At 33.0% G+C, this 72,089-nt stretch overlaps 7 protein-coding genes across 8 annotated transcripts in view; 4 read left to right on the top strand and 3 right to left on the bottom strand.

Annotated features, from left to right (window-relative positions):
- Positions 1–761, bottom strand: part of LOC106121142 (uncharacterized) — a 1,164-nt gene extending 403 nt beyond the window's left edge. The window contains exons 1-2 of the mRNA XM_013316649.1: positions 707–761; positions 1–432 (exon numbers count right to left, since the gene is read on the bottom strand). The exon at positions 1–432 is cut by the window's left edge and continues 403 nt beyond it. Of these exons, the coding sequence (XP_013172103.1) occupies positions 1–432; positions 707–724 (450 nt within the window). The 5' untranslated portion in view covers positions 725–761. The remainder of the gene's footprint in view (positions 433–706) is intronic.
- A 1,912-nt stretch (positions 762–2,673) lies between these two features.
- On the bottom strand, positions 2,674–3,645 carry LOC106121145 (uncharacterized). The gene is made up of 2 exons (XM_013316652.1): positions 3,613–3,645; positions 2,674–3,279 (listed from the first exon to the last, which is right to left on the bottom strand). Exons 1-2 carry the CDS (start codon positions 3,628–3,630, stop codon positions 2,680–2,682), a joined length of 618 nt encoding a protein of 205 aa, XP_013172106.1. The 5' UTR covers positions 3,631–3,645; the 3' UTR covers positions 2,674–2,679.
- Positions 3,646–14,029: 10,384 nt separating this feature from the next.
- LOC106121074 (uncharacterized) lies at positions 14,030–40,373 on the top strand. The gene is given in 2 exon segments (NM_001312257.1): positions 14,030–14,108; positions 38,839–40,373. Coding segments are annotated over 2 exon segments (612 nt in total). The 5' UTR covers positions 14,030–14,091; the 3' UTR covers positions 39,434–40,373.
- Positions 40,374–41,062: 689 nt separating this feature from the next.
- Positions 41,063–44,213, top strand: Sce (E3 ubiquitin-protein ligase Sce). Its single transcript, XM_013316483.1, has 4 exons — positions 41,063–41,903; positions 42,786–42,958; positions 43,157–43,329; positions 43,763–44,213. The coding sequence occupies exons 1-4, from the start codon at positions 41,164–41,166 to the stop codon at positions 43,805–43,807; spliced, it is 1,131 nt and encodes a 376-aa protein (XP_013171937.1). The 5' UTR covers positions 41,063–41,163; the 3' UTR covers positions 43,808–44,213.
- A 2,948-nt stretch (positions 44,214–47,161) lies between these two features.
- RpL22 (ribosomal protein L22) lies at positions 47,162–48,166 on the top strand. Of its 2 annotated transcripts, none has more exons than XM_013317120.1 (3): positions 47,162–47,271; positions 47,350–47,635; positions 47,973–48,166. In XM_013317120.1, the coding sequence occupies exons 2-3, from the start codon at positions 47,359–47,361 to the stop codon at positions 48,134–48,136; spliced, it is 441 nt and encodes a 146-aa protein (XP_013172574.1). In that variant the 5' UTR covers positions 47,162–47,271; positions 47,350–47,358; the 3' UTR covers positions 48,137–48,166.
- Positions 48,167–49,436: 1,270 nt separating this feature from the next.
- mAcon1 (Mitochondrial aconitase 1) lies at positions 49,437–62,665 on the bottom strand. Its single transcript, XM_013316792.1, has 16 exons — positions 62,406–62,665; positions 62,042–62,122; positions 61,760–61,903; positions 60,260–60,451; positions 59,794–59,980; positions 59,288–59,374; positions 53,989–54,167; positions 53,436–53,558; positions 53,161–53,358; positions 52,666–52,785; positions 52,088–52,268; positions 51,512–51,661; positions 50,960–51,161; positions 50,296–50,514; positions 49,983–50,112; positions 49,437–49,660 (listed from the first exon to the last, which is right to left on the bottom strand). Exons 1-16 carry the CDS (start codon positions 62,436–62,438, stop codon positions 49,520–49,522), a joined length of 2,367 nt encoding a protein of 788 aa, XP_013172246.1. The 5' UTR covers positions 62,439–62,665; the 3' UTR covers positions 49,437–49,519.
- Positions 62,666–63,533: 868 nt separating this feature from the next.
- Sec15 (exocyst complex component Sec15) lies at positions 63,534–70,509 on the top strand. The gene is made up of 16 exons (XM_013316793.1): positions 63,534–63,714; positions 63,923–64,072; positions 64,362–64,467; positions 64,773–64,911; positions 65,307–65,487; positions 65,661–65,736; positions 65,861–65,996; positions 66,426–66,719; positions 67,122–67,257; positions 67,460–67,545; positions 67,978–68,188; positions 68,486–68,578; positions 68,791–68,905; positions 68,984–69,080; positions 69,212–69,412; positions 69,820–70,509. Exons 1-16 carry the CDS (start codon positions 63,694–63,696, stop codon positions 70,058–70,060), a joined length of 2,283 nt encoding a protein of 760 aa, XP_013172247.1. The 5' UTR covers positions 63,534–63,693; the 3' UTR covers positions 70,061–70,509.
- Positions 70,510–72,089: the final 1,580 nt, after the last annotated feature.

Here is a 72,089-nt window from a genome sequence, read left to right as displayed (position 1 = left end):
ATTTTTACCTGGATTTTTTGTAGTTTCGCTTACATTTGGAATTGAAGTGACAGGTTTGTCTATGCCCGCGTCTGTATTTGTATCGTTAGAATCCAATGGTATGTCCGTTTGGTTTTCAACAACATCATGACTAGTTGTTTCATTAGTCTCGTCAAGTTCATTCAGATCCTTTGAAGTTGTATTGTTTTCATAATCTGGAGTGTTTGTAGTGGATATGTTAATTTCAACACTATCATCAACCTTATCTAAATTATCGGCAGGTGTAGTATTCAAAATAACGCTGCCTTCGGTTCCATTTTTCTTAGTTTCCGCTTCGAGGCGTCGTAATGTTTTCAAAGATATAAAAATACCAGGATCAACTTTTAATTTCGATGCTAAATTTAAGTCTCGGGCGCATACAACGCCCAGGAGTAAAACGATCGTTAAAGTTATCTGTAAAAAAATAGGTTAATTTATGAACAGACTTGCAGTCACCAACAACTCCTTCCGCGCAGAATTAAAAAAAATCTTAATAGTAGCCTATGTGTTCTTCCAGACTATATTCTACATATGTGCCAAATTCATCAAAATTTTGTTTTTGTATTTTGTTAATTAAATACAAAAATACAATAAAATTGTTTCTTTCTATTCCTACTTTATTCTCCAAAAGTATATACAGAAATAAAACATTAAACCCAATATTGAGGAGTTGATTAAAGGAACTTACCAAATATTTAACGGCCATGGTTTAAACTTGAATGTGCAAATATAATTTTGGGTTCATATTTATATGCGCGATTTAATGGAACCTAACACCTCATTATTTTGTTGGGAATTTCGTCATCCGTTTAATTAACAATATATTTTAATGACATCGCGATTTATAAATGAGGACTTAATGATTTTAGATTGATGCAATAATTTTTCATTATTTTATTAGTCATTTACGATATATCCAATTTACTTAAAATTACAAATATGGTTACTAAAATCGTGTTCAGAATAATGGTATAAATGTATTAGAAAATCCAGTCTCATTTACTCTTTTTATTATTCTGTTACATAGAAATAAGTTTACCTGACAATTCCCAAAGATCGCAATAATGTGTGGGACAGTTGAACTTGAGCTAAGTGCTGTTCGCGCAAGTTAATGCGCATTAGTCCACTTCTTGTACACTCTTGGGACTACGGCGATCGAAAAGCGGGCCGATGCCGGGAGGAGTTTATTAATCTTACTAATATTATATATACGAATGTTTGGATGGGTGGATGTTTGTTAGAAGGTTTCTCCAGAACAATTGCATGGATCACGCTGATAGCCATAAATGTAGATAGTCAAGAAGTACACATAGGATACAAATTATTTTTTATTTCCGCGCGTATGGAGTCGCAGACTATAGCTAGTTCCTTTATAAACCTTAGGTATAATGATACGGTGTAGTAGATAATCAAGAATATATGTGATTTTTGCCTTAGTACTTGCTCATTTTTGTTTGAAAATTTTCCTGTTTAGCAATTGTATAGAATAAGCATCTTGTTTTTGATAGCCTTTACTTGAAATCTTAGAAACATTGTTATTTCTTGGACTATACGTAAGAGCATCTGGAATTTAAGTAAGTTTAAATAAAGGGCAAATTTTTATTGTAAGAAACCTAATTTTGTTTAAGCTATACCGTGGTATAGCTTACACTGTGAAGAAGTTGCTCAAAACTTGATTTCTTTTTCTATAGAATTTAATAAAATTAAAGTGTGTGGATGTCATATCAAAATATATAATTTCATATTTCGCTTCCGCACACATAATATATTTGCGTCGAAGATTACGAAATTTCATTTCTGTCCATATGTCTGTCCTTAAGCCGCGTTTGTTTCGTGTCGTCACTGAAACAGGGCAGATAGCTGATGCACATGGGCATATTATATGCTGGTTCAAAGAGTATATAAAATGGGCTAGTTTTTTTAAATTTTGTATTGTGACGGAGTTGCGGGCGTTAGTAATAAATATGACGGCGGTAGTGGGTTGCCGCTTGGTGGAGGGTTCATGGTGCATTTTTAAATGACAATAATAATAATAACGTAGGAAACGCGCGATGGTTCAATGTCCGTCCCAGTCGACAGCCACAGGAGAAGTGTTCTGCTGCCGTGCCTCGGCTGGTAAGGTGTTGACCCATCGAACGCCGACAGACGGCGCTGGCGTCACTTTTCGTAGTAAACTCGACTGCCGCAGTGGCGCTAGTGTTGCGTTGATTACGACAAATAAATAAATAGGTGAAAAAGATATGATGCATCCATTACATTGTTTATTTTATCTATAATATAAAATAAAAATGAATCGCAAAATGTGTTTGTAAGCGCATAACTCAACAATGCCTGGACCAATTTGGCCAATTCTTTTTTTAAATGTTCGTTGAAGTTCAAAGATGATTTACGGCGAGAAAAATTCGAATAATTGCCGGGAACTATTTTTTTTTATCTCACGTGGACGGAGTTGCGGGCGACAGCTATCATAAATATTAAGTTTAAAATTTTTATGATTTTTTTATTTATGTTTTTTCATCTAATAATATTTTTGAAAGTATAGGTTAGGAAAATATAAATATTTAAACTATAGTATTTTTTATATTATTTATTTGTTTATTTACACTTATTAAACATAAAAATGAATTATTATTACAATTTAAATTGAGAGTACACATATATTTACTTATAATAACCAGGGCTTTCTAAATATGGGTCCCAAGGGTTTGATTCTTTATCTTGAAATAAGAATGGGGATTGATACATTCGTGGAATGTCATCTACATCATTTGCTAACGGTCCTTTACGCATTGGTATGTAATACATCGGTACATCATTTGTCATTTTTTTCATCATATTCGGTACATTATACTCTATTTCAGTTTCTGGTTCCATTAATTCTTGGTTTTCTTGGAACATTGGATATGCATAAGGTAATGTTGGGTAATTTGGTTGTTTGAATACGTATTTAGGTTGTAAAGGCATTTTAGGAATTCTCTTGAACTTAAATGGATTGAAATTCTGTGCTCTTTTTCCTGCTGGTACCATAATGTAGAACTTATTCTCTTCCTCTTCGATTACTGGTTCAGGAGTTGATTTTTCATTTTTTTCTTTTTTTGATTTGGATTTTGTAGTTTTATCTTTCTCAGTTTCATCATCTTTGTCCGTAGTTATTTCTTTTTTTGTATTCTTTTCATTCTCTTTACCTTCTTGTACGCTTTTATCTTCTTTTGGCATCGGGGATCCATGAATTACTAAAAATGTTAACGACGTCACAGCTATCTGTAAATAACATTTTAGGTTAAAAATCTATACAATTAATAAAATTAGAGTGTCTGTATGTACAATAATATCGAAAAATCGCGAACATCGCGTGTGCAACAAGAAAATGTTAAATTTTTATCTTCTGTCAGTCCGCAAGTTCGCGTTTGTTCTGGCACTTTTACGGCTTCTGTGTGGAGGAGTAAAATAGACTATTTCTTTTTGAATCCTCCTCTAGTATGGTAATAGAAATTGCAATTAACGGCGTAATAAGTGTACATTTTGGATATGTTCACATAAAAACATGTTGTCTCTGTTTTTACATAAGGAGTGAAAGAGATGGAAATTACTTACCAATATTATGAACTTCATGGTGACCGGTTCAAAGTCAATACACCAATAAATTACGCTTACGATTTCATACCAATTTATATGAAAATTTAAATCTAATTAAATCATTATTAGTAATTAGATGTAATAGGTACATTATTATTTATCGGAAAAGAATTCTAAATAAAATAGCTAAGGTATGAATCATTGCGACGACAATTAAGTACAATTAATAGGAAAGTAAGTAGTCTTGGGGAAAATCCACTATAAGAACCCCTCTTCATTATACTTTCAGCTATCTTCTAGTTTGATAGATTTGTTAAAAGAAATTTTAGTAGGCATTACTTATCGCTTCACCATTGATTTACCTTTGCATATTTTATTATAGCAATTTTAATAATAATAAGCATTGCTATTCAAACTCAACAGGCTTTGGAGGCAGTTGAGGTTTTCTATTGCGTTGGATTCAGCATTTAACAAAAACAACATACGGACGATTGAGAACATCGTCCTTTTTGAAGTCGGTTAAATAGTCTGATAACCGCACATCTGAATTTAGAAGAAGCAAAAAACATATACTAAAAACAAAAAACAAAACAAAACATAAAAGTTTTTGCATACATATGCACAAAACTTTTTTTATACTAATCATTATTTGCTTTACTCATCTAAACTTTCTTCTCACATATTATAGCTAATTATAACGGTCAATAACTTTCTAAGTACACTTATTGAAAATATATTAAAAGCCCTTCAAAGAGAAAGTGCTTTAAATTATAAACATATTGACATGTGCTCTTAAGTGACTGTAATTACTGCTGATTAGTCAATAAATTTTAGAGGGCAAGTGTATTTTAAAACCAAAGACTCTATTACACTTTTTAACTGATTGAAAACGGTGATAAAAACTGTTACTCGCGTATTACAATACAAGGAGCTTTTGAAAGGATTAAATATTATTTTATATTATTATTTTATTATTAGAATGTTTGAAAACGAATAAAATAAATATAAAATATAAAGGCAATCTGGCTAACATGGCCCGAGACCACTGAGCCCAAGATAGAGCGAACTGGTAGCGCACTGAGGACGCCCTCTGCCCCTCTACGAAGACATGGGCCTTGTCAAAACGAAGTCAGTCTCGAATAATTAAGTTTCTAAATAAATTTCTCTTTTTTTAATTTAATTTTTGAAACCCGCTCAATCCCACAATCGCGAAGCGTGGTCGAGAGGACTATTATTTGATAAATGCGCGTTAACCTTAATAATATGTCAATCGTCATTCACGCCGTTGAATCACTTCAGTATAACTTTTTAACATTATATTTTACTTCTTACTAATATTATAAATGCGAATATTTAGATGGATGGATGGATGGATGGATGGATGTTTGAAGGAATCTCGGGACCGGCTTAACAGATCTCGCTGAAATTTGGCATAGTTGTTGATACATAGTCTGTGCTACTTATTTTTTTTTTCATGTCACGCGGACGGAGTCGCGGACGACAGTTTTTAATAAGTTAAATGTTACATTCTTAAAAACATTATGTTTCATAATCAAAGGATATTAATTTTATAGTGATAGGTAATATAAAATTATTTATATCTCCGATCGATCAACGTTTTATTCCTTAATGCTTGCCATATTTACTGCTGTAATCCTTACGACCAGTAAAAGTTACTAACGAATCGATTTATTATCGAGTTATTTTATTTTTATTTTCTTTGAATATTTTGAATTCTATAATCAATAGATATAAAATATTTGAGAGTATAAATTTAATATAATTAATAAATAAATCTTCTTACTAATATTATAAATGCGAATGTTTGGATGGATGTTTGTTTGTTTGAAAGTATCTCAAGAACCATTGTATATATCTCCTTGAAATTTGGCATAGGTATAGAACATAGTCTGGAAGAACACATAGAATAATATGCATTCCTTAAAAAATAGCTAAGAAAGTCATTGTATTTTCAAGTCACGTAAAATTTAGGAAATTGCTATGCACTTATACCAAATTCGAATGAAGTCCATTTTGGACCATTAGTTCATTTTAAATGGAGAAGCATTTGAAGGGCTGTATTAAATATTATTTAAATTTAATTATAAAAACAAATTATTTTCGTTGAGAACACTAACGTTACGGCATCGACAAACCAACCTTCACAGGGCCATCGTGGTTGACTATGGCCTAGTCACCTCTGACAGGCTAGGCTTCGAGCTCCTCAGCGGGGACAGTGAGCTGATGGTGGACGAATAATAAAAAACGGCAATGTTGTAAAAAGATAGTAAAAATTATCATGGATTTACTCTGAATACAGAATTCTACAAATATTATTAAAAAAAAATCTAATTCAATAATATATATAGAGTTTTTGATAACCCTGGTAATGTCAAAAACAGTAACTTGGCAGCTCGCCATTGTTCCGACATAATGGAGGCTTGCCAGAGCATTTGGCAAGTCCTCATCATAACGGTAATATTCGGGAGCTTAATTCTGATGTGATTAGAATGTTAAATACGTATTATTACAGTGAGTTTTAATCGTGGAAACATTTGCATAAAAATATTTTTATCCCGTTCACTATCTTTTAAAAAACAAGGATAGTTATATGTTTATGTGGAACTTTCATATTCAACGTATAATATTCACTTCTAAACCATAAAACTATTGTTAGGAAAAAAATCCGAAAATGTGCCAGTGTTTTGACCCAACACTAGTCTTACTAAAATGTCGACGTTTATGCCACCTCACTATTCATTCTGACACTGGACTTTGTAACGAACGCACGTCTTTCGCGCCAAAGGGTTCTAATTAATAATGTCTAAAAGTATGAAAATACCACATACAATTTAGTAAGCTTTATATTTTATGAGGTGAACTAGCGCTCGCCCCCGACTCCGTCCGCGCTGTGTTAAAAAAAAGCATAGTTAGTATTGTGTTCTTCCACACTATGTTCTACATGTATGCCAAATTTCATCGATATCCGTTCAGCTGTTCTGGAAATACTTTCAAACAAACATTCGCATTTATAATATAATATTAGTAAGAAATATAATACAATACTTAGTATGTTTTTACTTTAGTAAATATGACTAGAAAACTTGTCAGTAAACTTTTACCTGTTGTAAGTTAACCATATAACAATAAGTATATAGAGCCCAGAAAGTGTAAGGGCCACGACTCGGTCCCTATTTTTTTATCATTCACGCTTCGATAGATCCTCTGAACGGCGTGATGATTTTATTAACCCAAGTTGTACTTGCGGTAGAAAAAGCTGTTGCATTTTAATTACGATGAATAATGAATCGATGTAAGAAAAAAATAATAATCTTTTTCAGAAAGGTCATTAGTAAAGGTCAAAGATTGGAAATCAAAAGTAGTATGTCTTTTTAAATTGTTAGGCTTTAAGAATTACCATAAATCGTACTGGCTGGATAATAAATATATAAGAAAAAAAAAGTCTGTCCAAATTACATTCTATAATGCTATGAATTAGGTTAAAATATAACAAAAAATAAATAAATCGAGACAATTTAAATAAACGGTATTACAATAATTAAGAGAAATAGGTTGTCGCTTTATTTCATTTATTGTTTTTCTTAATTATTTGGTTTATTTTTTTTTATTTTAAACTTTTCACTATGAAATTTTATTATTTTTAATATTTTAATGCAGAAATAAAAATAATGAAATAAAGAACACCCCGCACCCCAAGTCTCTGACCCAAAAACAAGAGGAACGAAAAGGCGACAAAGCGCCGCCCACACTAAAATTATGCCCGGATAACAAACAAATTATTCATAAACCGGTTAAGATGTATGAATTAAGTTGCGCGAACGTTAAACTAAAAAAAAAAAACTAAATATTTCGAACGACTTTTCTTGGTGACAGTACCGATGACAGATCGTTCATGCGCGAACTTCGTGAGATTAAAATGTCGTTGGTGGTAAAAATATAAAAAAAAATCGATAACACATCATTAATAATGTAATTGATGATGCGACAATTTTTAAATAATCAAAATTTTAAGCTGACGAAGTCGCAACCAACCTTAAGTTTGACAATAAGATCCTATTTCTTAATTCCATTGCTGTAGATAAAAAAAAATCAAACGACACGAAAGACCGCCAGTTTCCATCCACGGCATCTCGATGGCTGGCAATCCACAACCGTGCGGTTTGCACGAAACATCCTGCCTCGCACATCAGCGTTACAGAATGGTCTATCCTCGGCGGTATTTCCAAACCGCTACGACTTAGGGTGCTTCAAGAAGCGAGCTCATCACCACCTCAAAGGCCGGCAACGCATCTGCGGTTTCTCTGGTATTGCTGATGTCCATGTGCGTCGTTGAATACCTCGGTGTTAACGCAGCTCGTTTGCCCCCTTCTATTATAAAAAAAAAATTAAGATAGTCTAGTCATTAAAAAAACAGCGGTAAGTCTACACTGTCATTTATAACTTACAACCTTAATGCAATGTATAGGCATTATACGACAGAAGGATAGACGCAGTGCTTAATGCCTATTTTCATTAAGCGAGCCAAGCTTGCGGCTATTTCAGACGCAGGCACTCCAGTGGAAACAACAGTTGACCCAGCCGGTCGCTCACGGTTATCCGCTAAGTGGAAAAAGGTACTTATAGAGTTGATTTACGAGGCGTGGGTTGGTATCCGCGAATCAATTTAAACATGTCAGGTTATATCACGCCATCTATCGGTAACTGATTATGTAAGGATGCACCGGGAGTGTTAGGTCAGGGAGAAAATTACTGTGGGAGAAACGAGGTGTGTTATATTGACAGCTCATACTTGTTACTGTGGGTTTACACTGATGAAACAATTGGACTAAAACATACGAGTATCGTCATCCCGTTCATTCTTTTAGTAAGAAATAGAGATAACAAATTATAAAGATGTTTTTTGTGCGGTCGTTTTGGCAGTGGAAATGGACAATAAGTTTATGCCATCCCCTGTGTACGATTTATCGATTGTTACAAAGAATGATAAAACGATGATTTGCATTTTAAAATAAAATCGATTTTAACATTAAATTAATCATTGATATTGTTGTATAAAAAATCGTAAAATGTCTCGGAAAATATACAATATCTATTGGCAATATCAAAATAAAAATTATAGAGATATAATGAAAAAACAATTTACATAAATACTGAAAGACAGCATTCATCTGTGTATTTATCATTAATTCGTCAACTTTAAAAGAAAACAATAGACAATCAAACAAAAGACAATTCGACGTCTGATGATTAAAGCAAATAAAAAAAAAAGTTTAAAGTATACGCTTATTTAGATTAATAACAGCTTAACGGTCTTGTTAAAATAATTTAATATTTACTTCCTTCCTATATTTTAACATAGTAATTAATGAGTTGTACAAAGTAAACGCCGGCAATAAACTAGGGTCTGCATGTTGCGCTATAATTCTAACTTAATGAGGAATGCAGTGTACGCTCTCAAGTAAGTTATGTTTTAATTACATCGCCCGCTTTGTATATTCTCCATACATACTCTATACATTGTATGCTAAATATATTTGTCGTCTTTAACTTTACATACACCTAAATAATTTACTCAGTAAAGTCGAACCTGGATAAACGATACCGTTCGGCCGACTGACAACTTTATAATGACGATCATAAGCCACAAAGTCTGGTTAGAGCGAAAACTCTATAACATATCAAATATGATTCACAAAGATTGAATACATTTTTAGGGTTCCGTACCTCATAGGAAAAAAAACGGAACCCTTATAGGATCACTGTTTAATTTATTTCTTAAATTTATAGATCTCAGCCGCGTCCATTACAACCTTTCAAAGTTCATCAAAATCATTCCTGTGTTTTAGATACGCATAGTGATAGAATATTTAATTTAATATTATTTATCTAAAAGAGTGATAAATTTAATAAAATCTTGATATTTATAAATGTAAAAGGAAGTAATCTCTCAAACGGCAAATCAAAAAACATCGACTTCCTTCGAGTTCGTTCAAGTTAGCAGTTTTTAATTGAACATTCGTTTTGGTCAATTTTTGCATGCGTTCGCGTGTCAATACACTTTTTATCGACCTTGTATAACACATTGATTGGTTATCGTTAGCTTAGAGAAATATGGATGTCACGGTTAAATTGCACCACAAGTTTATTTGCGATCTCACTAATTTAAAATAAAAGAAAATAAACTGTAATTAAGATTACAAACATTACTTTAAAAAGTGACTGGTTTAACTATACTGTTGACAATAACGCGAAGTAGCTCAAATCAGTCAAATTGTAAATTTGACTAATTGAGGTTGAAAGGTAACAATGATTTAGTTAATTCGTTAGTGTAATAACAAATGGATGATATTTAAATTTTTACGGTGACATGATTTTAACGAAGGCCTAATACGTAATACGTATGCATAGAGCGATGAATATAAGAACTATGTAAATTGGTTAACAGCCGGTTTCTGAGTTATTTGTGTTGTAAATCTTATAAATATAGCGGGACCTACGCCCACGCTTAAAAAATACGGTATTATGAATTATTGCTTACGACAAATAGTTTTTATATCAACCCATACATTTTACTTGGATAAAGTAACACGAATAACAAAGAAATTTTAGAGATAAAAAGATTATAAAATAAAATATATTGATAATAATAATAAATCCCTAAGATTTTGTCGGAAGAAAATCAATGTGAATTATTATAAAATTAATAAATAAACTATTTATTTCTTATTAAAACTACGATTTATAATACGCTCATTAATTCAATGCAACGCACTATTTTTACCCTTTCACTGTAGATTTACTTTTACTAATTAACTATGTTTATTTAAAATATTTAGCCACGAAATTTAGGACTATTATTTTGAACGCATCGTTGCATGTCCAAAAAAAGTCTTGTCTGCTTTCCCTCTTAAAATTACAACGTTCAGAACTATGCTAATGCATAAATAATAGTATATTCAAGTGTTTAGATAAATGCAGTAATGAATATTTACGACAGTATACAATTTAAGAAGTGTGTAATAAATTACATTAAATTTATAATATTACCGTGACTAAACGCATGCCAGTTATTGCCTCCATTAGATCAGAAAATTATATTTAAGAGCTTTTTAAATTTAGAACGGTTCAAACACTTTCTTATCTTAAAAAAAACAATTTCGATTTGAATTTCGAACAGTACGGTCTAAACAAGCGTATTCATGTCGATGGCCAGTATCATATTAATCTTAAGGGATATAAATTCGAAAAAATACGCTTTAATTTCCTTAGAATTTTATCCTTAAAACTAGTTATAAAGAATCCTATTATGTTTGGTTTGTTTTTGCTTACTTTAATGTTTTTACTAAGAACTCTGACTGACATTGAGCTATCAATATTCTTTGCACGCATCCGATGTCGATGCAGGCGGCTCATACATTTGCAAAAGCTCGTTTTGTCCTTTTAGCCTTTTTCCCTAGACAACTGTATAATTAAAGTCGAAATCCTTTAACCATCGTCTCCAAGAATCTATTGAAATAAACCAAGATAAGGACACAAAGTATTCAATTGTAAATGCGATAAAAACAAAATTCTATGAGAACAGATCGCCTACAAACATGGAGACGCAAAAATTAAGGGATTTTTTTATCATTAATTTTTATTAAGATGTGCCAAATAATCTTTTACTTGTGGTTCAAATAATTTCAAATTTAGCACCAAGGCAGAAGTTCTTTTGAAATGAACAAAACTGCTAAAAAATAATTTTCGAAATCACTTAACAATACGGATAAGATTTCTATAATTGAAAATACAAATAATAACAATTACTTCGTTGCTATAACAAACTAGGATAGGATATACTAAATCTAGAAGTCAACTTGTCATCAGAAATAACATCTCATTACGTTGTCGACGTCGTCAGCACGAATAAGGACAAAACCAATTTAATTCGCAAACTGCACTTGTTGACACTCCTATGAAGTAACCAACATTTGCGACCTTTTATGAGACATTTTGTGTTAGTTTTCTAATAAACATTTTATACGTTTTGATTTGAATGATGACATAATTAGACTCAGAATTATTTACTTTAAAAAAAGAAGAAAGTTCCAGTTGCCTCTCTATGTTTTAATTTCATGAACTCAAGTTGCGTCGTTAGACCAGAGATGTTCAGCTAGTAGCTAAGTAAAAATTGTATGTCTTACAGTCCGAGGAAATGATTAAATCTGGTTACTATCGTTATAAATATTAATGTACAACGGTCAGACACGACGGAACATCCGTCACGTATCCTCCTTCCTATGTCGCGGTTAAACAACTTAATTCTACGGCACTGTCTCAAAAGTCTTAATTGTACAGTCGCGTACAACATATTGCGCGCGCGACTGTACCTGTACAGTCAAGTAACGTTTATGACCTACTAGCTGACGTCTGCGACTCCTTCTGTACGGAATTTAAAAAAAACCTTAATAATTACTTAATGTGTTCTTTTAGACGACTTTCTACATTTATACCAAATTTCAGCGAGATCCATGCAGCCAATCTGGAGATATCTTTAGACAAACATCCATCAAAACATTCGCATTTATAATATTAGTAAGGTAACATGTACAGTCGCGTACAATATCATGCTTGCGATTGTACTTGTACATATAAGTGGGAAACTGTTTTGCAAATCGATAGATCTAAAACATCGATTACCGTATATCTGTGAGATTCTATAACAATGCTTGGCATTTATAGGGTCTTAGAAGAAGACTAAATGAATGCGTATTGCTTAAAAAAGTTACTTGATTATAGATGATCAATTTCCCACATGTATGGAAATCTATGCGTACAAGAATATGCAACAATAGACACACTATTATCTATGATACTCATGATGTAAAAAGATTTATGAAAACTTTTTTATACATTACACTACATCAGAATTCCGCACCCAGAATCATCGTCAAAGTAATCATTAAGGGAGACATTTAGTGTAGGTTCACTATTAAAAATTAACCCTAAGTGACTGCACTGATAATTAAATAAATCCATGTACGATGTCAGACAATTTTTAACAATATTGTGGCTTACAAATTATCTATAAACCAAAGTATTTTTTAAACAATTTCGTAAGACTTATTGTAATTACTTGATTTATATTTTACTTGACTTGACTTAATATTAAATTACTTTCTTAAATATAATTTCACGCGGAGAAATTCATTTTATATATAAAGAAGATATATCTAAGATAATGATGGAGAGTTTTAAATAAAAAGCGCGGTAATTATGCGAAGTAACTTGTCTCGCTCTACCGACAGTAATCTGATTGTTATAAAAGATTAGATGTTAAAAAATATTTTTAAGCGAAGAAAAAAATCCTATAAAACTCAACCGGAATCATAAAATCTTAAGCCCGATTTAAACTTTAGCAAGAACAATAATTAGTATATATATCAGGCAGTTTAGTAATAATTTACAAGGTTTTCTTCTTTCCGTGGTTTCGACGGAAGAGGGGTTAAGTTAACTCGCACTGGACTGGCCGAAAAATAGGTCCGGTGTCTTAACCAGCAACTTATTACTTTACTTGCTGTTGACTCAATTTAACTCGTTAAATTAGTCTTTAGAAGAAGGTAGAGTGTATGGTTAAGTTAAGATTCTCATTCAAAACGCAGTAGTAAGTATTCCTTAACCTACGCTCATCATGTCAGGTAATTCCTGCAACAGCCGTTACTGCTAGCTACATTTTCCTGCATTAATATTTAAACTTACTGCAGGTACGATCTTACGAATCGACACATTGAGAAACTCTACGAATCTTATTATTATTAAATGCTGCTCAACGGCGTTTACTATAAAACAAAATAGTCTGAATTTAGTATGTATCCTTCATTTACTACATTTTTTTTTAAATACACTGGTATGTTGACTTTCTAAGAAAGTGTTGGGTTTACTCATACAGACTGAGTCACAACACAAACCCAGAAGGGGTACATTTAAACACCTTTGTGTGATTCATTCAAAGTTCCTACTTTTACCACATGTAGTTAAAAATGAATGTCATTAAAAAATGTAGACAGTACTTTCGTCTCGTCGGATCTAACGCGCTAATCATTCGTTTAATTGGTCCGCAAATAAAAGCTACCGACAATTACTCCTAGCTATTGTAAACTGCGTATGTACGCTTTCGCCATACATATCTCCCAATTTAACTTGACCTACACCTCCCCCCGCGAGCAATAATACCTCGGGCGTGAAAGGGGTGTTTTCCCACTGCAAGGAGTTCACAAACAAAAATGCAACGGTCTGTGCAGGCCAGTGCAACCTGTCACAAGTTCAAGAGCAGGCACGCGGCCCCGCCAACGACAGAAACGTCTCGACCTTTACGCGACGCGCACGTACCGCACGGTTACAGAAAAGCGCAGTGTTTTACGAGCAATTCGAATTCAGAAGTCGTAGTGTTTTTTTAATCTATAAGGTTTTTGCTGCCAGGTCGTCGGCCAACCAACGATGCAGAACCTCATACGGTGAGTTTATTGAATTAAGTTTTCGTCTTAACTTTTAAAAAACCATTAAAATTATTTTACAACTCATTTTTTAGATTAACTTGAGTTTAAACATTACTATAAAAGTAACTGAAGGTAATAAAACTAAACTTTTAATTAATTTTTTGCATTATTAATTTGGATGCTTCTATGAAAATTTTGATACTTATATGGGCACGATAACCAAATGATATTCGATAAAATACACCAACAAAATAAATAACACCAAACCCTACGTATAAAAAGCTTTTAAAATTTTAAGAAAAGTATATTCATTAAGGAATTCTATAATAGCTTACAAAGAAGTTACATTGAATGCTGTTTAAGTCAATTTGCGTGCAACAAATTCACGCAACTTTAAACTTTAAGTTTTAAAATTCAGACATTGCTAAAATAATTTTTGCACGTTTTTGAATTTATGAGAATAATTATAATTGACGAGAAACTTTTAAACTTAAGTAATTATAAAATATTAAAGTTTAAAGCAATATTTTCAAATATTAGGTTTATTTGACTACACCTTTATTGCGTTGGTTCAATCGTTTCGCTTGACTGACGACTTGGTATTCGGCAAACAATACCGGCTTAAGTCCTTCAGTATGTGACTTTAGACCCTTAATATACATTGGCATTATTAAGATCTATATGCTACTAGCTGTCGCCCGCGACTCCGTCCGCGTGGATATATAAAAAAAACTTGTTTAGTGTAGCCCACCCATCCATCCATCCACATCACATCCATCTAAACATACGCATTTATAATATTAGTAAGTTAAATAAACCACCCTTAACTTAGGGTAGGCTCCGAGCCCCTCGGTGAGGACGTATAGTGAGCTGATGATGATGAAGTTAAATACAAAGCAGCTCTTCAAGGCATACATTCTAAAAAAAAAAAAGAATAAATAGTATCCTATGTCCATCTCCTGGTTCAAGCTACTTCCTCACCAATTTTCAGCCATATCGGTAAAGCCGTTCTTGAGTTATAAATAGTGTAAGGACTTTCTTTTATATATAGAAGATTAATTAAATGTAGATATAATTTAGTATAGTAATAATGCAATTTAATTTTATGTTGATTTCTAATACTATGATAGTTGCGAATAAATTGCATGGTGTACACAGTTTGACGCTTATAAAGTTCAGTCTAGTCTAAAAACTACCTGAGAACTGTTTGTCGTCTTTTGTGTGGGTTTATATTATCGATATACAAAAAGATATGCGTTATCCGTGTGCTGTAATTTCAGCAGTGGAAATTGTCAGTAATTTTATTTATTTCATATTAATATAAATTCCAGCCTTGATACCTTCACGCGTTTTTTAGAAAAAGGGTCTTGACAGACAGACGGACGGACAACAAAGTGATCCTATAAGCGTTCGATTTTTTCCTATGAGGTACGGAACCCTAAAAACTATAATTTTATGCAATAATATTTCTTATTAAATACAATATAAATAATGAGTTACTATTTTCCACTCTTAGTGTCATTTAAGTATGATTAAAGTCTGCTTAAGACTGTCACTGAGGTTTTTTGTTATGTTTTGAGTTCGTATTGAATACAATAGAGGGAGCCCTCGCACCCGTTTGTAAGATTTTATCAGTCGCGTGAACCCTTTCACAAGATTGAATTTGTACTAAAGCTTATAGTTTGGCGCGTGTTTCCTAATTATTTTATTCATATTTAATGATAAACGTGTCTGTTTCAATTTGTCGTAATCTGTATATGTATAGGTATATTATTCTTATATAAAAATATGTATCATAGTTTCATTGGCAAATCTGTAATTGAAAAAAAAACCTTGAAAAAATATATAAAACACGTATCTGTAAATGTTTAAAGCTTGAACTACATTTTGGGAGTACATCAGTATGCCAGCAAATTCTGGTTAAAGCGACCACAAATGCGGGCGCATGATAAAGTTTTTTAACACATTTTCTTTATGATTTTATCACATAAAAGGCTTTTGAAACCATTCACCTCTTCGTATTATTTGTATTTTATTTAATGCATTTCTTTCTATCATTATCAACAAACAGAAACCCCGTTAGAAGTAAAGTTTAATGTCCGCAAACCACACATGCCTTTGCCTATTTGTATAAAAAAAACGAAACCTTGTCTATGGTCAAATATTTGAATTCGGAATGATCAAAGATATCGCGTGTGGTCCCCGATTCCGGGAAGACGGGATGCGTGTCCCCGGATGAAGATTAGCCGACAGACATTAATTGCACGATCGCATTGCAGATTATTTAATCTATGACTTTATTTTTTTTAATTGGAACACTACGAAGTCTGCAGTTAGTTTTTATGCTCTGCTTTTGTACAGACCACGTTTAAGAATGGAAGGACAGCCTCTAAGCATATTTGTGTAAAGTACAACATTAATTTGATAAAAAGGCGTAAGAAAATTTTGTATTTTCCTTTAAAAAAAAGAAATAGGAAAGTATTGTTATTGAATCTGTAAAAAGGTTGTACTTGACAATTTAACTATGATTGCACGTCAGTCTGTGTTGTAAAGTCGTTGAGTTATCGTCGAGGTTGTCGTAAAGTCGTGGAAAAGCGTACGAGCACAATAAGGCATTAGGTTCGGTGCGACAAATGGCCGTTTGGCCGAGTGTGTGACCGTTAGATGAGATTCTCTGGGCTCTGAGTTTACTTTACCTATTTAAGAACATACACGAACTCCAGTTACAATGTATCACACAACTATTGAATAGCAACATAATATAATTTATACTCAACTAGTTGTTGCTGCATTTTACAGCCAATAAATACAATTTGCCGCCAAATTTAAATAATTTTTTTTTCGATGGCGAATGTCGTAAATATTCGTGATAGGCCGCTATAGTTTTAAGAATTATGAACCTCAAATAACTAACAACTAACTTCAATAAACTAACCTTACTTCACAGATAGTATATTTCGTAAGTCTTACTAAAATGTGACTATAAGAAGTTATGGTAAAAAAGTAAAAACAACGGTTAAGGATTTAAATAAACCATAAACAATCGTTCATCATAAACAATAGAACAGTCATAGATTAATTTTTGTATAGATTGTAAATTTAAATAATTCCAACAGTGACCATAACCTAAAATATTTATAACAGTTGTTTGAACATCTCAATGTTTTCCCGCGAAGCAAACATAGGATGCGTCACTTTTAGGGTTCAAGTTCAGAGTTAAAACAACTGTAGCTACAAAAAAATAAAAAGTCAAATCTGTTTGTAACGCGAAATATATATAACCCAATGTTATCTTTATAAGTGTTGTTTTTAAATATTTATTTAACACTTGTATACAATAAGTAGGTAGTCATAAAAAGCGAAATCGGAAAGCTCAAATATAATAAATACAACCGTTGTAATGACATTTGAAACTTTAAGTATCGATTGAGGTATACAAAAATTGTTTTTATTATTCAAAATATTAACATGATTGTACACTTTAGCTCAAGTAGCGAAAGTTCTAGTGTTTATTGATTATCATTGTTGATTTTAAATCGCTACTGCTTTCGCGTTTAAAAGTTTTTATCTGTATTTGGAACCATGGAGCAATTATTAGACTAGATCAAGATGTCTGAAGATAGAGCTAAGCGGAAGAAATTAAGAAAGCTGACCACATATGGGAAGCTAAGAAGATTATTCCACTGCCAACAACCCTACATAAAAGCATGTTTTCGTCCAGATGGATCAATGGAATAAGAGCATAATTATCTCTATGTTTTCGAAGTTATAGTACTTGAGTAGAATTAGTTTTTTTAAAATAGAAATTCACTATAAAGAAATGGAAATAAATCACAGTTCACACTAATATTATCCGGATCAATGGGTTTTCTTCTGTATGTAGATATGTACCTGGTTCTTTAATTTCTTTCTCGGCGAAATTGTCGTTTCTGAGACAATAAATGTTTATTTTCTTATGTAAATCTTTACATATATAATTCTTCTGTGAGTGTGTATGTCACTGAACTTCTCTCAAACGACTGGACTGATTTTGATGAAATTTTTTGTGTGTGTTCAAGGGGATCTGGGAATGGTTTAGATTCAAAATTTTGTCCGCTGGCCAATGTTCTTTTAATTAATTTTTAATTTATTAGTAGTTGTTGGTTTTGGAATGTTTTACACTGGATCCGACAGACGGCGCTACCATCGCAGTGTCAAATTGTCAGACAACGTCTGTCGGGTCCGCTAGTGTTCTTCTAAAATTCTCAATACATATTACAACTCTAACATTAACTTGTGAGTTTGTGTAGTCTAGAGTTTGAATAATTGAAGAGAACGTCGTTATCCTGTCGTCTCCTCTGTAATCGTCGATCGTCACTCGAGGCATAACTTTTGCTGCGAAACTTCAACGGAATTATAAAGTTTAAGGCTGCAAGTTGGTTTAATCTTTCAACCACAAACTTCTAGATGCATACCAAAAGTTTCGTTTGTTTTGCGTTTTATCACATAAAAATAATTTTAATAATTAATATTACTACTAATTCTAAGACGATGCATAAAATCAGTCTCTATCTTTGACTGAATCAGAAATAAAAATTATAACCTTCAAAGCAAACGATCTTGTAACCAACATCAAAAATAAATTAAAGAAAGAAATGCACAGATAACGTCAAAAAATGGCGCCATATTTGGAGTCTGCGGAAATACGAAAATGGAATTGCCTCAACACAAAAACATCAAATGAATGCATCTTATATATCGCAATCGGTTATAAAATATCATTTCAGACATGAGATACTGTGATAAAATACCAATGTAAGTGCTCGTACTGATAAAGCTGTTATTACTGCTTTGATGTTGGCAACACTGAGAGCTGTTAATTGGGTGCCCGTTCCGATCATGTTCTGATGCATCAAGATTAGCCGTACATGGCAATATGATGAATATGAAACTCATCAGTCAATGGACAAGTCTCTTAAAACATTGTTTGGAATAAAAAAGATATAAAAATGATATCTTTCACGTTTTTTTTTTTTTTAAATGTTAGTCATAAACAAAATTAAATTAATAACTACAAAGTTTATATTATAAAAAGAACTTAATTGGCCGCTGTCACTTAAGAATACCAAATTACAGCTTGCTCCTTTGCCACATTCTGATATAAAAACGTACTTGCAATAAGCATAGTGTCTCATTTATGAACAAGAAACTTACAATTTAGTTAGGAATACAAAAGGCGTATTATTCCAACTTATTATATGATTTCGTTAAGGTCAGAAAATAATACCATCTGACCTAGATCTAACAGGCAGAGCACATGACAATTCTAACGGTTGATACAAATTGTGGGAAATATGAATCATACACCACAGTTGTTGAAAAAAAACTTGACGGTGTCAATACAACTGGTTTAGTTTATCGGTCATGACATCAGGTACCTATTATTGATATAGCTTCCTTTACAATGTTTTATATCTTACTAGCTGTGGCCCGCGACTCTTACCGCGCGGAAAAAAAACATAATTAGAAGCCTTTGTGTTCTTTCAGACTATGTTCTATATGTATGCCAAATTTCATCTCGAATTGTTCAGCCGTTCTGGAGATATCTTTAAACAAACATCCATCTATCCATATAAACATTCGCATTTATAAAAATAGTAAGATTTTTTTATCAAAATTTGATAAACAGAGCTGTCGAATCTGGATACACGGGAAACCTCTGATAAAACCATTAGCTAGTACCGACAGATGTTTCGGTATTAAACCTCTGGAAGTTAAAATTAAGTTTATTAAATCTAATTTAAATTTAATTATATCAAAAGGCGTAATGTTATCAGGAAGGTTTAAAACAAGTCATTACACAATACTTACGTTCTTCAATACCCATCTTAATATGAGTACGGTTTGCAGATAAAATATTATCAATATATTTTACAAATTTACTTTTGGTCGCCAAACCTTTTACAGTTCCCATTGATTTGAGATCAGCATTACAAATTACATGACTTATAAATGATCTCGCATGATGTTCCTCCCTTCTTTAGTCTATTCCTGCACATTTCCCATATTTAAATAAACAACGTTCGGTTACAATGAGTTAGTATTAATTTATAAAATAGTTGGAAAGTCACATTTGCACATTTTACACAGCTAATGTCGACAGTCAACTAGCTAGAGACATCATGTGATTGATTAATGCGACTATTCTGCTGTCCGTACAACAATGAACGCGGAATGGGGCTCCGATTACAAGCATCCGTTCATTTGCAGTAAAATTTTAACGGCTTGTATACGGAGAGGTAAATTATTTCTATATATAAAAGATAAATACAATATCTCAGTACAATTGTTTGGCTTTCATAATGTATGAAACCTTTAAAATCTATAAACACAGATAGAGGTGAGGACGAAAAATACTGATTTCCATTTGGCATCTTCTTTCTCTCTCTCTCTTTCCTCTCTTTCCCTTCTATTCTCTCTCTCTTTCTACATTTCTATACAGCCACAGTATACAGCCACATAGGCAGATAGCTGTCAAATTAAGAAGGCCTATATTCGTCCGTTGACATCATCCATCCATCTCTATCTTGTCATTGAGTTCTATAAGATTTGGATTATAAAATTATGTATCAGAATGATTTAATTGTTCCTTTTTGCGTGTTTAACTTCGTGTTGTATAAAAATACACAAATCACGATTGTATTTGTTATCTGTGGGACCACCCGTTTCTAATAGTACGGTTTGTGTTGCAATTAGTTACACATTTTAATTCATTGTACGCGATAGCCACCTTTATTCACCATTGTGAATAAAGGTGACTATCGCGTGTTTTATGGCTATAATAGCTTGATAATATATATTTTAAAGTCAATCATTTGTAGACTGTACTAAATCGCAAGCTGATTATTTAAATCTATAAACTAGACGATTTCTTTGTATCTTAATTTCGCAACAATTTATTTCCATTTTAAAAGCTTTCGTCATCTTTTTGTTGGTTCCTATTTGTGCCTAACTGTTTTAGTCCGTTATTATTTATATTTTATATATTTGGAACTCCTTTCTAAAAATGAATTTTTTAACAATTTTTTATTAAGAAAAGCGAGTACTGTGTCTAAAATTTATTCATTTAGATTACTGGCTGGAATAAGCCAGTTCATTATTTTTTTCCACGTGAACGAAATCGCGGGTTACAGATAGTGACGTGAAAACGTAAAGTGCGTCGAGAAATATTTTACATCACGTGAGTAACGTATTACGTCACACACAGCGTCACGTCACATCAGTTCAGTTGGCGGTCAATTACACGCTTTGTCAGATCGCAGCGGGAAAGCTGAGAGCATATAAAAGGGAGACTTGTGGTTACTCGTGTGAGAAAAAGATTTACATTTCAACATACTTAAGTACGGTCAATCATTACAACTAACCTTTGATAGGCAAACGTTTAATCAATACATTTATAATATTGCTTAAATAGATCTTAATTACGTACGTCCTAAAAATCGCAAACAGACAAAAATTTTGTAAATTGTTTTATCGTCATATGACAAACACATCCATGTGTACGAAATAAGATTTTTTCGGTAATACACACAGATAATCCAATTTTATTAATATGCATAAAACTTTGAAATTCAACTAAACTCCTATTGGAAATGTCTGTAGCATATGGCGCAGAAACCTCAAGAAATCTACTTGATCGTGATTTGTTATGAATAGGAATCGTGCAGGCGCGCCGAGCGGGAAATGAACTCAACATTTTTACGTAGCCAGTTCCTGCACAATATCTTGTCGAGGCAATTTGTGTCCGATCAGTCCGGTTTCTTTGCTAGCCAGAAACACAATAAACCTGGCCAGAAACAAAATAACACCAAATGAAAGTATACCTAAGTAATACAATGAAAAAAAACTTTTCTTCCAATTATAATCAAAATAATGTTGCCAGTGTTCATTAAGTAAGATATAATAATGCCAGCTGTGTGAAATCATAACTTTTTAATTATATAAATATAGTATAGCTATGCAAAAATATGTAATAAATAAGTTATTGACCTCGGAAAAACTGTACATTTATTATGTGAGTTCTTCCAAGCTAACTGGCTATTTTACCAATGATTTATCCTATGCGATGATTTGGACAACATTATGATTTTCGACAATAATTTCGAACAACGGCCATGAAATTAAACCTTTACTGTATTACCCCTAAAAATATATTTAGACACAGTTAAACACGTGTTTTAACCTTTTCAACGCCGCTGAATATTTTTTCCAAATTAAATACATTTATTAATCTGTTTATGACTCTAAATTACGTTCTACAACTCTTTTTGCCAAAATAAATTAGATTAAATAAACTGTATTCCACATGCTTAGAGAATAAAAATGTAGATTAAAACACACGCATAAAAAGTACAGTTATTATAATATGTAATTCAAATGCGAATACTTAAATGTAAAGTTTTTGCGCACATTTTTTAAGAGTTCCCGGTAAATAATGTACGAAGAGTACGTGAGAAAGAGGTGTTAATATTCAAAGCAACGCAATGTTGATGGCGGCCCATACAAATGTAGCACCCGGTACACGGCGACCGATAAATACCTCCATCGAATTTAAATAGCATTTTATTTTTCACTATAAAGTAGCGGCATTTCTTCGCAGAACGATAATGACAGCGTGTTGCCATGATATACGCTAACGATATATTTTTATACCATCATAGTTATAAGTTAGTCTTAGCTGAACTAGGCTCTGCCTTCTCAAAGTTTAGTCTTCGAGTTTGTTTTGGCAGCTTGAACATAGATTCTCAAAGTGTACAGTCCCATTAAGCAATCAGCAATAATAATTAAACAAATCTATCTATTATATTTCTATTTTTATTAAAAAAAAAACAAATTTGATACCTAAATCTTTATTCCACAGACGTTTTAAAATAATGTTTTACTCTTTAGAACTGGCATCCAATTATTTTGTATAATTTCACAAGCAACGCAATAATCCGTATCAAATAAACTGATTATTTATACATTATTACAAGAGGAAAGTAATCAATTATGTCGTATTAATAATGATTGATCACAGAGTAATGCAGATTGACGATTTTTTTCCCGCCAACGCGCGTTCTGCGCTTATTCATATCACAGATTATAGTAAAAATGCGCATGCACCTAATCTGGTCGTTAGCCTATGCCCTACATAACTCTAACCATAAACAAGTTTTCGTTTATTAACAGTTAAAAACAATTTAATGATTGACATATACATGAATTGCATACACATAATTGATTTCAAATTTAATTTAATTGTAGACTAGTATTAAGTTCAATAGTAGGTTAATTGACATTTCATACATAAATTATAGATAAAATTAGCATAAAGTTTGATCCATTACATATCCTGTAGATGCCGTAATAATAATTGGCCTCTTTACAAAACCTAGTTAACTGTGTTGAAAATAGGAACATATTAATATGACGTCTTTAAAAAGTTTACTAGAAATATAATTAACAAAACATTAAATCGAAATAGGATTTATATTTATGCTGAATATTATAGAAAAAAAAGGTTTTGTTCACACCTGCGTTTGGATGCGTTTATGCGTTTATCTGTAGAGTCAAGAAATATTAATTGAGAGCATTGATAAATGCGTTTTAATATTTAATTTATTCATACAACTTTAATCGACCGTTTGCACGGCAATGTGTAGAGTTCTTAATGTTAAATTGTGCTATTTAAATGGTACGTTAAGTTAATGGCGACTTACATTAATTGCTGCAATTTATCACCGTGTCTATTGAACTATTAAAATTGATGGTAACTTGTAATCAACATTTATAAAGCCTATTTTTTATGAATTACGATTAAGATGTTGGTATGACGTCTGCGAATAAGCCTGTTTTTTCAAATTCAAATTTGGAACAATCTTCAATGAACCACATTACATGAATTTAAAAAAAAACGAGGTAAAATGGAACCCTTGAGAAAGCTATCGAGGCACAATAGAGTGAGCTTTGTTCAAGTGGTTTATCTAACTAGAAAAACAAAGTTGAGTGACCACACAAGATGGCGGTTGTGTTTGCGATCCCACCCTAGTTGTAACCATTCCACGCTTTTTCATACGTTTCCAGTTAATAGATCTACATATCGAAGATACTTCGCATTTCAAAACTAACCTATTTTAATGACATTATTGACAACATAGCCTATTGGAATACTTTGCACAAATTAAAATACAAAAGTTGGTAGACGACGAAGAAGAATTTTAAAATATGTTTAACAAAACTAATATTTCATGATAATGATAAACATATTTAAAACTAAAAACATATGAGAAGTCATACTCTTAAAGCATTGGGTTACAAACCCAAGAGTAATTTTAATGAATGTAAAAATATAGCAATAAAAATCAACAATAAAATTCCAAATATAAATAACGCAACGGTACTGAACTGAAGAATTCGATCAAGTCTGTTAATTGTCTACTTATTAAGGCAATACTAGACGGCTTGTTGAATAATTCAAATAAAAAACGTTTGTCAAACGCAGATACGAGATCGATTTCACGGCATCACATCACGCTCGACTTTTTGTGATAAGTCCAATTGGTGACAGTTGAGCTGGATTGACGGTTGCGGCGGTTAGAAGGTTAAGAGGGTAATAGATTTACTAAGCTTTTATTTGTTCACCTCTTTTGATATTATACTTTTTAATGTTTAATAATTTTAAATATTGTTTTTTAATTACGAGCAACTGCTAACGCCGTCGTATTTAATAAAAATTCTAGTTTAAATTAATAAAAGTTTTTATCTTGACTAGTCATTTAGCATTCTAGTAATACAAATACAGCTACTAGGTCATTAATTATCACGTTCATGTTAAACCACTCGCTGCTATGCGACCAGTTTCCTCTATTCCTGTAGGCTAAAAAAAAAACTACATTCTCATTGATACTGGAAAGCTATAAAGTACTTAATTTATTTAATTCGATAAGATAATATTGCCATATTCATAAAAAAACATCAATATAAATAAATAAAAAGAAATAGAATTAAAAATTTAATATTTGAAATTAATTGTTGTAATAGAGGCATTATAAGGAGAGATTCAATCGATTAAAAATATTATAAAATACAAAGAAATATCTAAAAGTTTACATAATCAATACCCATACATAATTAAAAATTAACAATGATTTTCTAATAGATTAAAAATCCCGCAATAATCCGTGTCATTGCCTCCAGCCTCCAGCTGTGTTGCCATTTCTTACCATAATTTCCATAATAAATATAAATTGACCACAGCAGAGTGTTGCCAGAATATTAATTCAAATGAATAGTCGACGACCGCTACACGAAACTGTAATATATTTGCATACAACATTACGCACTTAGACCTGATTTAAAATAAGTGTTTACTTTAATTCCTTTCCCACGATATTACGATTTTAGCGAATTTAAAACTGTTTGGTGTTTACGCAGTTTGAATAAACTCGTTTTTAAACTAGACAAAGAATAGCATAATTATATTTTATTGTTTTTTTTTCTAATTTAGTCTTAATGCTTATATTCTAGGTTAATTACGGAAGTTTAGTTTTAATTGGGTTTTTTGCCTAGACTATATCTAACGTCTTATAAGATAAGGTAAAAATAGAAACTCAATAACAAATCTGTTTTTTACGAATATTTTAAAGTTTCTATACGTATTAATATTTTAATCTATTAAAGTTTCCATGAATTTAAACGGTACAGGGTAAAAGTTAAAGGGCTATAAAACTTAGCAATTTAAGTCCCGCTATTCAACTAATCGTAAAACATCGCTTAGAAGTTAAGGATTTAAGTGAATCTTATATACATGTAATATGATAAATAAACACTAAGTCAATAAACGAAAGGGGTAAGCAGATATAACGGATAACATGCAGTACTATCTGTCGCCCTGTTTCTACGTTCGCATAACGCATGCTAACAACTATGAATAATTTTATTACCACCTTCTTTAGTATGTTACCAATCTTTTTAGTAGTTTTTTCTAACTTAAAATATTACAAGATAATACAATGCGTACCTTATCCATTACCTAAATGCTTTAATTTGTGTCATATCACAGTGTCTACGTTTTTTGTTATAATATAGAGAGAAACGTAGTGTTAAGGAATTTCCATTAAAAATATACACAAATATCGCATATATATGATGACTATTTTCTCGTATTCTTAACAAAAACTATCGTCATATGGCTGCGAAGACGGTAAATTCCTTGTGCGAAATACCATCCACCAACAAAAACAGTTAGCTCATGTAAAACAAAGATTCATGTCTATGGTATGTCATGAGGTATTTGGTTTATTACAGGGCTGTCAAATCTTGAACAATTGATTTATTTAATGTTTTAATAAATTAGTAAAGTTTTATTTATTTTGTTTTTACTAAGTGCTAAATATAATTTTATTTTAATCAAGCAGTTGTCTTAATAAAATATTTTTAATTACTTAAACAGCCCCTTAGTGTAGATTTCTCTCCCTTAGGAAGTCGTTGATAGGTCTAAGTGCGAGGGTACCTTTTATGAATTATAATACCGAAATAATATGAAGTACAAATTAATTTATAAATTTTTGTCAACCCTAACGATTTGCGCATGTGCAGGCGTATCAGATGCATAGATCCAGCGCAGGACCTTTGAACTGTACATACTGGTTCTGGGCGGGACTGACCTTAATACTACCATAAATATTTTTATAATATTTATATAGCTTTTCTCTCATTTTTCCAATAACAAAATATTGGCTACTTTTTGCTCTCTTCAAGGTACATGCATTAGTATTAGGTCACATAACATTCGGAGATGTTTGTGTCGTAAAAAGAAGTTCTAATCGATAAACGCTTCTTTTAAATCTATAAAAAGTATGAATAATTCAAACATTACTGTAACATAAATTGAAAAGTGAAAACGGATAAAATTATCTTTATAAAGTAATCCAGTTTGTATCGATTTAATTGGCAGCAGTTAAATGGTACAACTAAATCATTGCGACATATGTTCACATTGTAAAACGAGTTTCAAAATTAATGCCGAACTATAAAAAATATAACAAGAATCTTAGAAAAGCTTTTCCGATCACTCCAATGGTTAATAGAAACTAGCTGGGAGAAAATCAAGCCTTTTACTTACTAAGAATAACGTTTAAAGAGAGAAACAATTATATATAAATACAAGACATGTTAAATATCTTATTATCTATTAATTAACTGCTGCAATAAATTACTTTGGTCATTAATTTTTATAATTAGACAAGTAAGAAGGTCGCGTGAGAAAATTATTACTTACATTTTTTATTCACTAGAGATTAGGGTACCAAAACCAGTTTTAGGTTAGGTTTGCTTAAAAAAATATTAAAACTTCTTTAAAGAGCTATAAGAAAAAAAATTAATAAATTGTAAATACAAATAATAATAATATAATTTACCGTAATAGCGGAGAATTTAATCCGCTTTGACTGACCATATACATTGGAAGCCGTTGATTCACCCATTAAGTGGCATTATCAGTTTTTCTCTGACACCTTCGTAAAGTGTGTAATTTAACAGTATTCTCATGCTTCTAATAAGACATTAATTGTGGAATACTATTGCTCATTTCTTGCTTATAACCATAGATTATATAACCTTGGATTATCCCTTTTAATAATTAAATAAAAAAAAAAACATAGATTAATGTAGATTAGTCGACTATTTGAACTTTCTCAGTATTGGACATTGATGACATCGGTACTGCATTTAATCATTAAATATTTAAAGGATTTTTCTAGTAATTCATCTTAAACTTAATCATGCCTAAAATTGATATAGGCTCAGAGGCAGGAAACAAAATTGTCCTTTGATTTAAGCTCTTAATTTTATAGGACTAATAAATATGGCTTTTACCCTACTGTTTATAGTACTTGAGTTAATCTCGATACTGTTTATTCAAAAATTGTTGTCACGAGTAGCAAAGTCGTGTCAGTAGTCGCCCGTAAGTTTAAAGTTTAAACAAGGCCCAGTGGGAGATGCCCCATACATTTGTAGGAACGCGCTAAGTGATAAGATATAGGTAGGTCCCGCTAGCTTAGCGGTCGCCGACCTCCAGGTCTTTGGTTGCGTGCCTTGTCCCCTGTGACCAAATTAATGGCCCTCCCTTTAGCGGTGCCTCTCGTGCATACCCCATAAGGAATGACCCAAATAAACTAGTGGGGGATATTAATCATAACTATGGTTAATAATTAAAAAGCCAGTTTAACTTAACAATAAGACAATTTTTTGGTTGAAATGCAATCAATAAATTTTGATTTTGGAATGATATTTTTTTTTAATTTACTTTGATTATATTTGTTGTCTTTTTGTGCCTGAATCATGTTACAAACTATGCTGAGTCGTATTAATTGTATAAAATGTTTTTCTTCTTCAAGCCAAAGCTGATCAGCCCTACAATTGTGTCTTATTGGCCGTGAGAACATTTATATAAAACAAGGAACAAAATAAATGTGTTGCAAATGTTTTGTCTCTCTGAGGGTTATAATTGTATTAATACATATTTTAATCTCTATTTTAGCAAAGATTATGTAAGAGATGACAGGTGGACTACATTGTACAATAAATGTCTCGTGATTCACTGTGACTTTTGTAACCTAATAAACGTCTTATGTAATTATGAGGGCGTAATTTAGTTGTGTAAATAGACGACCTATACGACGTTACATTTTGTGCCAATTTGATTTTCGCAATTTTGACGCTGATACTAGCGGTTTTGTAGCGGTGCTGTGGATGCGAAATAATAGAGATAGAATTAACTGTCACGTAACATTCATAGGCTCGTTTTAATGGGAATTAAGCTAAAGCTATCATTATGTGTACTGTTTATATTTTCATTAGAGTGCTAGTAATAATTTGGCGGCCATACTAATAACATAACTTGTTTTTATAATGTTTAAAATATTAACATGTATCAATTCAGAGTCGTTTGAATTTGTTGTACGAAATGTCGCGTGTATAAAATTCCGTGTTTAGTTATATCACGTGCTGTTAAATATAACAATGTTTATTTATACAATTCAAATGTACATCATCTGTAGGAGATAATAAGAATGCATGCAGCATGCAAATAAAAATATTTTTGTTGCATGTTACATGAATGAAAACTAGGAAATTAAGAAAATCTAGCTGTTTCCTAGTTGATAAAATGTAAATAAGAAAATTATATTTAACACGTAAATAAAATATATCTAATTAAATTAGCTTCGACAAATTATTAAACCAATAAAATTTATAAAAAAAAAAAAAATTTTTACTTCAACCATTTTGCTTTTGCCAACGACTTTTAAAAAGCACAGACCTCTTGTTACGTCAAATCGTTGTGCGGTATCATGGATGTTCGTATAAAAACCGTTGAGTACACTTTAAAATGGAATGTGCGTAAATTCATATTTCAAATAATTTTCATGTCTATGGTTTGTCTATCATTTGAAAATTCGCTCATCAGTAACCGAGAATGGGCCACTCATGGACATTTCGGCGGGTTTTACAGGTTGATTTGTTAGTCATAACCTCAAATTTGACATTGTTTCAGTAACTCGACTAGTTATTGAATATGTCTATTCCCTTCTCTTTGGTTGATTATCTATTTCCTCCAAATAAGTAAGACTATTGACCTGCAACGGTATATTGGAAAAAAATATTCGGACTGATAAATTTGTTTCTTTACAGCTATTGAAGATATACGCACATTATTTACAACCAACATTGCAATAAATTTTGCATATTTTTTATTTTATTAGGATTCCGTACCTCGATAGAAAAAAACGGAACCTTCAGACTTTGTTTTTCTTAGTACCATAACTTTAAATACAATTTTAGAGAAGGTATGTCTTATTTTTAACTTACACGTACAGCATAATTACTCATATTTCAACCACAGAAATTACATAGAATTGTCATACAAATGAGTTTCTAAGTTCCCAAGAAATCGCGTAAACTAAACTTCGTGTTAAAATGAATCATTGAAACTATTTTTAATAATTAATAACATACTGGAATAATATAGAGATGTAGCTGTTGGCATAATTTTATTAAAAAAAATTGTAAACGTCACAATTAAAAAAAAAAACTAGAATGGCATAAGTCTTTACGTTGTAGGGCTCATAAGAATTATCTACATTATATGTCAGTTTGAGCAATTAAATATCCAGACAAACATTCTCAGTATTCCGAGCTTGCAGACTACACATTATACCATACATTTTCTTTTAACATATTTTATAAACATAATACACGGTGATAATATGCGTTTTCTTTTAACTTGCAATATAAAAATGTATGCGTATTACCACAGATAATAAAATTACTAACGATGTTAACCATCGATACATCAAATTTCTTATCACACCAGTTTTTGTCTATATTAGTTAGAATCATTTGGTGCGAATGGCGCAATTTCGTTACCAAGTCAAGTGTCAGATCGATTAGTGAGGGGACATACGCGTTGATATTTTAATAGGTCTAGTGTTGCGCTAATACACCGGCACAGTTTCGGTTTTTCTTCCTTACACTAGATAGATAGATAGACAGCTAGTGCGCCATAAAACAGACATAGAATAAAAACAAAATTGAAATACAACCCAATACCTGAGTGTACAAATATATCTTAACCAACAATATCTCGTTTCAATTAAGTTAAAAGCCTTTAAAATAAAATCACTCCATCTAAGAAGCCTAACAAAGACAAAGTCTGTGATAGCAAAGATGCTTCGGCGGTGGGTTTCAATTAGCTAAAACAATAGGGGATCGTTTCTATCACGTTACGCCGCAAACGAGTGAAGACGGGATTTATCTTAATATTTCCATTTATACGTTTTCTCTGTAATATTGAATTGGCAATATCTTTAAAACGAGACAAAGCAACGAAGTCTTACGAACACATATTGTAATCCATTTCATTAGCTTTGAAATAAGTATAATAAAAGCTTATATTTAAATCAATTTTTTACAAGACAACAAAGCTCTGTTTATCATTATTTTACTTATGATTAAGTATTTTATAAGCATTTTTCGCACCATAAACAATTGTTTACCATCGTTGGCGCCAAAATGTCACAGATTATATTTTATCATTTATACTTTTAAAAAGCAACCTCCTTAGCATACCCAGCTGTGTCGTCTGGTTTAAAAATAGTTTTCTAAAAACACTTGGCTTTAATTCAGGTTAAAAGAATCGCAATTGTCTCCAGTTTAAACACTTAATGATACCATGGCGTTTCAATTTCATCACCTTTATCTAGTTTTTATTCTGTTAAAGGTATTTAAAAGTAATATGTCTTATTATTGTTTCTATGATTTTGAACACGACTATATAAATTCAACGATATTTTTACAAGAAATTAAAAAGAAAAGAATAGAGTCGAGTCGTTAAAAGTAATTATTTTTTTATTTCCTAGCTAGTCACTAATAATAACTAAACATCTTAAATGGACCTAAGCCCGTTCACCGATTATTTTGCTCTGAATACAGAAATAACAAGCATAGCGGGGCTATGACAATTTTGCGTGCGGCCGTGTCGCGTGCCAATGACAAAAACTTACTAAAAACTATCGCAGAAAGCCAGAATAAACCCCCAGTAGTAATGATTTGGAACGCAAAAGAAATGCTGCTGGAAAAAAGACATTTCGCACTAGTGATGTCTTTGATAATCGTTTGATATCGACAAATGTGTTTGATCTTTCCGATTTAGATGTTAATTTGTACATGAAGTGGAGAATAAGAGATGATAATACGTAAGTTATTATTTGTTTAAAAAGAAACTAGATTGAATGGTGAGATTTGTTTGGTATTTTGTCGTTATTTCTAAATTGTTTGACTACTTTCGTCAACCCTAGTAGGTTAAACATGTAATGTTATCTTGGAATTAAAATATTTTAAGTACTAGTCTAAATTTTTTTAGTAATTTAAAAACTGATAGAAAACACTAAGATAGTCAAGTTGTAAATAACGCATTCATATTTCCGAGAAAATCGTCATTGAATTTTTTTTTAAAACGACACGCTCGACCGACAAATCATCGAAGCATCAATTCTTATTATAGCCAGAGTAAATTAGTAAATCGATTTTATAATCGAAGCAAAGTTTTTCCTCCAATATCATTTTAGGTATTTAACTAACGATTTACAAAGGTTAAGGTTTAAAGTTTTAGTACACATAGATTCCCTGCACATAGATTAATGCGTATTTTTTTTAATTTAAAATCGTCATAATAATTTTTTACAATTTATTCCAGAAAAAAATCATTTACATCACTAGGTCGCTACATATTAAGCGCATTAGGGATAAGTAATCCGATATCTAGCTGCCGTTCGCGTAACGTCTCGAAAGCAGACGTTTGTCAGAACATCCTGTATACTTAACAGATAATTAACATAAAACAACTAAGAAGTTAATTATACTTTTGATGTAAATGTGATAAACAGATGGCAATCATTTAATGCTCATCTACTGTCAGCAAAATTATACATAATCTGTAATGCCAGTCTGCTTGATGTGACTGAATGTTAGAGTAGATTTTCACTGCTAAAATATTAACACAAAATATATTATTATCTGATATTTTGAAGCGCCAATAGCCGAATGATTAAGGGTACTGACATCCGTGACAAGATCGTGGGTTCAAATCCCGCTATTCGTCTATTATTGTGAATCAATTCTTATCACAAACCTAAAGCTTAGCTAATATTGTTTTGCGCATTACTAAATTCAATGCGCAATCTCGACATTCAATAAATAACTGAATCAATCAACCATAGGTGCTGGAATGCGACACATTTTTTCTATAACTTTCTTGATGTTCGCTTGTTTAATCACCGATAATCTAATTAGGTGTTAATTGCAATTAATTGAGTTTAGACACGATAATCGAATAAAAACTATTCTACTAAAAAACAACATCCACTACATTCCTATGCGAAAAAAAAGTTAATTAAAAATAGAGAATGGGGCAAAAGATCTGTGCTGCATATTATTTTAGTTACATCTATTGATAAATAAGATTTTAAAATGTAACCTAACCTTACATTTATTGTACGAAAATTAAATAAGGCTAAGTAATATATGCATTGGTCCAGAGAATGTGACAAATGAAGAGTTTGTGGTTGCCAGAGAACATCGACCGAGCGTGTGGTTGCCAGCATAAAAAATAAATAAACGATATGTCTACTTTAATGACACACACTAACTCCAGCTTGACGTTTCTTCCTTTTTAACACAGTAATTAACATGATAAATGGCGCCATTTTGAATAATTTTCGAAAAGGGTTAAAGAATGTTTTTCGTATTTAAAAAGTGTTGAAAAGTAATTAATTTTATTAAAAGTTGTTATTCGGACTTGGCCATCTTTGTCTTTTCACCTTAATTGTGGGAACATGAACCTTAATATACGTTTTTTTAAACATTTTATCAAAACTTTTAAATTTATTTTATGTCTTGTTACAAAAATATCGTAGACTTAAAAATAGCAAAACATGTGACTCATATGAAATGCGTGAAAGAAAAGCATAGTGCGTAACAGCCGTAAAGACCGTGTAATGCAAAGGAATTCGAATAGTCTGGAATAAAAATAGACCTTCTACTTATCCATTTACGAAGAGTGACATTATCAAGATAAAAATAACCACGCTTTGCTATAAATAGTCGTACATTATCATCCAATGGTACTACAATAAAACAAACAATGTTGTATGTATTTTTAGATATTAAAAGAAAATTTATTTGAGTACAGTACCCTTCAAAGATTTATTTTATATCGCTAGCGGTCGGCCGTGACTCCATCCACACGGAATTTAAAAAAAAACTTAAGTAGTAGCCTTTGGGCTCTTCCAGGCATCCATGCAGCCGTTCTGGAGATACCTTCTTACAAACAATTATCCATACATCCAAACATTCGCATTTGTAATGTTAGTAATGTTTAAGAACTCATCTACACTGAAAGACCTTCATATCGTTATCAATATTTTTTAAATAGAATGAGAGAGATAACAAAAACATTTTTGTGTTAATGTTTCAGCAGTGAAAACATGCTGTTAGTTATAAGTCCGCAAAAACGTCAAGTATTGTAGAATGCATGCGACACAGCTATACAGTGCGTTGACCGTGCGACCCGGGTCGAGGGCAAGCGGTCACCGGTAAGGGTCCGCCTACACTGTCGCCAGCGTTAGTGTAAACATAGCTTAAATTACCTACAAATTCATGACACACCGAGTACTACATTACATTGGATTGAGATTGGCAACTACAACACTTGTGCCAGTAATCTAGAGGTATATTTAAGGCGTCTGTGCGTTTACACTTAGTACAACGGAAAATGTTCGTCAGTTTTAATATTTTAAAAATAGTCATCTCGTTCCATGCCATACTTTTTTGTCGTATGAAAATCATTCGCCAGGAATCAGTGGCACGATATGTGTTAAAATTAATATTATAAATTTCTTCATTTTAAAAAATATTACATCTGGCTAGAGTATATTTTTGGTATCTTAAAATACACTTTAATTACAAAGAAATAGGGTTAAATTATATTTAGATTTTATCGCTATGATATATGGTTATAATCCGTCCTCCATTATGGTGTTTGAGAAATTGACTCAATTCTTAAAACTGTACTCCGCCTTAATTGCTGTACCATCTCACTTTTAATGAAATATTGTTACGCTTTGAAGTAATGCAACTATTATTAGTTTGCTATTTTATTTATAGACTAGCGGTCGCCCCTGACTTCGTCATATTATATTTTAAAAAAAGTAGTCTAATACATTATGCCCACGCATAAGCTACCTTCCCGTCAAAGTCATATCAAAATCAAGCCATCGGTTTCGGAGATTACCCGGAACAAACACGGCTTCGTGGACAATCAGACAGACAGACGGACAAACAAAAATATTTTGCAATTGGTTTCTCGTTAGCATTAATACTAATATTAGGTGTACTAAATATGATTATTTTTCGATATCACACGAAGACTATTTTATTGTACTTTATCATGTGATACAGATTTAGAGAACAAATATTTACGTGCGTCTTTAGTACTAGGGATTATTTAAAGCTGTATCAAATAGCCACTGCAAAAACTGACCAATTTGTAACAATAATTAAATCTATAAATTAATTAGCGATTGAATTACTAGATAACAGGGATTTAAATATTGATAAATATCTCATAGGCAGTCTATAAATCCTGTGTGACAGGATTCTTTTATATTTTTGCAAGCGCCGGATACATAACGACCAGTTTATAGACCAAGATTGTATCTGATCCTTCGTAGTTAAAAGCTGAATACATTTTTATGAAAAGTTAATTAAAAGGTTTCTTTCTTTCAAGGTGTGTGTAAACTCTACATGCGTGCTTTAATCGCGTAGTATTTTTGTCTGTCTATTTGTTCGCAATTCCAGGCTTGTTCCGGGCAGTCTTCGAAACGACTGGGCTGATTTGACTATACTTTTATGAGAAGGTAGCTAATGAACTTGGCCAGAACTGGGCCAGTGTGGCCTAGTCACTCTAACATTAGTTAGTCTCCGAACCTCTCCATAGAGACAAATATTATATGATCTGACGACGACGAATATTATTAGTAGTTTAATCATAGTTATACGACGTTCAGCTGAGATCTAATCGATTTGGTTTTTACTCTATATCCATACTGTATAAATCCATACTTGGTTTAAAACTAAATGTGCCTTCAATCTATGCATTAGTAAAACAAATGCAGTAAAGGGCGCATAAGTGACATAAAACATATCACTACTGGAAGTTACACATGACTGGCAGTAAAAGCTCAGTCATGTTATAAATACACACTTTAACTTTTTTTCTAAACGTCATTTGTAAATCAGAATACATTCTGCAGACGTCAGTTGAAAGTAGAACGCGTAACTCCGACTCTTCAAATGAGGTATGGAAGAGCTAACGTGACCGAGGAACATCCCGGAGAAACAAGTTTGTCCACGAGATACCAAGCTTCCAAGACATGTTTGATCACCAGTTTATATACAACAAAATTGTCTACTAAATATAGTCATTTAAAAATATTAAAAATCCGGTAAATTGAGGAAATCAGAAACTAAACTGTAAAAGGCTTTACGCCGTAATATTCAATTATTTTCGTTCAAAAATCACTTATTTTATCTACGTTGTAAAATAATCTTTTTACAGTACACTTTAAATAACTGACCTCTGTAGATAAGGACAGGCTAAAATTCGTGGTTTTTGTGCCTATTTGATTTTCGCCATTTTGGCACGGACGGTAGCAATTAGTAGCAGTGGTCAGCATGTTACTATTCTACTGATGTTTAATGCTACTGACACTTAATGCTATCTGTTGATATAATCATGCTCTTTTAAGTCAGAACGAAGCAAAAGCTATCATTTCAAAGCAGCTACCAGGCTATATCTATAGAGGTCAGTGCTTTAAACCCATGAGAGTACACAATTAAAGCAAGCTACGCTAATATCCCACGACCCACGACAATGATTTATAGTGCAAACTAAGTTAATTGAAACTGACCTAGAAATGTACAATTACTGTGTTAATGTCCTCATTTACGATTGTATTGAGATTTTTTAAAAACTGTGACACACAAAGACATAGATTTATTGTTGTGTGTAAAACTTCAACTTTAAAAATATCGGTCTTAATTTATAAAGACACCAGCTGTCGCCCGTGACTCTGTTAGCGCTAAATTAAAAAAAAACTTAATTAGGAGGCTATGTGTTCTACCAAATTATATTCGACATCTGTGCCAAATTTCAGCGAGATCCATGCTGCTGTTCTGGAGATACCTTCTTACAAACATCCATCCATCGGTCCATCTAAATATTCGCATTTATAATTTTACTAAAATATGAAAATCGAACCCGGATCTTAATGTAAACAAATGAATATTTACGGGCCTATCACACACGTTTAATTTTCACATGAGTCGGAAGAAAGCGTTTCTAAGAAAGACTTAATAAACAGTAAGTTGTTGAGTAAACAGTGACCATTCATGAATGGGCCGCGCGAAGAAAACTGGCTTTTTATGGTATTTATCTTACTGACATTCTAATGAACAACTTTGGTGTTAGAATGTGTGCCTATACGAAGAGAATCCTGAAATCGATTGATCTTTTTAATTTCCGCATATATGTTGTATATTATCTCCCTAACATTATAATATAAATGCGAATGTTTAGATCAGTCTTTCCCAAAGTGGGCGATAACGCGCCCTTGTGGGCGCTGCAGGTCTCAAGTTGCGAGTTATAGTAAAAGTTTCGTTTAGAATTCTCCGATAATATACATATATAGGTCACAATAATTCATTAATTTAATTTGATGTTATAGTGGTTTTTAAATATGTGAAAATATGGGGGCGCTAAATAAATATTTATTCTCAAAGTGGGCAGTAGACAAAATAAGTTTGGGAACCACTGGTTTAGATGGATGGATGATTGAAAGTATCTCCAGAAAGGCAGAATGAATCTTGATGAAATTTATCATACATGTAGAACATAGTCTGAAAGAACGCACAGGCTACTTCATGTTTTTTTTTAATTCCGCGAGAATCGAGTCGCGGGCGACAGCTATGCAACATTAATTCTAAAGCAAAGATTAATAATTAATATGTCGTCGTAAGCCTTGACAGCTAAAGAACCATATTCGTTCACTCGTCTGTAACATTCTTCATTCACTTGTCATTCATTCATTTGACATAATGCCGCCATTCCAGGATGCACATTGCAATGAGTGTATTGGTTTCAAAGACACACAACGGCATATTGTCTAGCTTTCCTAGTAAAGAATAATACAAATGTACAAGTTATGTGAGACCTTTGTTATGACAAACTAGCTTCACGGAGACGGGTCGTAATATTAGGAGATACGTAATATTAGGTAATACCTCTATGGGATATTGATAATACCAAAATAATATTTTCACTACCAATATTACAATTATAATGTTGCCAGTGGTCAAAACTTATGTAACTATATGGTATAGATGGAGCCTAATTTTACTTTTAAAAAGAGTTTAAAGCGTACTGAGACATGTTAATCACAGGCAAAGATACAGTCCTTATACTGGCATATTATAACAAAACATTTTTAAAAAATCTGCAGCGTAGATAAAAAAGCAAATAAGTAAACTCTTTTTTAAAATCACCACTTTCTACCTCTTCAACAATTAAATCGTATTAATGAATCTCTCGTTGTGTCCCACGCATGCAAACAGCAACCTCATAGTCTATGCTAATTGCTTTTAAAACACGACAACGACTCGAGGCGAACAACTGCACCTCGCGGCCATTTTGTTTAACTTTTCGAGTGCCATCGGCAAACTATGCACACTACTTAGTCGTAAGTCAACGTACTGCCGCTTTCTAAGTACGCCAATGTGTGGACGTCCCCAAAGAAATCTATCAACGTTTATGTCTCGTTGTGTGAGGGCCGCAGCTTACCTTCATTTTGTTGTATAAAACCGCTTTTGCTGGTTTTACAGCCAGTAATAATTTCATTGGCCGTAAAGTCATAAAAAATAATTATGGTGCTAGAATGCAATGGATGGTTAAAATGTACATACACGTAGTAATACGCATTGTTTTAAAAAATTCCATTCGAAATAGACGATTTTGTATTACCTCAACATAACCTCTGTGTGAAAACTTCCTTTAAAATGAAACAGAATTTAAGATTTCATCCTCGAAAAATAATATTTTTCTCTTTCTTTTCAGAACATCAGCGTTGATTCTGGTTGCGGTAGCTGCCGTAAGCACCACTTCTGCGCACGAGTCCAACGACAACAACCTCACCAACGACAAGAAAGAGCCGACCACACACGAGCTGCTCAGCTCTCTCGGCCTCAAGAAGCTGAGGATACCAGCGGCGCACCATAGGAAACGTCTCGCAGAACAAGGAAGGAGACACGGCACGGGAGATTCTAGAATGTATGTCATCAAACTGCCGCCGAACACTAGTTATTACAGTCATGTAGACCCTGCACCAGCCGCCGCCAGGACATTACCCCTACAGATGACCAGTAACGGGAAACCAGCTCGAGTTTACCACTGGAATTTACCAGTGCTCCATAAAATTGCCAAAACCAGACCCCAAGCAAGGTTTGACGATGATGTTGTCGATGTAGAAAGCACACCAACGTGGCCTAAAGGATCCAATCACCATCCTAATTCCTTAGAAGCATTGACTTACTACGTCCCCGCTAAGAAGACATCCTTCAGAAAATATTACTCTGGTAATGGAAAGCCAAAGTCGTTCTACGTACTCGAAAAGAACAAGCATACTGCGGAATACCATAAGCTATTGCCGTAAATGTATTTGAATATTGTCTCGTCATAATCGAGGTATATAATGTTTAGGGAGCATTTGTAATTTATCGTAATCCATAGACGCATAGTTCCTCTATTTCATTTAGAGAAACGTATGAAAATTTGGCTTATATACAAAACAATCCCGTTATAAAGACGGCAGTTAGTTGGAAATAAAAAAATGAAATGCCAGAAGTAAAACTGTATGCAAATATGTTTAAAATATATTTTAATCAATTATTCTCATTAAAATAGATTAGAGGCTAAAGACTAATTAGGGCATTAGTGTTGCTATCACATAAAAGTACACATTATATTGTATTAATTTTAACTCACTATTACTATAATTTCTCAAAAGATAGTTTGTTTTCAGTATTGTACGGCCACATTATTAGGACCTAGTCTCTACATCTACGTTTCAAATCTAATAAGACTACTGGTGTACTTACAAATTTATTTTAAAGTACGTAACAAAACACTATTGTCAAAATAAAGCTATAAAAAAATTGTCGTCTGACTTTTAAATTAGAAATGTAATATAATTGATCTTCTAGTGTATATAACGGCTTTTTCGTATTTAGAAGTAGGTGATGAATAGGTGCTTAGATATGTTATTAAGACTGCAAAACGAATTTAAATTATTACGATTAGATTATAAGCAAACGATGCTACATTTTAGTAAATAACCACTACGTATTTGAATTAAATATTTTCAATATAGAAGAATACTATACTGGCAACAAATAGTACTAAAATTTTAAAAACACTTCTTATTTGAAAATATTTATGCTGCCCATTGCATTTAAATCTATAATTACTTAACTATACTTATTTTACTTTTATTTAATAGATATAAAATAATAAGTAGTGTGCATTGTTCGCAATATTTTACATTTATGTATAAAATATTACGTAAAATAATGTAAAACCAACGATAACCGCTTTTGTAAACGACAAATAAATATAATAAGCCTAAGATGTGTTTCGTTTTATTTATAAATGCACATGAATCATAAACAGCAATTGAAACCTAAGAATATTTTAAAAAGCATTAAAAACTGTGCCCGTTATCGATTTTAGCAAATCTGTTGTAAAATTATCCCAACATGTATGTAGTTAAATAATCAGAGAGAATCAATGAACTCCCCCTCTCCCGCCTTACATCCCTTGGCGAAGCCCATGTTGAGGTCCATTTTTTGCATAAAATATATAAAATTACAACAAAAATATAAGTCCAGTTATACTTGAAATCTAATATATAAAGGTCTCTGTCAATTGCTAAACGGAATCCTGACCAGACCGTTTCATAATCTGTTCACTCAACTGCGAGTCTGAAGTAGGATGGAGAGAATTTGGACTTATTTATACCATAAGTAGCTAGAAAAATTTCGGATTTACTTATTTCTTTACAACTAAACCTCGATTAACCTTATTTAAACTAATGAAGGAAATTAGGATTAAGACTACGAGATTTAAAAAAATATACAACGTTCCTCACAAAGAGTATATAAAATATATACACCACACAAAGAGTATATTCCTCACAAAGAGTATATAAAATATATATGTATACCACGCTAATAAAACAATATTTTTGACGAGTGGCAAGTGGGCAAGTGGCCAATGGCAACACCGAGTGGAAAACAATATGGTGGAAGCGGCTAGCTCGAACTGTCATGTCAACTATCTCAAAATGTTTATTATTTTATAAAAAAATATTATAATTTTACAAATATGTCATCAACAGAGCCTTCACAGAATAAAACATGGGAACTTTCACTTTACGAACTCCATCGTACGCCACAAGAAGTGATAACAGATGCCACGGAAATTGCGGTATCCCCACGAAGCTTGCACAGCGAACTGATGTGTCCTATTTGTTTAGATATGTTGAAAAAAACTATGACTACTAAAGAATGTCTTCATAGGTTCTGCTCAGATTGTATAATAACTGCACTTCGGTCAGGCAACAAAGAATGTCCTACGTGCCGCAAGAAATTAGTGTCAAAGCGTTCTTTGAGACCCGATCCGAACTTCGATTTGTTAATATCTAAAATCTATCCTAGCAGGGATGAATATGAGGCGCATCAGGAGCGCGTACTGGCTAAGCTGAATATGTCTCATTCCCAAGCGTCTTTGGTAAATTCTATTACTGAGGGTATTAAACTTCAGTCACAGAACAGACCACAACGATCAAGAAAAAACCAAGAAGAAAGCAGCAATCCGTCAAATTCAAATGGTACTTCGGAACCTGCTCAAAATGGCAACAGTTCCTCTGTCCCCAAAGATGGGACGTCAACTGGTAATCCAACTCCCCCTGGTCAGTCTACTTCAAACCCGGCATCGGTTCGAAGTACCCCGTCTCCTGTACCTTCAAATGTAAGCTCTGTGTCAAAAAACACAAGCACAACTAAAAGGGCAAAATCTGTTCTTACATCGGAACGCAGTGAGGAAAGTGAATCTAGTGATGGCAGGTCTGTTTTCATTATAAACATATTTAAATATGTAAATAACCAATTTGGAATGAAGTAGCACACTTCGAAATTATCCAACCATTTCTAGAAATGCTTTCTTTGCCTGTAAGAGGTTTTGTAAACCTCAATTACAGAATACGGTTCAATTGGATTATTTATTATATTATTATTATTCCATATATTCAAAATTTATTAATATAACATGAAGGATATTATCCTACATCATTTATATTTAAGAAAGATATATTTGCCTGTTTTTGTTGTGCCAAAATTAACTAGTACTTAAAAAAAAATCAACAGGTAAATTTTCATTCTTCCTTTAGTTTTGAGTTGCAATTAAATATTTTCTTTTAAATGTTTTTGAAAGTTTTAGCTTGAAAATGTTGCAATAGAATTTAATTTATACTACACAGAAATGTTTATAATAATCTATGAATGAAAAGTCACTAAAAATAATTCATAACTTACAATCAACCTTTAAAAAAAATAGCAAAAAATTGTTAATAAAAGCTGTAAAAATACATATTTACAAGTCTTCTTCAGTTCAATATTAAGAAATTGTAATATACATGCATAATTTTCTAACACATCTCATGTTAATTTTTTTTGTTTATGCTTTTCTTTATGTCTTGTTCTATATGCACTTCTCCTGCTGCTCCATGCTTTCTAGCATTTCTTGCCATCTTTCTTGTTAAAATAATTATTTATTCAACTTATATGCTTCTTCTCATACTTTCTATCCCATGCCTTTCTTACAACTATAATATCCTGTTAGTAAAGTATTTAATACTAATTTATAAATCTATGTTTCATTTACTTTTGCATGTTCATGTCTTTTTGTTGCATTTTTTTTTTGTATTATTTCATTAATAACTGTTTCAGAACTGAAGGTGAAAATTCTATGGATACAGAGGGAGAGGGGGAGCCCCTGAACCCAAACGAAATAGAGTTAGTGTTTAAGCCTCATCCCACGGAAATGACCGGAGATAACCAACTAATGAGAGCCCTGAGAGATAGTTCTGTGAGGTATCTTAAGACTACAGCTAATGCTTCAGGTAATTTAATTCTTATATTATATTCAAAAGTAGTAGCCTCCATCCTTTTAAAGTTTGAGGAAAAAACATGACCACAGAAATATTTTTGACAGAGAGAAAAATAAATTCATCATTATCATCATAGCATATCATTGGAAAGATATCATGACTTATTTAATTAATAAACTATTTTTAATATAAAACTTTATCAAATTCCAGTGGATCACCTAAGTAAATACTTGGCGATGCGTCTTACGCTGGACCTGGATGCGGAGTTGCCGGAGGCGTACCGGCTGCTCAATTTCTGTATCTACGTGGCGCCCTCTCCCGGACAGTTTGTACCTCTTGCTGGTTCGCAGACACTGAGGCAGATCAATGATAAATTCTGGAAGGTAACTAAATTGCTGTCTTACAACCCAGCTTGTTTTGTAAACAGAGGAGACATGACATCCCACTTGGTGCTTCACAACCACAAGGCGACTGATCTAGATCCGAAATTGCTTAAGCATGCACGGTCTTTTAGACTTCCTTTTGTCCATGTTCAATTGTACATCATTATCGTGAAATATTAAATTTTTGCTTTAACATTACACACAGACACTCCAATTTTATTAATTACTAGCTATCGCCCTCGACTGCGTCCGCGCTGTAAAAAAAAAATAATAAGCAGCCTATGTGTTCTTCCAGACTATGATCTACATTTATGGCAAATTCCATCGAGATCCATGCAGCTTTTTTGGAGATTCCTTCTAACAAATATCTATCCATCCATCCAAACATTCACACTTATTAGTAAGATATGTCTAATATGTATACTGTTTTCAGGTGAACAAGCCACTGGAAATGTACTACTCTTGGAAGAAGACTTAGGGAATGAAACTCATTTTAGTTATGCTTTAACATAGCTAAAATGATATCAAGATAGTTTAGTGTAATTACTATATGTATAAGTATTTTTATTGTATGAGATATGGACTCGTTATTCCAACGTGATAAATATAAATGTTTATAATATATGAATCTATAGTTCACTTTTATATAGTCTGTTGACAGCTCCGGAATATTCCATATGGATATTTTGTTTGTATAATAAAAAAATATGTAATTTTAAATTAAGCATTGTAAGAAAGAAAAATACTATAATATAATTAAATATCCACTTCGTATTTAATTTGTAAACCGTTTTTTGTATCGGATTGTGATTGAAAATATAAATGAAATGTTTCGGAGCTGTTGGCTTACCTATATAAATATATGTACTACATATTATAATCCAATAAATAATCAATAAAACAATGCCATAATTAAGAAAACGATTATTATAAGAATCAATAGAATTTTGCAATTTTTCATAATATATAATGGAAATAATTTAAAATAAGATTTTGTAATACAATGATAATATTTCAATAAATAATAATATTTGTCAGTACAATTACATTTATAGATACAAGAATTTATCTGTAAGTTTCCACTATATAAACAATTGTACAAAAACATTTGCAGTCAAATCTGGATAAGCGAGAAACCAAGGGACTGAGATATTTTCTTGCTTATGGAGGTCGCCCGTTTGGACCCAACAATTACTCTTGTTTATCTAGGTACAACTATAGTGATTCTCATATTCTCTCAAAGAATAGTGAATACAGTATGTTGCACAATTGTTTTGTCATTGAAACCAATATGACAGTAATTAAAATTATGTATACCTAGCTATCACATGTGACCCCATCCTTGCGGGTATTAGATAGTAGCCTATTTTCAAACCTACTGAATATGCATATAAATTTTCATAAAAATCAGTCAAGCTATTACAGAGGAGTATGGTAACATTGTGACATGTAAATTTTATATATAAGTTATGTCCAATACATATACTGCCAAGAAAGTCATGCTTTCAAATAGTAAAAGAAATCTCATTCAATTTACCATTTATATGATATGTGAATATAAATATAATTTATCAGTTTACTGGAAATATTATTTTGTGAATCAAAAATTATTGATTTTGCCTTTTATTATAAAATTTGTGCAATATGTATCATTCTTTCTGATTCCGGAAATAATTTACCTTTTATTTTAAGTATAAACTATATGAAAAACTTTTTTTAGTAATAAAAAATATATCCATCCACAGAATTTATTTTATGTCCATTTTGTAGTGTCCTGTTTAACATGTTTTTATACTATTTTTTTAGTAGTCTAAACTCATGTAATTGCCGTATTGTTGGGTAGACAGATAATTAAGAGGGAAAGTTATTTATTAACCAAATATGAATAAAATCGGGTTAGGACCATGACAAATAGAATCTCTATTTGGCATCTCTAGTCTACTTATCTGTATTACAGGCATGTGTTGTGATGTTTTTGTTTCAAATCAGTAAACATTGAGCTGTTAGATATAGAATGTATAAAGTATAATTTGATTACTTTCTTTTTAAACCGAATTTTGATATGAAACTGAGAAAGGTTAAGAAAAGCTAATGCATTAAATCTTCAACAATTCTACATATTATGAATATTGATTCAAAGGATGGAGCAAGATATGTATCCTTTGGCAACTGTGTTCTGTAATAATGCAAGAAATTTTGGTCCTTAAGTAAAATAAAATACAATTAGGCTTATAATTTTTAATTTTTTCCACCATATATTAAAATAGTAAGGTACTTTTGTGGTTTAAATAAATAACTATCACATTATTTGGACGAAAAAAATAAAGTATGCGCAATAAAGTAACAAATTGTGTTTAAACTTAGTTCAAACAATAAAATAACAATGTGATTTGTGTAATTCATACAAAAATGTAAGTAGTGTCAGTCTGGCGCGAAATTTTAACGAGCTTAAAAAAGCGAGGCACTAAATAATTAACAACTTTTAATTGTTTGAAATAAAGTGCCTTCGGAAAGCACTATATTCTCTGCGAAGTGCTTTTACTGCTTCAACTTTCAACAATTTCAGTACGGCTTCCATTTCATCTTTATTCTCGGAGTCACGAGCTATAGCAAGTCTTTCCATTGTTGCAAAATCTAATTCTTCTATCCTTTCAGCTTCATCTATTAAACGATCAAAATCTCTGAGGTAATTGCGGTATGATGTACTTTCGGCGTCTTCAGAATACCCGAGTAGTCTCTCGATGTGTTCTAAAAAGTCTAAAGCTCTTCGGCCGTCTTTCATCTTTGTTGTGAACATAAAATTTCTAAACAACCTCCTACCCTTTTCATCATTCAAAACGTTTTCAATTTTGTCGGTAAAACGATCTAAATCACCTTTTGTTACACCTTCTTGATCGTCGCACCCACAGGCGACAAAACATTTTTCCATTTTATTATCATTTGCGTGCAGCCATGACTGTTTCCATGGGGTTATCGATTAAATTGTCACTTTCATTGTATTGAAAATACTTATTTGTCACGTCGCACCATCGCACTATAGCTCAACCACGTCTAATTTATATAAAGTTCACAATTTCTCGCTGTGATTCACCTTTCTCAAGAGAGGTTATCTACAAAAATAGGTTCACATTTCACACACTCGCGAAGACAGGAAATCAACTATAGTTTGGTAGTAAATAAACACAAATATTCTGCGCAGACGTGCTGCGGTTGCGTACATTTGTTATAACTTTCTGAAGCATATTATTTAAGTAATTTCCAAAGTTAAAGTTCTTTGAAACAGCTGATAACAAGAACAGCGCTTGACAGTTTATTTTTTGGAGACAAGACTAGACAAGACAATCAAAATCAAAAAGGCATTACATCATAACAGGTAAAAAAAACGTCCGTGTGTTGAGTCGTGACCTCGAATTTAATTCATTCGTGGGAAATATAGGTAACCAGCGAAACAATAGAAGCATTGTACTTAAGTTATGTCGAGGTATACTTTACACACATAAACTAGACGAGGCAGCACGGCGAAGCTTACATGAGAAATTAATCTACTTCGAGCTTATTTTACCTTCGCTCTTACATTTATACTTTGAGTATAAGTAAAGGATAAGGCTTTCACTTAAGGTTAAGAGTTTTTTAAAACTGCCCGCCAAACAGATCTTGATTGAATCTAAATATTGCTAATTTTTTCTTTCATTCCTCAAAAGAAAGCTAATCGCAGATAATTAAATACTCTTTAAATTAAATAACCATTTTGTAAGATATTAAAACCAGTTTCTAATTTGTTACATTTAAACCGTTTTTTATAATATTTTACAGATACACAAAGCCTTGTATTCAAAGCATTACATTTTCAAAGACTAAAACTTACATGTTTTGGTTTATGGTAGCTGCCAAAAAGTCGGCCATTTTGCAGGTTTGACGAAAACTGCTACACGTGTTCTGTAGGTTAATGCTCAAAAATAATTAATGTTCGCTTAGTTATTTATCTGAAAATCAATATTACGTTTAGGATTTATTTTTCAGGGCATTAAAATGGCAGTAACTAAGAAACCCGCGCCTAAAAAGGCTCAATTGCATCAAAAGGGTAAGAAGGGAGTTAAGGGTGGTCAAATCCGCGGTAAAGGAATGAAAAGGAAAATCAACTTGAAGTTTACAATTGACTGCACACACCCCGCTGAGGACAGCATCTTGGATGTCGGCAACTTCGAGAAATACCTCAAGGAGCATGTAAAGGTTGAGAACAAAACAAATAACCTAGGAAATCACGTTGTCATCGCTAGGGACAAGACGAAGGTTGCTATCAACGCAGGTTGGTGTCTTTTATTTTACATTGAATGAAAATATCATAAAGCCGAAATAAGCAAACTGTTGCCACAATTTTTACGTGATTTCCGTACAGCCGAACTTGATACGAGCAGTATAAAAACCGGCTATTCTTGGGACACAAAATCTGTGTGATTAATAAGTTAATGATAATAAAATCATTTTTCTCCTCTTTTTATGTAGATAATTATAAAAAAAAATATTTCGTGCGTACTGTATTTGAAAGCATATTGCAAGTTTGTTTACAAGGACTAGAAATGCCATATTGGAAATGTTTCCAATAGTTTTTCATTTCCATTCATCGTACCATATCATTGTTTTAGACATTCCCTTCTCCAAGAGGTACCTGAAATATTTGACAAAGCGGTACCTCAAGAAGAACAACCTCAGGGACTGGCTGCGTGTGGTTGCATCTGCTCATGATGCATATGAACTGCGTTACTTCAACATTAACGCTGACAGCGATAATGAAGACAATGAAGATTAAACTGTTGCTAAATAAAATAGTTTTACACTAGATTCAGTTTTATTTGTGCTGCTTTTCTTAAAACCCAGTTATTTAATTTTTGTAAAAAGAACAGAATTGTTAGACATATTTAAAGTAATTAATAAGCTTGCAAATTTTATAGTGGAAAATTACTCTAATAATCTAGCTAACTTACTCTTTATCATTCTAGATATTAACAGTGGTAGAGCCTTAACTTTTTCACATGAATTTGTGGGTTCACCTTGTACAATACAATTAACACAGAAGACAGGCATGAAGTGAAAGCAATTCCATGTCACATCTGATGGGTGTGTGTCTCAGAGGCCTAATTATAGTTTTCTTTCTAATAACGAAAGGCTGGGAAGGGAATCTGCATCCCTTCCTGTCAAAGCCAATGCAAATGCAATTGTGTATGTCAATGGGCAATGGTCGTTCTCACATTTCAATGTCATAGTATACAATTTTTTTTATAACAACCAATATACTGGTCTGACAAGTAAGCTTTTGCCTTTAGGCACTCCTATAGTGACAGCCACTTCTATATCCTAGGTTACATTTATTGATAAATAGAAAGCAAATTATAAGTAATACTTGACCGTATAAAGTATCCTAGTAAGATATGTGTGAAGTAAAACAACCCTCACTGGGCCAGCATGGTTGACTATGGCCTAGTTACCCCTAACTTAGGCTAGGCTTCGAGTCCCTCAGTGGGGACATATAGTAAGTTGATGATGATGGAAGTGTTCGGATTGTCATTCTAGTCCATTTTCCCACCCTTTTCTAAGAAAAGATGGATTGAGATGGAGTATGTAAAGTATGATAGGTTTTAAAATTAGGAGAGAAAAAGTAAAACAACATATAAATAATTGATAATTTTTAATATAATCATAATTCATTAATAACATGTGAATCGATGAAAAAAGGATCAAACTTATTAAACTAATTTCATCTAACTTTTGTACTTACTACAGCTAAGTATATAAGATTCATTGCCAAGTGTTGGGCAACTATACAAAATGCTCTTTATAACATTTAACTAATAACATAACTTGCACTGGAGTTTGACTATTAGTTTAGCTACCACTTAAGTACATGAAAATGTTGCTTAAGTTTTTTCTTATATTGTCTGGTATTAAATCACACAATTTCTCATGAATGAATTTATTAACACAATGTCTTGTTGCCATGAGTTTCATTAAAAGCCTCGATCCTTTTCTGTCGAAATAAAGATTTTCAATTTCATGTAAAATTGGTAAAAAATACTGTTGTTTAATTCGCTATAAACTAGCTACCATAGAATAAAATCTCACAGGGTTGCTACTTTATAAAAATTACCCCATTTTTAGGGTAAATCCAGTGCAAGGATTGCATTAGGGGTAACTCTCACTTGCCCGCGGCAATTTCCTTCATCCTGTTAAGTGCAGAGCCCGCTTTGAACCATGAGATTTGCTGCTCGTTCAGTGAGTGATTCAGCTTGATGCGTTCAACGCTGCCATCCTTGTGTTTGATTTCACAGTCGACTTGCTGTAATTATAAAATTAATAAATTAAATTAATTTATTTTAAAAAGTTACATTTTCTATATCAGAACCATTAAGTAAAGAGTACGATAAGGATAGACATTTTTTTATCTGTGATATCTTTTTAGCGAAGTTCTTTGTTTTTTATGTTAAACCAATTTTCCACTCGGAAACTTGCGTCTTTAGTCGCAACTGTGTCCAGTGGAATAGTATAAAAAAAGTGTCTTTATGTAAAATAACAAATAAAACTGTACACTTTGGAGTGCCTTATATTAGACGCCTTATCTATGACTGAAAATAAGACTTAGAATTTTTCTGGTTTGTTACCTTGCCGGGCGCGAGGTCCTTGAGTCCTAACAGGGAGATCTTGTCTGTTGGCTGAATCTTGTCGTAGTCAGCGGCGTTTGCGAATGTCAGCGGCAGCAGGCCTTGCTTCTTCAGGTTGGTCTCGTGGATTCTGTGTCAACAACAAATAAAGATATTACATAGCCAAACTTAACTAATCCGGTAGACGTAAGTAAAACTAAATTGCAGACAGTTTGTTCATTTCACTTCTAGTGTTTGATTTTCCTATTTAGGTTTTGTGTGTTTTGTGGTTACCTCGTCCTATCTCCATCCATTGGTATTAAGGTTCAATTACCTGGCAAATGACTTGACGATGATAGCTCGGCCACCGAGATGTCTAGGTTCGAGTGCGGCGTGCTCGCGGGAGGAGCCCTCGCCGTAGTTCTCGTCGCCAACAACACACCAGCGTGCGCCGGCCGCCTTGTAGGCGCGCGCGGTCGCCGGCACAGCGCCCCACTCCCCAGTTATCTGGTTACGGACCTTGTTCAGTTCACCGTTCTCCGCGTTTGTTGCTCTGTTGACAATATATTAGAAATAGTTATCATATACATACAAGCTGTCGCCCGCGATTCCGTCCGCGCGGAATAAAAAAAAAAACGTTAGTAGCCTATGAGTTTGTTCCAGGCTAAACTCTGCATCTTTACCAAATTACAAACAACCATCCATCTATCTAAACATTCGCATTTATAATATTAGTAAGATTTATTAATTTGGCGTGTCGGTATGAAATATTTGCATTGCTGATAAGTAAAAACCAATTTTTAAAATGCTTGTCTGTCTGTTCGTTTGGCCGCGTTTGTTCCGAGTAATCTTCGGAACGGGTGGACCGATTTTGACGGGACTTGAACTGGAAGGTAGTTAATGGACGCGGGCATATTATAGCATACTTTTTAAAACTCTGAGTAGACGAAGTCAAAGGCGACTGTTAGTCTTAAATATCATATATACAAAGTACTCACGTGATAAACATATTATTGGAGATGTTATCAAGATGTCCTCTGTACTTGAGCCAGGGTCCGGCGGCGGAGATGTGGTCGGTGGTGCATTTGCCCTTCACCTTGATGAGGATGGTCATCTCGCTGAGATCCTTGCCGTCCCACTTGTCGAACGGCTCCAGGAGTTGCAGACGGTCAGATGTCGGGGATACGTCGACTGCCACCTCTGTAAATATTCGTTTTTACAATGTTTTTTGATTAAAACCACGATTTCTTTTGGTAAAGAAAAATATAACACAGATTTTATTAAGTTTCAATGAAAATATTAAAAAAAAATTTTTATTTGCATCAAAAGACGTCATTTTCATACTTCTCAGTAAAATATTATTATTATAAAGTGGTAAAATTTGATTGTTTGCATTGAATACAAATAGATTCCGACTATTCAATGCAACTACTGAACCAATTTGGAAAATTCTTTAACTGTTAGGAAACTACACTATTCCTGTATGATTCTGCCTATATTTATAACTAGATATTAGATGAAATTGTTATATAACGACTTAATATACATACTGGAGCCGTCAGCGGGCGGGTGCTGGTATGTGTCCTGACCGGGGTCGAAGCCTTTAGCGGGCAGCTCGTCAGCGAATGGGTCCGACAGCTTGAACTTCTTGCCATCTTTGCCAGTCAGCTCGTCCGACAACGGATTGAAGTCCAAACGACCTGGTGAAATATTATTAATATTTTATTAATAAAAAATGACTAGATATTTTATACCAAACAGAATATGAGAGAACAATAAAGATATACATTTTTAAGAGTTTTATAATCTCCAATGTATAGAAAATTATTCGAAGACATTTTCAAAGTTAATCTACACATTGCGTTTAATTTAAGTCTGTCTGTCCGCAAATCTTTGTTTGTTCCGAGTAAACTTCGAAACGTCTGGGCCCATTTTAACTAGATTTTTACTGGAAAATACCTGATGAGGGCGGCAGTAACTTAAGCTATTTTTTATTCAAAGAAGTCGCAGGCAACAACTAGTTCTAGATAAATTCGATAGCCAATATGCATATGGTGCCTATTCAGATAGTTTCGTGTACATTGAAGAATTTGTTACTATGTATAACATGTATAATGATATCTGACCAGCAATGGATAGCGCGGTGACGAGCTCAGGGCTGGTGACGAAGCAGTGTGTGGCGGGGTTGGCGTCATTCCGTCCGGTGAAGTTGCGGTTGTATGAAGTCACGATGGTGTTCTTCTCCCCCTTCTTCACGTCCTGACGGTCCCATTGTCCGATGCATGGACCACATGCGTTTGCTAATACCTATAATATTAAATATAATATGGAATTAAAACAGCACACCACTGTCAGAAAACAAATAAAACAGGAAGAATTTAAAAATATTAAAAGGACAATGTCTATACGTTTCAGTTGTTTTGTGAAATTTTGAACGGATGTTGTATGATAAAGATGGCTAAAATTATTAACACAAACGACAAAGTTTAGTAACGTAAATGTGCAATTTCAACAAAATTTACCGCGGGTTTCCGAGACCAAAATCAATTTATAAGACATATTGTCATCCCTATCATTATCTTTGACAAACCAGAGATATCTGATATGTCCTAAACGTAGATTTATGACTGAGAAATCCACGGTTAGGTTTTGCATATGCAAATATATGCATATATATGCATATAAAAGATATATTTGTACTCACAGTGCCTCCAAAGTCCCTGAGGGTCTGTGCGATGCCGTCTCTCTCAATAGTGGCGCGGACTTGCTCCGAGCCGGGGGTCACGTTGAACGGGATCTTGGACTTCAGACCGTGACCTAACGCCTGGATAAAAAAAAGTTTTACATGAATAATTCTAGAAATAAAAATATAAATAAAGTCTAGAATCTAAAGTTCCTTTATTGTTTATGGAAGTAGAAAATCTTGTTGGTTCCGCCCACTTATTTTACATACATGTTGGCCGAAGCTTGCCGAGTGAAGGCCAATACGAGTTTAAACAAATTAGTACAAGACAAGTGTCTATATGTTTGGCAAGTCTATCAGACACCAATGCGCCAACATTTGTACGTTGACGCCGATTGATAGCAAACAATGAAAATGTATTTTCTTTACTTTGGTATTCGCCATCACTTGGCAATCTTCGGCCAACATATAGAGCTTTATAAAAAAAAACTATCAGTTGCCTTCGTCCGTTATTACCTCTTTAACAATGCTGGCACATCGTCCCATGTCCTCGTAGGATGAGTTGGTGCAGGAACCGATGAGGCCGACGCGGATGTCTACCGGCCAGTCGTTCTTCTTGGCAGCCTCGCCCAGCTTCGAGATGGGGTTGGCCAGGTCAGGGGTGAAAGGTCCGTTTACATGCGGCTCCAATGTTGATAAGTCGATTTCGATTAACTGAAAGAGAAGTTCGAAAAAAAAATTACATAAAAAAAAAAAAATTGACGTATAAACCCAAAAAAAGTGGTACTTACTTGGTCGTAAGGTGCTTTAGAGTCGGGAGTGAGCAAATGTTTGAAGGAGTTTGCTTTGGCGGCAATGTCGTGACGGCCTGTTGACTTAAGGTACGCTTCCATGCGAGAGTTGTAGGGGAACACCTACAAATAAAATTAAATAACACAAGATGTTCAAAAAATTACCTAAATCACAATAATAAAAACAATTCAATTGTTTCTTTTAATAACAATACTATTATAAAATCTTTAGAATGATTTAAAATTCGGGGCAACACTAAAATTTAGTATGTTGATACGGGGACATGTAAAATTTTCCTATAATACAACCCACTGCCACACTAAGAATCGATTAATCGTTATTTAAGTTTAGATTTCTCGTACTAAATCCACACAAAGTACCACAATTACAATTGTGAAATAATAAAGTAAAGATTAAATATGACAAATCTATACTAAGGGTTCTCTCAAAGTAAACAATTAACAACTCTACAGCGGTAATTCATTTGAAGACTGTGAATATGACAGCTAACAAGTTCAGTGTTACGCGAAGCATTCAGAGTGTTAAACTCACACTGGTGGTGGCGCCGATTTCAGCTCCCATGTTGCAGATGGTGGCCATTCCAGTGCAAGAGATGGAGTCTACTCCTGGCCCGTGGTACTCCACGATGGCGCCTGTACCACCCTTCACTGTCAGGATGCCGGCAACCTTCAGGATCACATCCTTAGGACTTGTCCAGCCTTTTAGTTGACCTAAGAAGAAATTTGACATTAAACATTTCCCGATTTTTCAAATACTGGGGCTAGCAAAATTAAGAGAATTATTTTTCCGCAGTGTAAATTACAAGATATTAGCGTGGATTTTCACTTTATTTCAATACTAGCTGTCGTCCGCGACTCCGTCTACGTAGAATTAAACAAACTTAATAAGTAGCTTATATGTTTTTTTTTCAAGAATCATTGAGCCGCTCCAGAGATACCTTCAAACAAACATCCATCCATCTAAACATTCGCATTTATAATATTATTAAGTAATATTGTTATATATTTCTTAAGTATAATAGAAACAAAATCAATTTAAAACATTCTAATATCTATTTAAAATCTACTGATATTTGCTTTATTTTATCTAACACCTGCAAGATTCCATGAAATTCAACACCATTCGGAGGCACTAAACGTGTTAACTGCACAGTACATAGTTAGTTTTCACTGGAAAAAAACAGCTAAACAAATAACTTTCATGTTTTTAGGATTCCGTACCACGAAAGGAAAAAAACGGAACCCTTATAGGATAAATTTGTTGTTAATCCGTCTGTCTGACCCTTGTTTTTATTAAAAAAATTGTTGTGTCAGAGAATAACAAAAAATATAACGAAAACAATTTAATTTGTTGCAAGTTGAATTATTTTGACGTAATTCTAGATTATGTTATATTTTTGATATGAGGTAATTGGTTTAGTAAATACTTGATAAAAGTTTTTGATAAAGAATTTTCAGATGCATTAATCATACGTAGAAATAATAAAAAATATAACATAACAGTAGCCAAAAGATAATATATTTGTTTAGATTAATTATGAGGGAATATTACGAAATTTTAATTTTTACTAATATTAAAAAAAGGAAAACGACAAAGAGGACGACAAATCAAAAGATGGGAAGACGACTTACCCAAGGGATGACGAACATTAGCGCGCGATAGAGAGGTGTGGAAGAGACTAGTGGAGGCCTATGTCAAGGGACAACCTGACACGCAACGGGATGCTGGGCAATCGATTATACATCTAACATAGGTTAATTACTAGAAAATAAGTTTGTCAATATTGTATTATAACATTAAGTTTAATAATTGTCAGCGAATAAAGGCTTTATCCATCCATCCATCCAATATTATAAGTGTGAAAGTTTAGATGGATGTTTGTTAGAAGGTATCTCCAGAACAGCTGCATGTATTTCGCTGTAATTTTGCATTTATGTAGAACAAGGAAGTACGCATAGACTGCTATAATTGCGCGCGGACGGAGTCGTGGACGACAACTAGTGTTACAAAAGTACGGCGGATGTAAGAGACGAGTGATAAAAGATCTGATTTATGATTTTAGTATTTTTATCTTTGGAGTAAATATATCGGATAAACAAATGATATCTGTTGCAAACTAATGAAAAAGTTGCCAAATATTTGATTATGTCCAAAAAGGTTTCCATTGCCGAATACAAAAAAAAAAACAAAAAAAACATCATATTGTCCTCCTCCTTTCGTTCCATCTCGAAAAAACATACATAACGAACGTAACGATATGTTGGGTGTTTCCGTTGGACCGATCGAATAGGTCCAAAGGTTTTTTCCCATTGGGCCGATATGTTTTGGAACGGATCAGAAATGGATTAGTCAAGAAAAAAATAGCCGACAGCTCCCTGAATGTATTTCATTGTTTGTTTACGAAATCATTAGACATTCCGAAAGGTTATCAATTACTACCAACTAGGGTTTAATGAGAACTCAAAGCAATTAGTTAATTCATAATGTCCAAAGTACATTAGTATTATGCCATCCAAACTTTAGGGAAGCTCGCAATTTCGTATAACAAGTTTATGTTTCGACGGGGCATAAAGGTCGTAGTGGTACTATACAATTTAATTTTTTGACGTCTTAAGTCCAATGCGCAGCGCACCTCCTGTTTCCCCAACATCCCCTTACGCTCCGCAATATCTTAAATTGTGTTTTACGCATGTTCCGAGCTGTTAAGTTGTTTGATTTCCCCGCTGATCTATATAAATGGATAGGTGATTGCTTGAAAATGACAGCTCCGCTTCGTTCCGATTCTAACGCACCTATTTATGTAATCAGCGCCAAAATTAAAAATCAAATAGGCACAAATTACTACGTCTTATAGCCATTCCATTTATAGAGGTCAGTGGATTAGTGATATACCACCAGTAAGCCATAGAGTTGGAATCTTATAATACAAAATGCATAAGTAATGTTATCTTATACGCGTGAATAATCAGTCCTGTCATGTGAGAACTTTGAGTTTAATATGTCGTTGTAAATTGGTCTTGTCTACTGCGCATTTTGCATATCCATACGTCAGAAGAAAACAATCTTTATCACGTATTGCGCAAGAGTTATATTTGTATAGTAAGATACAATCGCCATATAACTGAAATTAACATAGGTAACCTTATTGCGCAATGTTATAGGAGTTGTTTACATTAAAATTTTGTAAGCTATTAAATGAACTGTTTTTGTAGCCAAAAGAACTGTTAGTTTGGAGTGAATTTTATTCTAAAACATACAAGTAAATGGCGGTGGCTCAGTGCTCAAGCACTTGACTTGCAATCTGCAGGTCCTGGGTTCGAATCCCGCCATGTACCAATGTGTTTTTCTATTTCCGATTTACATATGTACATTTATACGACGTTCTTACGGTGAAGGAAGACATCGTGATGCAACCTGCAGATATCTGAGCAACCTCGGTGGGGACGTATAGTGAGGTGATGATGATGATACAAGTAAAATGATCTACAAAACATTTGTTAATAACTTTGTTGAAAATAATTTGCAAATTCAATAGTCATTTCCATTGCTTATAAGCAATTATATGTTGTATTTTAATAAGGACTTCACACATAACATTGAATTTCTTCAATATATGCATTGTCACGATGTTTTCCTTCACCTTCACGTCGAACGAGAACGAAAAACACAATGGTACATGGCAGAGATCGAACCTGGACTTGTTAATCAAGAAACGCTTAACAACTGCGATCCTAACATAAGAGATTGAAATTAGAGTCATCAACCTGCCCTTGTCCCTATTCAGGGTCGGCACAGTATGAACTACTTCTCCATATATCTCTATCAGACGTCTTATCTGAATTTACCCCATTCTTACGCATATCTTCTTTCATACAATCCATCCATACTATATTCAAACTCATTACTATTTAGGGTTCCGTACCTCGATAGGAAAAAAACGGAACCCTTATAGGATCACTTTGTTGTCCGTCCGTTTGTTTGTCAAGACTCTTTTTTGTTTATCATCTCTCAGCTTTGAAAGAAAAAGTGAAACGTAATATGAAAACACTTGGCTAACACGATAAGAAATGCGCATTGGGATCTGGCGTCGGGCCATACAGAATTTTATTTTTATTAATACCTCGTATTAGGCAATACATATACTGCTGTTATATTTTCTACCTTCTATACAAGTAAGAAGGTATATATTCGCTTGAGTTGTTATAAAAAATTATTGTGATTGTGTTTCAATTACGCGTCAATTCAAACCACTTTATGTTGACTAAAATACAAGCAAATATAGTTAACAAACATATACACATATGTATGTGAATATTACAAGCCGTATTTAACAATTGTTTATATTTTCGTTACTTATTAAGCATTTTATCGACTATCTTAATATATGTATAAAATACTAGTTGTCCCCCGCGATACTGTCCGTGTGGAATTAAAAAAAACTTAATAAGTAGCCTATGTGTTCTTCCAGACTATGTTCTACATGTATGCTAAATTTCATCAAAATCCGTTCAATTGTTACGGAGATATCTTCAAACAAACAAACATTCATACATCCAAACATTCTCATCTATATATAAAAGAAAGTCGTGTTAGTTACACTATTTATAACTCAAGAACGGCTTGAGATATGAAGATATGGCTGAAAATTGGTGAGGAGGTAACTTACAGCCAGTAGACAGACATACGATACTATTTATTCAATTTTTTTTCGAATTTATGCCTTGAAGAGCTGCTTTTTATTTAACTTACTAATATTATAAATGCGAATGTTTAGATGGATGTGATGTGGATGGATGGATGGGTGGGCTAAACTATTTTTTTTTATATATCCACGCGGACGGAGTCGCGGGCGACAGCTAGTTTAAAATATTAGTAAAAAGTAAGACATTATTACTTTTGTTTACGAGATATATTTGCAAAGGTCAATAATGTTATCATGAATCCGGTTAAATTCGGCAGCTCTCTGATAGCAATGGCTGAATGAACACTTTTAAATCTTGATATAAACAATCGAAAAAAATAAACAAAATTAATCATTTAAATAAAAATATGTTGTACCTTAATTATCTATTAATAGTACGTGCTACATAAAAATTTAACCTTTTTTATTTGGATGGATTTTAATATATCTTACTAATATTATAAATGCGAATCTTTAGATGGATGGATGGATGGATGGATGTTTGAAGTTATCCCCAGAACGGCTGAAAGGATCTCAATTAAATTTGTCATAAATAAAGAACATAGTCTAGAAAAACACATAGGTTACTAATGATGTTTTTTTAACTCCGCGCGGACGGAGTCGAGGGTTATCGCTAGTTTACTATAAATTGTCTGAAGTGTGGATTCTTTATATCCGCTTAAAATCCAGAATAACTCAAGAAATCTGGATAAATTTTAGCACAGAAACTACCAACTCAGTTTTTAATACCACATTGACGAAGTCGCGAGTGACGGGTGGTATACGTTAACATATAATGTGTCTATATGAATTTATCTCTGTCTGTCTGTCCGTAAGCACCAGATCGATAGGAAAGATTTGATTGCGTGGAATACACTCCGAAGTTACTAAACCGATTTGAAAATTCTTCCACTGAAGAGAAACTACAATATTCACTAGTGACCATAATATTATAAATGCGAATATTTAGTTTGTTTGTAGGTATCTCTAGAACGGCTGAACGGATCTTAATTAAATATGACATAAATATAGAACATAGTCTGGAAAAACATAAAGAGTAGCCTTTATGTTTTCCAAGATTAAGTTATTTTTTTTAATCCGCACGGACAGATACGCGGGCGACAGCTAGTATTAAATAAAACAACTTACCAGTAAGTTTAACACCGATCACTTTAGGGCATTTCAGTTCCCAAGGTATGTCAGCCATTACGTCCACAGCATCAGCACCTCCAACACCTGAATATTTTTTAATGATTAATAAAAAAATTAGACAACATTTTTCACTAAACCAGTTTACTAAATTTATAAGTTAAAAAAAAAATCTCTCTAAAGTTATATTTCTTACAATTGTAAGCGTAAGTATTTTTTATATAATATGTAACATATATTTGATGTTTGCCAATTATTTAAATGTTACTAATATTAAAAATGTAATTGTTTAGATGGATGTTTGTTTGATGGTATCTCCGGAAAGGCTGAATGGACTCCGCAGAAATTTGGCATAAATGTAGAACATAGTCTGGAAGAACACAAAGGCTACAAATAATTTTTTACCTTAATTCCGTGCGGAGTCGCAGACGACAGCTAGTCATTAATATAAATTTGTTTGAAATTTAATTAAGTTTGATTATTATTTTTATGATGGTATACTTTACCAATGCAAAGACCACCAAGTCCACCGCCATTAGGTGTGTGAGAGTCTGTGCCAATCATCAGCAGTCCTGGGAACGCATAGTTCTCCAGGATGATCTGATGGATAATACCGGAGCCCGGTTTCCAGAAACCCACACCGTACTTAGCTCCCGCTGTCTCCAAGAACTTATATACTTCTTTGTTCAGGTCCTAAGTTAAATTATATAGAAGTTAAAGGTTGATGGGTTTGAGAATTATTGTAATATATTAAGTATGTAAAATTATATTTAATTATTTTTTCTATGTAAAAGGACTTCATAAAATTTTCGAGGTAGAAACTTCATTTCAAAAAACCAAAGCATTTTTTTCCTGTATAACATATTCAAATGATAAAAAAATAACAAAAAAATTCTCGTTCAAAATCCTTTAAATGTGAACAGATTAAAATGATATTTAATTAGCATAGGATTTAAAAATAACTCCACTCACCTTTGCTCTAGCCAAGTCTTTAACACCACCAACTTGTGCTTCAATTAAATGATCACAGTGGATAGTAGAGGGTACAGCAACTCGTGGTAGACCGGACGAGATGAATTGTAACATAGCCATTTGTGCGGTGGCATCCTGCATGGCGACACGGTCAGGCCGTAAGCGGAGGTAGCTGGTACCTCGCTCCATTTCCTAAGAATATTTAAATAATGATAAATATTGATTTAGTTTAAGTCATCATCATATACCCACTGAGGGGCTTGAAGCCTACCCTAAGTCCGGAGGACTGGGTCATAATCAACCACGCTGTACCAGTGGGGGTTAACTTCACACACATCTTTGAATTTCTTTACAGATATGTGCAGGTTGTATAATGTTTTCTTTTATCGTAAGAACATTAGATAAATGTACATATGTAAATCGAAAAACATATTGGTACATAGCGGGATTCGAACCCAGGACCAGCAGATTACAAGTCATGTGCTTAACCCTTGAGCCAACTATTCTCTACTTAGTTAAAGAAATGAATGGAAATTGTAATCAACTTTAACAAAAAACAATTGACTAATGTTCTTTTTATGTTTATAAATACTATATGGCTGAAAATATTAATGGACATTATTTGTGTTCAATTTTTAAAGTCAACCAACGTTGACTAAGGTCAAGTCATCTCTATCTTAGAGTAGACTCCGAGTCCCCTAATGGTGACAACGATTTGGTTCCGAGAATCTTAATTGGTATACCTTAAATCATTAATCTACTGTGAAGGCAACAATTATGTCAAAATGTTAGAGGTACAACCAAGAATGTATTAAAAATACATTGCATTAAAAAGGATGAGGTTAAATAAAAAGTTTTCATTTATAGAAAAAAGTGTTACAAATGCAAAAAAAAACTATCTGCAAATGTAATGAATTAAAAAAAAAAAGTACAATCTAATAGTCAATATACATATGTTATTTAGATTGAATTATTTAAATCTATTTTAAAGTTAAAATTTAGTATCAATCACCTGGTAAGTTTGCTATCATACAAAAAATCATGGCAGCATTGAATGTGTTACAAACAATATTTTTTTTACTAATTACATTATTCCACATATATAAACTATTGTACATTTTAATACTCTTTTCCGCTTTATATCTGTTCTCCAAATTTATCCTAGGTATTTAGTCATCTATTACATTTAAATTTAATTTCAAACAATGTACGTAAATAATTTATGGATTTTACAACTTACCATTGCTGTAATGTTAATTTAAATTTATTTAATTTATATTCATAGTCTGTGTTTTTTGTATATTAATTTTTATGGCAAACAAATACTTTACTTAAAAAAATTACTTTTAAAGTCTTTATTTTCTCATTAAATTATTTTATGCTATTTAAGTAACTGTCGAAACTCAAATCAATTATATAAGATTTATGTTTTTTCAATTTCTGAAATATTTTCGAATAAATTGCCTGATAATTAATTAAAAATAATCAATAATTACTGACCTGTCCTTTAGGGTCATCCAAATGAGAGTAGAGCACCTTTTCAGACAAGGTCATATCCCGACCTAACCTCTTCTTTACCACCTCCAAATTTTTCGTTAACTTCTCGTAAGGCAATGGGGCTTTGTCGAACTTCGACATAGCAACCTAGAACACATTTTAATGACATTAGAAACATTTATTTTAAGTCTTACTAGATTTTTTCGACACTTGGATTGATTACATAACAATATTTGGTATCACTGAAAACACTGTTAAACAGGCATTTTAAGTTTTAAAATGTACCTGAGCGGCTGCTGCGGTGAGGGGTGACACGCTGAAGCATCTTTGTTGAATCTCCAAGAGTACAGTTCGGGTCCTGCTACCCTACAATCAGTCAAAGGTTATGAAGACGAAAATTGTAGTTTTAGGCATTAATTCAAGAGAACACCTGAGAAAACTAATCGTATCAATTACTGATGACCCCACTGACCCCAGACAGTTTATTTTACGCAAGTTGACCTGTCCGTTCAATACTTAATAGTAAATTTAATAACATTGATAACGGCGTAAACAAACTTCTGATAACTGTAGGCCGCAATTATGCTAATAAGGGCAATTATTACTTATTATTACATTGCACGTGGATAAATTTAATGTTAAATCTTACCTGGCCATGCAAAACTCTAATACAGTGAGCCATGGTTGCCGGACTTACTTATATCAATAAAATTGAGTTTAATAATCTTATTAAATAAATTAAGGCCACATCGATCACACAAAAAATCTGGCCGTTTATCAGCTTTTGCACCTTTACGCAAATTTATACACGTATCACTCGCTGTTTAGCCACTACTTGCTACCACTTGCTGCAGCCGAATAATTTGGCAGATAATTCAGCAAGTAGACGTATACATTGTATTTGTATGTGTATATTGAAGTTATTTTGACATAAGCACAAAACAGTGATGTTCAGTGCCTCGACCAATCGACCTCAACGCTACTAAGAATAAACTAAAACAAAATTGGTTTGAATAGTTTGCTATGTAATGTGAATGTGACCGCATTCAAGCCAATACGAACGCGTACAGAAATATGTTGTTTGATAATTCATCCTATTAGCCTTCTTTAATAGTTTACAGTTTTGTGCAGTGCATTATTATTTTTTTTAATTTTGGGTCAAAGCTAATGGTATTTCTTATTATACCCATACCAATCTTTAACGAATGTCACATCTCTAAAAACGTAACTTGTCTCGTGACATTGTATTGCCAATATTTTTAGTTTGCCTGTCATTGTAGACTTTCCTCAAGATAGATTATTATTAAAATCAACCATGAATAAAATAATTCCGAAGACTTAAGATTAAGAGTAAAAAAGTAGTAAGAAGAATTACGGAGAACGATTATTTTCTTCAAGAAATTTTACTTAGTGTTTACTCTTTGTCAGATCAATCAGTGACAGTTGACATGTTATGACCTAAAGGTCTATGTAATTCAAACTTTCGTGAGATATTATATTAAACTTATATACAAACGGCTAAACCAATTCTTTTTAAAACATTACAACAAAAAATGTATTATTATACATGAAGTAAAATAATAATTTTTAAGTAAAAATATACTTAATTTGTTATAGTATCATAATATCTTCATAAATAAATCAATTTAAAATTATTTAATAAAACTAATTAATTAAACTACCAAAATAATACTATAAACTATATTAAAGGTCTATGTTACCAGGTCATAAAATTAAATAAAAATGTCAGTTGACATTTGTCACTGTCACTGTTGCTGTCAAGAGATAAAGTTTTCTGTCGTTGATATTTATAGAGTTTTTGATTGATTAAAAAACATATACCTCAATAAATCAGGCTTATATCCAATATTCTGTTATGTAAATAGTGAAGCTCGGAGAGCCGACCTTCATTTTATTTGATTTGAAAATCTCCTGAAATGACCAACGCTACTATTCAGGTAATGTTTCCAAGACACCACCCACAAAATATTCAAAATTTCTGCATTATTATACAATAAAACTTGTAAACAAAAGTAAAAAGTAAAAATTGTAAAAGTTATACATGGTTAAAATGTAAAAATTTACAAGATTCTTAATATTTAAAGTCTGCCTTTTACCACATATTTTGCCTACTTATGTTTTTTGTTAAATATCCGCTAATCATAGGAGATAGAGGGTATTGATGACTACTGGGGCCCGGCATTCCGATCAGTCTACGAAGGGGAAGGTGGCCATGAAGCTTTTGTACAGCAATTGGATGAAAGAATAAAACAACATGACAAAGAGATTGAGAAATTGTGTAATTTCTATTATCAGGTAAGCACTTGTGTTACTATACATAACATTGGACGAATTTATATGCTAGAAAAAATACAGTGATCAATAGAAAAACCTTCATGGGTGACAAAATCAGAACATATTTCAAGACTATATTGTGATCAGAATAGATGGCAAAGTATAAATTACTTTGTAAACTTTATTTTCCAACAAAGTTTTGTTATGTTATCACCAGACAAAATTATATATTACAAGCCATTGTATATGTACCAAAGTTATTTTATAACAAGTATGTATGTATATTTTAATGAATAGTTTCTACTTCCAGGGTTTCATAGATTCCATTCGTGAATTGTTACAAGTGAGGTCTCATGCTGAAGAACTGCATGCGGAGATATCTAATGTTGATGCTAATGTTAAAGAGACAACTGACAGTAAGTATTGTAATTTTTCATTGTTTAAACACTTTAAATATGCATTTTTTAATTAATTATTCTGAAAAAACACACTATTAAAGGAATATACATAACCATGTACTTTTATGGAAACACTATGAGTCAAGTACCGAATTTCATCATGATCTGTTGAACCGCTCCAGAGATACCTTGTTAACAAAGATCCATCCATCCATCCATAGAAACTTTCACACTTATGACATTAGTAAAATTTGTGCCAGAACAAAATTGTTATTTCTAGAAGAATGGGATGGATAAATATTTTTTTCATGTTATATTTTTAGGTCTTTGCTCAAGAGCAGAGGAATTAATAAGGGCCCGTAGAGTTGAGCTGAATATAGCAGCTACAATTGAAAAGATGGAACTCTGTCTACCACTTCTCACTACATATTCTAAATTGAAAACTCAAGTTGATGCTAAGAGGTGATAATTGACACTTTATTGATTTTAGAACTTACAATCGTCAGTAGCTCCGTCCCTGAGGCATTAAAAAAAACTTAACTGGCCTGTGTGTTCTTCCAGACTATGTTCAACATCTATGCCAAATTTCAGCGAGATCCAAAAAGCAGTTCTAGAGATATCTTCTAACAAACATCCGTCCATCTAAACATTCACATTTATAAAATTAATAAGATTATTGTCAGAAGGACACTATAGTTAGATTGATGTTGTTTTTTACAAATTAAATTAAAAACCTATTTTTCACTCAGAAACCTATGCTAAGGGACTTCCTTAGCACTCAATCAAGGATTATTTGTACAGCAGGTAGTATTTGTATTGTCAGTAATATTACAATAAATACTTTTCCCGATCACCAGGTACTACCCAGCTCTAAAGACGTTAGAACAACTAGAGCATGTATTGCTACCTCGAGTGGGACCATATAAATGGTGTTCCCAGATATCAGCAGATATACCTCGACTCAGACAAGCAATACAAGATGCGTCTATGGCTGATTTGAGAGATTTCTTAGAGAATATACGGAAACTTAGTCCGCAGGTCTGTTGATTTTGATATTTATATTATAAATATTATATTTGAAAAATATTATTGTTAAATAATTTGACTTGTTTTTTTGTATGATTTATGTACAGAACTGATGTCAAACTGTTCAAGAGAATAAAGGGTTTACAGATTGTTCTTGCATGTTAATATGTAGAAGTTTATTTCAGGTTGGTGTGATGGCATTAAAACAAACTCAAGATATGCTCGGAAGGAGTTTGGAAAATATAGTTAAAAATAAAAAAGGTAAATTTAATAATATTTCCTTATAATAAACTAAAACCTTTTTTGTATCATAGTGGCTATTGTTGTTCTATCTGTGTAAAATCTTCTTTAAATTTTTAATAATTTTTTTACTTTTTTTTTTCAGAAATGATGGGAGGTTTAGGAAAAGACAATATTGGTCCGCAATGTCCGCACGAATTAGTGGATTTCAGTCCTTTACATAGATGTCTTCATATACACAGTGTTCTCGGAGCTAAGAATGATTTCATTCAGTACTACAGGTGAATTACTTTTATGAGAAATACAAGCTGTCGCCCCCGACTTCCCCTACGCATTTATAATAAATTATTGACCTATGTGTTCTTCAAGACTGTTCTATATTTATGCCAAATTTTAGTGTAATGCGTTTAGCTGTTTTGGAGATACCTTCTATCAAACATCCATCCATCCATTTGCATTTATGATATTAGTAAGATTTTTTCCAATTACAGAGTTAAATATTACGTTAAATTTATAGTTTGATTTAAAAAATAATTTAGTTGATTCATAAATTTAGCTTAAAATTAATTTTTTCTTACAATCTGACATAAGAAGAATATGTTTTAAAGTTTCCAATTAACAGTCAAGTATTTAAGAACGAATTGACGTACGAATGAACGAATGGACGAGTGAATGAATGGAATCATTCACATTTAACGCTTTAATTTCAGAGCACAACGCAAACAACAAGCTCGTTTAGTCCTAATCCCGGCTGTGGGTAACTTGCATGACTCAATTCAAGGAATGAAAAGTTACTTAAGCGCTGTCCTTGGTTTCTTCATATTGGAAGAACATTTGTTGACCACCGGAGCTGGTCTTGTCTCCAAAGACTGGTTATTGGATACGTGGAGCATGTCTGTTAATAAAGTAGCGTCTACATTGAGGACTAACACATCACTTATCACTGATCCAACATTAATGTTGAGTATCAAACATCAAATTATGCTGTTTATTAATACTCTCAAGTAAGTCATAGTAATTATTTCTTGATTATTATGTCCAAAATGTATCTCTTCTCTCTTTCTCTCTCACTCTTTCTCTCTCTCACTCTCTCTCTCACTCTCTCTCTCTCTCCCTCTCTTATTCTCATTGATAAAAATAGAGATAACAATATTTTTACAAGTTTTTCAAGTATTTGTCAAATTGTTACATACTAGCTGTGTCCCGCGACTCATTCCGTACGGAATTACAAAAAAATATAATTTGTAGTCTATCCATCCATCCATCTATCTAGACTTTTAAATCTTTTGTCCATAGTGGATTTGTTTGAATTTGTCAGATATGTTTGATATACAAATTTTGTTATAAAAACTTTACATAAACATAATGAATTTGACGCGTTTACATAATGATTTTGTTGTATTGAGGTGCTACGGTCTGCCGCCGGATCCGCTGCCGCCGGTGCTGCAGGAGATGGCGGAGCACTACACTGAGGTGCTGATGCAGCGCTGGGTCTCTGTCTTCAGGGACATCCTCGACAACGCCGCCTTCCTACCTATTGAGGTACGAAATACCAATAGTCCTATAGTGGTTTGAATCCCGACTTTCGATTTTTATTGAAATTTTTTATTTTTTTAATTGATTTCTTCATAGCTTATAATTTTGAAAAAAAAAACAAAATTGTATTTATCGTTCAGGAAAAAAAAACAAAATTGTTTTTTTTTTTTAAATAAAATAAATTCAAAAGCTATACCTTTGTTCATAGGTAGCGGATCAAGAGCAATACGACGGTGTTATGGATACATTTCCTTACGACGGTGATGAATTGGAAACACAACCGTTTCCTAGAAAGTGAGTATTCAAATAAGTACAGTCAGCCGCATAAATATGTATACATTTAGAAAGGTTTAAAAACTTGTATACGGCTTCGGTTTCTAAAATATTTACACACGTATAGGTCCTTGAGCTTCCAAATATGGATTCATGACGAATACGTGCAATTTGTACAATAGTATAATCTCAAGTTTTTTAAATGTACACATTTTTACGTAGCTGACTGTACAACATAATGACAAAATGTTAAAAGTAGTATACTCCAGACTGATATTATTTAAACACCAATAGCCTAATAGTTAAGGTTTCGGTCTTTCAATCAGGTGATGAAAAGTTCGATTCCCAATATTGGAATAGTGCAAGAAGTATTAGTAAAATAACCAAAAAAAAAAGTGAACTTGCTGAGCGAGTCAGTGGCAGTGAAAGCGTTAACTAATAATCTGTTATTAGGTTCCCATTCTCAACAGTAGTGCCGGCAGTGTACGTGCAAGTGAAGGAGTTCATCTACGCGTGGCTGAAGTACTCAGCAGGTCTGGGTCTGGGCGGGGGGCGGCGCGCGGCGCAGGCCCGGCACTCCGCCTCCCTGCTGCTCAGCCGCTCCTTCACTGGATGTCTCTCCGCACTGTTTAGACGACCATTGCCTTTAATGCAACTAGTTCAGGTGATAATTTGACCACCATAATGTGATACTTTAGCTATGACGTCACAGAACAGCTTATAATTCATTAATGGAAGAATACTTACTTTCTGACTAGCCCTCGACGCCGTCAGCGTGATGTTTTAAAAAAAATGAGTAGCCTATGTGTTCTTCCAGGCTATGTTCTATATGTATGCCAAATTTCAGCGAGATCCATGGAGTCGTTCTGGAGTTACTTCTAACAAACATCCATCCGTCCATCCATCCATACATCTAAACTTTCGCATTTATAATATTATTAAGATTATCTTTTGTTGACAGATTATAGTCGATACGCAGTATCTAGAGGATGCAACATCTTTCCTCTACGAGTTTATAAGTAACATCACCGGCTCCGAACTTGTCACCACGCAGGTAAACACTTTTAACTTTTTATTAAATAAACATAAATCCAAATCCCTATAGTATTATTTCAATGAACAATTTTAAGAAAAAAGGTCAATGGTCTACACTCTATTTATTTACAATCTAAAAAAAATATTAAAAAAAAAATTGATATTTTTTTTATATCTTTAAATTTTTTAGGTTTGTTTTAATATGTAATTCAAGTTAACGTTATTGTGCAGGCGGCGGGCAGCATGTTCCAGGCGGCCCGTGATGACGCTGAGCAGCAGATCTGCAATAATCTGGAGAAGAAAGTTGACGAATTCCTTGACCTGGAGAACTACGATTGGTTATTAGGTCAGTTAGATGCTAAATAATCCTATAGATGGCGAGATAGTGACTAGATTTTTTTAATTTTTTTTTGTTTTATAACAGTGGAACCGACCGGACAGGCGTCATCATTCGTCACAGATATGTTGAGTTACTTGTCCGGAGTGCTCACATCGCTGGAACAGCTTCCGGAACGCGCCAGGTTTTTATTCGATCATTCATTCTTTCGTTCAATAATTTATTTTCATGTTGTACTAGACTCAACTCGATTCAACTTTACCACTCAACAACTCAACTCCACAACTTAACGTACTACTCAACAATTGTTCATAGAGTGGCCGCAGTACGTGCAGCAACAAACCGCATAGCAACACGTTTGCGAAACCTTCTGATGGACCCCGCTGTGAAGCAGATCTCCTCCGGCGCTCTTTACCAGCTCGACCTGGACGTCATACAATGCGAGCAGTTCGCGGCCGGAGAGCCGGTACCAGGTCTCAAGGAAGGAGAGTTACTTGAACACTTCGCCAGTCTAAGGTGAGCCTAGAGTTATATAGATGTTGCATCTCAGAATAGGTCAATTTGTATTGGACACATTAGACCAGAAGTATTGTCCAGTTTAAGATGAACCCTTAATTGAACTCATTTTAGATCTAGGAGTAGATCAAATTATATCAGCCAATGAATAGTACAGTAATTAGTAGCCAATGTGTTTTTATTGTGATACATGTATGCCAAGTTTCAGAGAGATTCATGCATGTTCTGGATATATCTTCTAACATACATCCATACATCTAAACTTTTGCATGTATATTAGTAAGATTAGTAAGGTTTTAATGGGCGCGATCGCCATTGCAATAAAAATTGCAGTTGCGCGACTTATTGGTTAGTGGAAAAGGGATTTAAATACCTGCGATATATTTATTTATGTCGATTTCCTACAGGCAACTTCTGGATTTAATTACTGGTTGGGATTGGTCATCATATCTTCACGACGTTGGTATAGAAGGAGGTAAATACGCGTTAGTAACGCCGCGCGATGCAGCCACATTACTCGAGAAACTTAAAGAAGCAGAACAGAAGTCATCTGTCTTCTCCGTTCTGAAGAAGAATGAAAGAGACAGACGGAAACTTCTCGACACCGTACTCAAACAATTGAAGCAACTTCAGAATCAAGATGGTTGAAGTTTGTAAAATAACGTTGAAGTTTAATTCTTTTTATTTATGTTATGTATTTTTAACACATTCAATGCCAGGGTCTGTCAAGTTTTGGTATAATAACTCATAGTAGCATGTTATGTGTTAAGATTTTAATAATTTTAAGTTATAATTCGGTAAAAACTAAGAGTTCAAGAATAAATATGCGGTCGCCATTTTGTTATTTATTAACAGTTTTGTAGATCAAGCCTAAGGATGGAATGTAAGCTAACAATTTCGAAATACATTTTTTTGCCTCAGTTTTAAATCTATTTTAGACTTTTAATATCCAGCAACAATAAATATCTCAATAAAAAAAATAATTAACCTTAAGTTATTATTAGTTGGAAACCTTTGGTGCGAATGACGCGCTTTCGTTACAAAGTCAAGTGTCAGAATGAATAGTGAGGGGACATAAACGTCGACATTTTAGTAAAACTAGTGTTGAGTCAATACACTGGTTCATTTTCGGATTTTCTTCATAAAAATACTTATGTTTTTTTATTAAGTGCAATAATTTAAGGTACTGATACAAATGTTTATGTTTTTATATTATTTTAAAAAATGTAGATTAAATAAAACTTATTAGTTAAGATTAATTTTAGTGATGTTAACGCATTTATAGCACGATCGAAAAGTTGTTTATTTAATAAATGAAATAAATTACAGATATTTGCATTTTTATTTTAAACTAGCTGTCGTCCGCGACTCCGTTCGTGTGTAGTATAAAAGTTAATCGCAAAATGTGTTGGTAAGCGCATAACTCAACAACGCCTGGAACAATTTGGCCAATTCTTTTTTTAAATGTACGTTGAAGTTCAAAGATGGTTTTTACGGCGAGAAAAATTAGAATAATTTCCGGGAAACCCTCTAGGAACCTTTCTTTAATCCCGCGCGGACGGAGTCGCGGGCGACAAAAATAAGTAGCCTATGTGTTGTTTGTATAGTCGTTCAGGAGATACCTTTAAACAAACATCCATCCTTCCAAACTTGATTAGTAGTCTATGTCTTCTTCCATACTATATTATACATGTGTGTCAAATTTCGTCAAAATCTGTCAGGCATTTCTGGAGATACCTTCTAACAAACATCCATCAATCCAAGCATTCGTATTTATAATATTAATAAGAAGTAAGATTAAAATTTAAACTCATATAAATTAAGTAAGTCGTGTATTGAAACGTCAAAAAAATGATTACACAACGTTTTAATAAGTGGATCAATGCGTCAGATTATCGGAGCAGTGATCGTGAGTCGATTGGGAGACGAGGTCGACATTTGTGACCTTAGGTTAGGGTCAAATTGTCCGCTGATATATTTACTGCACGTGTGATACATGACTTTTAAAATTGCTATCTCATGCGAGATAAAATACATGTGAATGCCTTTAATTGGCATGAATTAGTTATTCTATATTACTAATAGTATTTACTATTTTTATTTTTTTTTAATATCTTTATACTTGGCAGTGTTATTTCTTGTTTAATAGTAAACTATTTACTTCATTCAACTCTTAAGACGAAGAGACTAAACTTAGTCATAGAGGTATCTCAAGAAGAGGAAAAAAATACATATAGAAACTTTGGCTGCATACATATGCAGCCAAAGTTTTATAACACCTTCATAGATCTGTAGGCATCGGTGGCTCAGGGGTGAAGCACTTGACTTGCAATCTGCAGGTCCTGGGTTCGAATCCCGCCTTGTACCAATGTGTTTTTCGATTTCCGATTTAGATATGTACATTTATCCGACGTTCGTACGGTGAAGGAAAACATCGTATGCAACCTGCACATATCTGAGAAGAAATTCAAAAGATATGTGTGAAGCCAACCAACTATGGCCTAGTCACCCTTGATTTGAGGGTAAGCTCCGAGCCCCTCGGTGGGGACGTATAGTGAGCTGATGATGATGATGAGATCTATAGGAGTTGTACAAAGATATAGTAGATATTGATAGTGCAATTTTTTTGAGACTCTAGACTTCTATATTTAAATTTATACTAGATGTCGCACGAGAC

This window comes from Papilio xuthus, unplaced genomic scaffold, assembly GCF_000836235.2.
Source record: "Papilio xuthus unplaced genomic scaffold, Pxut_1.1 DF826945.1, whole genome shotgun sequence".
NCBI lineage: Eukaryota > Metazoa > Arthropoda > Insecta > Lepidoptera > Papilionidae > Papilio > Papilio xuthus.
Note: the sequence above shows the minus strand (reverse complement) of the source record. Positions and strands in the feature narration are given on the sequence as shown.

Excerpts from the sequence above, each read along its gene's own strand:
- Sce (XM_013316483.1), top strand. The coding sequence starts at position 41,164 with ATGTCATCAACAGAGCCTTCACAGAATAAAACATGGGAACTTTCACTT. Across the intron at positions 41,904-42,785 it reads AGTGAATCTAGTGATGGCAG|AACTGAAGGTGAAAATTCTA; the intron begins GTCTGTTTTCAT and ends TAACTGTTTCAG. Across the intron at positions 43,330-43,762 it reads TCAATGATAAATTCTGGAAG|GTGAACAAGCCACTGGAAAT; the intron begins GTAACTAAATTG and ends TACTGTTTTCAG.
- RpL22 (XM_013317120.1), top strand. The coding sequence starts at position 47,359 with ATGGCAGTAACTAAGAAACCCGCGCCTAAAAAGGCTCAATTGCATCAA. Across the intron at positions 47,636-47,972 it reads GAAGGTTGCTATCAACGCAG|ACATTCCCTTCTCCAAGAGG; the intron begins GTTGGTGTCTTT and ends TCATTGTTTTAG.
- mAcon1 (XM_013316792.1), bottom strand. The coding sequence starts at position 62,438 with ATGGCTCACTGTATTAGAGTTTTGCATGGCCAG. Across the intron at positions 52,269-52,665 it reads TCAGGGACTTTGGAGGCACT|GTATTAGCAAACGCATGTGG; the intron begins GTGAGTACAAAT and ends TTAATATTATAG. Across the intron at positions 50,515-50,959 it reads TCCAATAATATGTTTATCAC|AGCAACAAACGCGGAGAACG; the intron begins GTGAGTACTTTG and ends TATTGTCAACAG.
- Sec15 (XM_013316793.1), top strand. The coding sequence starts at position 63,694 with ATGACCAACGCTACTATTCAG. Across the intron at positions 65,737-65,860 it reads TATAGTTAAAAATAAAAAAG|AAATGATGGGAGGTTTAGGA; the intron begins GTAAATTTAATA and ends TTTTTTTTTCAG. Across the intron at positions 66,720-67,121 it reads CTGTTTATTAATACTCTCAA|GTGCTACGGTCTGCCGCCGG; the intron begins GTAAGTCATAGT and ends TGTTGTATTGAG.